Source organism: Magallana gigas, chromosome 1 (genome assembly GCF_963853765.1).
Source record: "Magallana gigas chromosome 1, xbMagGiga1.1, whole genome shotgun sequence".
In the NCBI taxonomy this organism is placed as follows: Eukaryota; Metazoa; Mollusca; class Bivalvia; order Ostreida; family Ostreidae; genus Magallana; species Magallana gigas.
The window spans coordinates 51,297,321-51,369,409 of NC_088853.1; the positions used below are offsets into that span (position 1 = coordinate 51,297,321).

The following is a 72,089-nucleotide window of genomic DNA, read 5'->3' on the forward strand; positions in this document are numbered from 1 at the left end:
TCTGCTGTTTCAAAACATTTTGAGCAATTAAATGATTCATGTTGCTTTGCTGATATTTTTTTTCTTTAGGTTAGAGTTATTCCCCGCTGTGAAATAGAAAGTACATATATAACCTTGCGTTTGTAAACAAACTGTTTGGAAATTGCAAGGAAACTAATCTGTAATGCATGCCAAAACAAGTTTGGAAATATTTTAGTGAATTAATCAATATTTGTGCAAGTTGATAAACACCAGGTGATATTATCGGTAACCAAGATGAATATTGATAAATTTTTGTCTTCGCTGAGCTACATGTATCGGGTCCCCATTCCCCCTCAAATGTGGTTGACACAAGCGATCAGCTCATACACTTGTACGTTCAGACACAGGTATGAATAGGAGAGATTTTCTTTTGGAAAATGTCTGTAAAAGTGAATGAATTTGATTCATAATACTAATTCAAATAGTGTAGAAAAATTCAAACAAAAGTAAGTCAATACTGCATGGGCAACCACTATGGGCATGCAGTGCAGTTCAAAACTGGTACACAAGTCAAATGTTAAACTTTAATTGACAATCAAAGTTAAACTTGCATTGCAACGCAGAGTTTTATTAGTAATTTTATTTCAGATGAATTCCTTTTAATATCTTTATTTACACATTGTGAGGATTGATAAGGGATAGAAATGTGCACATAAAAGTAATGTCATTGTTGTGGTGTGAAAACAATTTAGGGCTGCATAAAGTTAACCCAATGCACTACTGTATATAGTTAGTGTCTGTCCAATATGTTGAGAGTGACATTTGCTGGATAGTGAAGATATGTCATAAGTGGTTTTTTAATGAGTATTGCAAGATAACCTGTTTTGATTTTCAGTTAAAAATGCCAAAAGTTACTCGATAGCATGTTGTATTCTATACATGTATTATACAATAAAAAACCAGCATGGGCATATTTGTTCTTCAAATATCATTTTTATTCCACAGGCAACAGAAAACATCTTCAAACAAATTTAGGAAAGGATTTTCATATGTGTCTGGATGTGCTTTAGAGGGACTTTTGATATAGACAAATACCAGCACAAATTATGGAACCTCCCAATGCACAATTTTGAATAATGACCAATGCAACTGAAACAGAAATTATCTTTGACTTGGAAGCAACTGTTTAAGGTATTGGTACAAATTGTACATTAGAAAAACTTTAACCCAGGGCATACTTATTGAACATATTTTGACCTAGATTTTGATACATGTATTCAACTTACTTTTGAAAAGTTAGGTTTAGTGCATAAGTTTTGAATGGTGAGTGATAGGGCTTTCATATGTACCCTTTGTTTTATTATATATATATTTGTAGTTGATACAGAGTAATATATTTGTCATACCATCTCCTCTAGTTTAGCGATGTGTAAAACATTTTATTGTATTTCAGCCAGAACATCACATAATATACTGCAGATTTCTGCCATCAATGGAGAAAACCACTTCAACCAGTTTATAATGCCAAAGATTTTAGTTCATCCAAAAGTTAGAGAAATTATTGGAATTAGGACAGAGGACAAGAAAATATACCACAATGACAAAGAGCTGAAAGCAGTGAACATTACCACAGGTCTTACAAGCTGTTTGGATTTTTTGTCTATATAGCAATATGACAGTGTGGTGTTCCTTGGCCATAATGTAAGAAAATACGATGTTCCTGTACTTTTTTATGCATTACTGTCTTGTGAAATTATGAAAAAAATATTGCAAAACAGTTCATGGTTTTGGAGACTCTCTTCCAGGAATCAAGCCAGGTGTTGGCTTTAATTCCCAGATTAATTTATTCAAATAATTGTTATGTTGCTTGAAATGTAAGTTCAGGTATAATATATTTCATAAAATTTGCACCATGTTCATTTTTGATACATATATGTATAATTGGGAAATGTGATTGGAATTATTTTACTGTAAATCGTAAACATGAAAATTTTGCAAAAAAAAAAAAAGTTTTTCAGAGGAATTTAGGGCTGAATATTTTCAAACTGGCTACATTCTTTTTTTCTGAAATTTGGCCACATTGCTGAATTTTTGTTATATTTTATGAAAAAATCATGCTTTTTTAATTTCCATTACTCTGTATGTTAAAAAATATGTGATAACGATTCATATTTCTCATATTTCAATGTGAGTCAATGGACGATATAGATGGTATTGTGAGGACATTATGAAACATTAACCATGTCGATTTTTTTTTATGTTACAATTGATATATTTTCATGATATATATTATTCATGAAATGTGGTATCTTGTTCATTTTCCATTTTTTTTTTCAAAAATTGTAATTGAAGACAAAAGAGCAGTTATAGAGAATAATGAACATTTTGTATAGAAAAGCTGTTAAGAGAAAATTCGGGCTGAATATTTTCATAATGGCTCCACTCTATTTTCTGAATATTGGACACATTGATAGATTGTTATTATATATTATGAATATATGTTGCTTTTTATGTTTCCATTACTCTGTCTGTGCTTTACAATTTGATTAATATCCACAAATTATGGTAATTTGCTGTGACAATTAGATATCATAGGTGGCGCTGCAAGCAAAGTGTATATTTTGTTATAATTTTTTATTGTTTTATATTTAAGAACAGACGCTAAATGTTTAATAGAAATTAATATTTTAAAAAAAATTGTGTCATCTTTCACTTATTAATTGAAATTGATATACAGACTATAATTTTCAGGAAAACACAACACAGAGTTACCCCCCTTAGTTTGACAGCCACTAGGGGCAAACGGCTACACTCTTTTTATTTATTTTATACTCAAGCATTGTTTATACATATTTGTATCCATCAAAACCATTGATACCAAAATCATTTGGTTTCCATTATTTTGATTTCGAACTCATACTACCTTAATGCAGGCATAACATTCAAATAGATGATGTATGCAAAGACATATTTACCAATTTCATTAATAATAATTAAAAATAAAACGCTTTTTTACTGGAAGTTTAGTGAATGACGATTAATCTACACAAATTTTCGAAAGAATTCGTCCTTAATTTGTATTCCTACATCATACATTCCAACACCTTTTTATTTCTACATAGACAAAGTGTACATTACAGATCAGATTTAAACGCTCAATCAAAGGAGAATATGTAAGATATCTAAGTCTTACATGTGCTACTAACAAAAATGCAAAAACTGAAAGCCATTTGGAGAAAAAGTGTGTCTGAGATATTTATTCATGATATGTCCAATTTCGTCCGACGGCAGAGATTCAGCCCTCAAGAAAACAGAAGGAAGAAATAAGAAAATAAGAAAAAAAAGTGATTTAATGACAAAACACAATCTTTGGTTAAAAAAACATCTCGATACAGTCATTACGTTCAAACGAATGATGTATGTAAAGAAATATTTACAATGTCATTAACATTTACGCTCGCGTTTTTTGCTGAAAGTATGATAAATGCCGTTTATCTACACGTAATATTGGATTTTCTTAATTTTGCCAGTACTATCTCAGCAACAAAGAGGTTGTCCTTGTTGTCCACACATAAACCCCATATATTCCCATGGACACTATAGTCAATACAGCGAAGGAAACTCCCGTCTTCTTCAAGGATGTGAATATTCAGTTGTTAAAATCAGATGTAATTATCCCACATTGGCAGTCCGTGGTGATTCGGTACGGTCTGAATAAATGAAACCCTGTGTAACGAAACCTTAGTTTCCTGGCCTGATCAACTACAACCAGAGCACCTGCGTCACTGTCTGCCACACATATATCTAAGTTTCTGTTTTCAGAGATGCCTTTAAATTTAAAAGCACAGATAGGTGAATATAAAGGCTTTCCACTGTCGTGGAATTGAATGCTCCGTTTCTCCTTTGAGTCAGAGTAACGTACAACTTTTATAAGCTTTCCGTCAGCATTGGCCAGAACTACTAAAATATCATCCAATGATGTACAGACACCGCTGGCTTTCCACCCCTGTAATGCTATCACTTTCTGAGCACCCGTATCCTTCACCCTATTCAGAGATCCGTCTAAAAAATCAGTATATATCAGATCACCGCAATATTTAATGTGATACGTGGCGTATCAACAAATGCTCTATTTAAAGTTGTTTTATCGTTCTTTGCAGTAGATTTAGCTGTAAGGATACCAAACTGTTGGGAAACATGTTCTTTGTCGATTTGATGGGAAATAAAAGTTGGTAAGGAAAGTGTAAAACACGAAGGAAACCTTTTGAATTCAGCATTTCTGGATTTGTATGCAGAAATAAGGCAAACATCGCTTGAGTCCAATATCTTTTTTTGATCTTGAATAATTTGTTCTATTTTGGAAATTCTGCGTTCAATATCAGATTCAATTTTATGTATAGCAGACATCTGTTCTTTGTTCTTTTCGGTGTTGTTAGATTTCAGCTTTTTTATAGCAGTATCTATTTCTCTATGCTATTCTTTTCCTCTTTTGTCGATTTCATTTTCCACGTTTTGAAAGTTTTGCTTTAGGCAATTTTTCTGCATTAAGATATTAGATGCTATCTCTACGTATTTTGGCAAAATGCATTCTTCTAGTTCAAGTAAAATACTTCGAAGATCTTCCCGTTTGCTCTCAACTCGTTTTAATAAATCAACGTTTTTGAGCTGTTCATGTTCACCAGAGGAAATACACAGCGCACATATTGGACTCTTACATTGTTTACAGTAAAGGTCACATATTTTTCTTGAATGTTTTGGGCATTTTGGAGTAGATCCTCTCTTTTTAAATGGCACGATTGTGTGGTTTTTGAAATCATCTGATATATGTTCCCCAACACATGCTTTACACATCTGTTTGTAACAGATGTCACAGTACATAGAGGGAACAGGTTAATCACATAGGTAACATCGTAAGATGTCCTGTCCACAGCAAGCTGGATCCATTGTAATCCACTCTATTCATATATTGTTTAAAAATCAATGAAGAAATCCATATATATTGTTAAAAATTTTCACCCAAATAAAAACGATTACAAAACATTATGCATGATATAAAAGAAGAATAATACCACAATAAAATTATTATTATACATAGTTTTTTTATGATTAATCATCGGTATTTAATTCGAAGCTTGAGATAATAATGTTTTAGTATAAGTGTATACATACAGAGAGACAAGAAATCACAAACCTCTAGATCTATGGCGATCCAGGTATCGGTTCTCTCATGATCAGGAGAGGTTTGCTGTGTGTCGTTACGGGTTTGTTTTGTACGTAAATTCTGTTTTGATGCTCTGATAATCGGGTCTATGCAGATCTCTACGCAATAGACTGGCCTGAGCGGGATTTTAACTGTTTTGCGTGTGTAAGAACAGTTACCGGATCAGTAGTTATAAAAGACAACCTTGATGTAAGACACATAGTATTTCAAAACAATTAATGCAGACAATTTTAAAACACATATCTCGACGTTTAAACTCCAATGCTTCGATCTCGTTTTTTAACAATCAATTAAACTTTGTCTTTTTATCGATCAAAAAGGTGTGTAATATTAACTAAATGTTGACTTAATAGTATAACCAACCCCCTGTGAATAGAATTGCAGAGCTTCACGCTCAGCAGGTAGATGATTGTACACTACGAACGTATATGTATATACTGTTCATATTTAAACACACAAAGATTATTTAATGAAAATCTAGAAGGACTGTAAAGTTAGCATTAAAAACTTTCAATTCTGTGAAAAAAAAAATATTTATGATTTTAATAAATAATATTATGAAAAAAAACTTAACAGCAGCTGTCCACATTGTATTTCCTTATTAGCGTAAACTGAAATTATATTACTGTTATTAAAATGAATAAAAAAAACTAAAAATAAAAAACTCTACCTATATGAAAAACCTCTTTTTATTAAGAAAATCATGATTTATACATTGTAAATTTTAATCTAGATCACATGCCTTTTACTTCATAACAAATCTTCAAAGACATTAGGTTCCAAATCAACACACAATTCAAGGGGCAAATCAATGTTATTGTTCATCGTAGCTTTGGTACTGTCTCATGAAGATTTAAACTGAGCTAATGTTTAAAAAATAAGGAATCATTCTTTATGTATTCTGGATATACAAAGATTTACTTCTAATTATTTGATCCTTAGATTGCTTAGGATGATAAAATTGCTCCTTTTTGAGATTTTTACAGTTTCTGAAAAATCACTTCATAAATGTTATAATCCACACATTTCATGTCAGAGAGACGACTTCTCAAATCATGAAAGAACAATTCACAAACATCTGCAGCGTCGTTGTTACTTCTTGTTTGACATAGTCCAGCCATCAAACTAGGAGAAATCCATGCTCTCACGCATTTTAGTAGGTCCTCTAGAAAGTATGAGTTGATATTTTGAAATATATAATAAATACTGGAGCTTATGTCCTTTGCATAACAATGGATTTGATTTTGAATTTTGACGTTTTACATTAAATTCCCAGATTTAACTTGCTACGCAGTTGATTTGATTCATTTTCTCTTCATGACCAGGTGAGTTTTGTATACTTTAAATAAAATGAATTAACTGTCGTTGAAATTGCTCAGTAGAGCTTTCACTTTGAACGTTGGAAGTTCGCGACTAAACCAAGAATACAGCAAAGTTACTTACTATTCTGATACATTTTGACTCTTCTATGTGTAAAGTGCAGAAATTCCACACCATTATCCTTCCCTATTTCCACAAATGCTGTTTTAATATCAGTCTCCGTTCGTGCGTTATTGACAGGGACGAATGTATTCCTCAATTCCTCCTTCGTTTATAATAATGATAATAATAGTAATGATAATAATATATACATTTGTAATAATGATAATGATGTAAACACATTCAGCACATTTAAATACAAAACTGATTTTTGATTACACGGCACTCAAAGTAATACATGAACATTCTTTTATCCCCATTATTCTTAAACTATAGGCATCGATTTGAATTCCATTTTAAACGAATGTGACAACCATTTTAAATACTCATTATAAAATCCGTGTGCGGTACCTTTGATATGACATTTCTTTGGTAAAGTTGATAAAACGTAGATGAACACATTTCATTTATTTCAAGAGGGTCAGTGGGAATGTTCACGAAAAAAATTGCACCTGTAATTTTGATATAAATTTACACTTTCAATTTTTTGTCCAAGTCAACATCACTATAACACAATCATCTACAATATAATTTATTTTAAAGTAATTTCCCTTTGATTGCCTTTCCATAAGATGCCTTATGAGGAATCATTAAAATGAATTTAAAAAATGTATCACTAATATGCTTAATTGTTTTTTTTTTTTTATTTTTCAGGACAATAAAATAAATTACATAGAATAAAAACATAGAAAACAAAATCTAAAACTACAACTAACACTACCAACTATTTTAATTATAAAAAAATAACAACTACATTTTGAACAGTTTCGTTTTCTAGTGATTTGGATGGTGTAGGCCATGCGGCCAATTGCTCTGGAGTCAGAAGTCGACTGTCAACTTCACACCTGATTTGGTTATATAAATATATATATATATATATATATATATATATATATATATATATATATATATATATATATATATATATATATATATATATATATATATATATATCAGGCTTGGGGTAATGCTAAATGTAATGGTAATGCATTGCAATGCATTACATGTTTTCAAAGTAATGCTAGTAATGTGTAATGCCACAAAATTAGCATTACAAGTAATGGTAATGTAATTCATTACTTTCCAAAATCTAGGGTAATGCTGGCATTACATGGCATTACTTTGCATTACTATGCTTATTTATGCATGTTCACTTTAAAAAATGTGATAAATAAATGAATAGCTGAAATTGTATTTGATTAAAATTATTTTAAAGGAGAAAGCAATAATTCTTGAGATAAAAATGTTCTTCAGATAAAAATGTTTTGGTTGTATTATAAAAAAAGATTTTTAAAAAGTTCATTTTATTACTTGATATAACAACACAATTCAATAACATTTTTAAGAGTGTTGTTATTAAGAGTTTGAAATCATTTAAACAATTTACTCCAATTAGTTTTCACTTCAATTAAGAAGTTGTCAACAACACACAATGCCCCCAGGATAATCCAAGTATCAAAACAATCTATTGTTATAAGAAGCACTGAAGACCCTAATCCCCTTTCCTTGGCTATGTTCCAATAGAAAAAAGGACAGACATGCACCTTTAAACAAAATGAATGCACTGTCCATCAATGATGAAAATCAAAATCACTTTCAATATTATAACCCATTTAAAAATTCTCTCTCTCTCCTCTCTCTCTCATTCTCTCTCTCTCTCTCTCTCTCTCTCTCTCTCTCTCTCTCTCTCTCTCTCTCTCTCTCTCTCTCTCTCTCTCTCTCTTATATTAAGTACATTAGTTTACACTGATAGAAAATACAAGATTCATGTAATTTTTCTATCACTGGTCTTGATATATATCCTAATATAAAGATTGCAAAAAAGATGTTCAGTCCCAGCTTCCACTGCTCCTGTAGAAGGTTTATGAATTTAGTATACATGCTCAAACCTAACAGGAAAGTTAAGAGATGAACCCTTTGAAACTTTGGTGATCATAAAGTGCAACAGCAATCTTTTGTCTTAAAGTGTCCTCAGTATAAAGAAATCCGTTTAAAATATATTAAGAATTACTGGGAAAACCCTGTTTATAAATTAAGTTTCCAAAATTATAAAGATTTGTGTAATCTGGGGAAATACCCACATTTAGCTAAAATAACCGCAACATTATTCCATAATTTGTTTTCTGTTATGCATGTACTTCTGTGTCTCTATTTCATACCTGACATTGAACCATGTCAAATGTCTATAAATATCAATTTACTTTATGTGATATGTTATTCATAATGCCATAAGATGATTATATATTGAGAAAATACAAAATGAATCTTATATAACTACAAGTCATTGAATTTGAACCTGATACTGAACATGAACCTGTAAATATGTTAAAGAGTGTTTTTTATTTGAAACATTTTTCAAAAACTCTTTTATTATTATTATTCACTTTTTTAAACCAAAGTAATGGTAATGGTAATGCATTACTTTACTCATGTAATGGTAATGGTAATGCATTACTTCAAGAAAATCAAGTAATGGTAATGGTAATTTAATGCCAAATTCATGAAGTAATGGTAATGTAATGCATTACTTTACAATGTAATTCGCCCCAAGCCTGATATATATATATATATATATATATATATATATATATATATATATATATATATATATATATATATATATATATATATATATATATATAGTGTAACAGTGTAACACGTACGAAGAGGAAGACTTTTTTTTTTTTAAAAAGCGGATTTTAACCTCAGCTGCCTTGGTGTACAAACGTATTGCTTTAGAGTCTGCAATGTTTCGATACAAGTTAATTACCTCTTTTCATTTCAGTGAGTCTGGCCCGGATGAAAGTTTTTAAATCTTCTGCAGCTAAACTCCTAACCTTCGTTGTTTCTTCGTCACTTACCAATAGACCAGGAACGTACATCAATGCATTTTCAAGTACAACATACCTACATGTACAAATAAGCATTTATAAACCGCCGTTGTATTGTTTTATGGATTTTAGAGATGGTTCACGGTTTGTTATTGTCATTTTTTCACGATGAACCGTGGTTAAAAATCTCATACACTTGCTTTTTATTGTTTTACTGGAAACAAATCAGACTCTCTCCTTTGTTATATTTTTCGTAGAGCTTATAAATAAGAGATTTTTCTTTAATGTTGACTAATTTGATGACTTACTCAGAAAGAAATTGCACCACCAATGAACAGGTTCCAATATCGATGGTTTTGTCAGGTAAACAGCGGTGGTATGCGCTTTCAGGAATATTGTGTACTGCTAAGAAGTCGTCCTTTATCTCATTCTTAAAATCTAGAAATGGTATATATTTTCTCTTGAATTTCATTACAAAACCATCAACATATGTTTGATGGTAAAAATTGAAGAAAGTAATAACTATCAAACAATTTGAGGAAAAACTTATAATTGTATAAATGTAGTGTCAATCTTAAGATTGTAACACAAAATTATATTCTTTTTATCTTTTTATCTTTTATATGTACATTTGATACAAATACATATATACCATATATACCATTCACTCAAACCCCACCACTCACAAACATATATAAAAAATAAACACCTCATTTTACATTATGATGTTTATTAGAAATTAAGGTAACTGTCCATGCGTCAAAAAACAACGACTGACGTATATTACGTATATTACGTCTTGTCCGTGCCCGATGTAATTGAGATATTTAACAAAGAAACAAAGCTGACATAAAAAATGATTTAAAATTATTATTTTAATCATTATTTAAACAAATTAATTGTTTTTAAAACTAAATCATATGTTAAAGAAAAGTTACTTCATTTCTGTTGTTATACCGAGTTCATCACTTATTTTTCGATTACTCTTTTTTTCTATTTCAATTTTCTTTTATGCTAGTAAGGTCCATATTAAAAACAGAACATTTTGCTTTATCATAAATATTGGTTTGCTTCAGTTCTTCTTCGATATTCCTGTGTGTATTTTCTCTCTCTCACATTTTAATGAAGTTTTTATGTCAATATTTAATTTCTTTTTTTTTTCATTTCATCCTTGATTGTGTTTTTAATTTTCGCCGTTTAACTTTGACAATATATTTTTCATGCCCCTCCATATACCATTCTTTGTTACCATTGTTTGTTTTCTTTCTTAAAGGCTTTTATAAATTGAATGTAGATACATTTCATCTGTTTTCTCACCTGCTGTGTCCGAGATTCGACGGGAATTTTTATTTCTAGCTTATTTGTCAATTTTGTCAGATACATTTTGAAGTAAGGTTGATGCATGATTAATGTTTAATTTAACGATGTTGTTGTTGTCTTTTGTGCCCGTAGCGGATGATGTTGTCGACAAACGAGGTCAAGGGGTAGCACGATAACTGTCCATGTTCGTGTACACAGTGCTCAACTTAGATAAATGCACAGATGCACTTTAAATTACGTTCTTATCTAAGATAAGATCGCAACCTACTGCACACCCCGTGACTCCAAACAACACCTCTTACGGATAACGTCCATTTGCACACTGACACTTGAAAAAAAGCTATTTATATTGTACCTCGCCACTATTGGTCGCGTGCTCCTTCTGCGTTATGTATGGGTGTGATAGAACTATTTTAAATTTAAGGTATTCAATGTATAACGACCACATTTCGTATTTAAAAAAATAAATGTTCTGATATTCTTAATCATGATATCATTTGGAAGGTGTTATCAAATAAAAAAAAATCCACCAAAGGAATTTTCATTGTTTTCTGTTTTAATATTGTCCAATCAATTGCACCTTGAATTTTGCATTGAAGTTTGTGAGCAACACGTGTTTTATTTAGATATTGTAAAGAGCAACTTAAAATTCAAACTACTGTGGAATCATTAGAGTTCGTGGTGGCTAAATTTTCGTGGAATTCGTGGGTACCTCTCATCCACGAAATAACATCCTCCACGAATTGAAAAATTAGGTTAATAAAGGCATATTTCCTTTTGTAGATATATAAGAATTCACGAAATAACGTCCCCACGAACCTGTAAATTTACGAAAATTGTCGCCCACGAAATTTAATGATTCCACAGTAATCTCTTTTTGAACATTTGCATAAACTTTCTCTTTATCAAAATGTAAAATAAAATGAAAAATTTCATTTATCATGACATAATATTATGTAAAAGTTAAATTCAATCTTAATAACTAACCTTCTGCATTCTTCACCAAAGCGGAAAAATCATTTGTGGGTTGATCATTCAATGTTACACATATTTCACACGACGCCGATCTTTGTCGAATGAGTTCTATAAATAAATGTTATGATTATAGTGAAAGAATTAAATCATGTTGATTTTGATTGGATACAAATGCATATAATTTATTCATTAAAAATTTGTATCCTACCGATCATTATCCTTAGAAACGGAAAGATATTTTTTCCGTCATTTGTTCCGAAATCTGCAAGATTGATCTTTGATTTAAAATCCAATCCATCAAGATATTTGTCTAAAAAGGAAACAGAAACATTTTTTTCATAAGCAGAAAACGCGAATCAGATGAGAAATTTAAAATCATTTACACTTACTGAAAATATCTTTCAACCTTCCCACATTTGGCAATAGGAACAAATCAAAATTCTCTGAATTGACATGAGAATACTCTGGGTTCATCTTTGGCTTAAACATTGCCATTCCAATGCCTCTGTCTATGTTTTTAGACGTGCAATTTTATCCTTAAATCTTCTTTGGTGATCCTTCGATAAAAAACCAAAACGGTAAATATTAAGAGTGACACTAAAATTATGTTTAGTTTAAAACCACTCAGCATTTTTACAAGAGGAAGGGCGTTATATCCCAAGACGTTACAATTGCTTACCTCTCACGAACAAAATTTAACAATTTACTTGATTATATTCATTATATATATTAGCTTAGTACTCATTCCTCCCCAAATCTATCGTAAAAATGGATTCGTGATGTTTCCAGTTTTGATAGGCTTACATTGTCTGTGCATATGGATATAACTCACTCTTCCAAAATCAGAGTGTCAAATTTGTTCCTTTTCATGTTAGCTTTCTACAATAAGCCCTTCTTCTGTGTCACACAGAGCTTAATTTAAACATATTTGGAAATAAAATGTCCTAAGCGAATGCAATTACTTCGTTATTCTGACCGGATATGAAAATGGACAATTTATTTTTAAAATAAATCATAAGTAAACAAGGTTTTCTGCTATTACTAGCTTTAAATTTTATTTGTCCCTCTCTGGTTACAAAGATTTGACCTGTAGCTTTTGACTCAAAAAAGAACTTCGGAACTTTATCTGGTTTATCAGTTGACGACTTTTTTATGTCAAAAACTACAGGTAAAGTCTTTGGTTACAGTTTAAATGTAGAAAAGAAAATACCAGGTTTAGACCTAAAATGAGTGTGATAAACTTTACAAATCTATACATATGGTCAAATCGAATAAGCAGATGGAGAAATCAGCTTAAAAAAGATTTTTAACATGTACAATCACTGTGACAAATGTTAACAAAAACGAAGCACACGCTTTGTTTACTTAAGGGTTTCGTTTACTCAGAATGAAAACAAATTCCACTGATGATAATAAAAACCATCCATTGTGTGTTTTACAACTTTTATTATAGTGTTCTTTTTCATTTTTAAAAAAATAGGTAAATGATCTACTTTTTGAGATAATAGCCCCGAATACCTTTTGAAAATTCAAGAAAAATCCCTTAATTTTTTTAATTGTGAAAATAATAAAAATTGATAATCTCTTGTAAAAATGAAAAACAGTTTATGAATGGTAATGGCACTAAAGAGATACAAAGCATTAAATTTTCATAGACATTTATTAAAATAGTCCTAATTGCTCTACCAGTTTTCAAATCCCAACCGATTTTTGTTGAATTTGACTAAAATGTGTTTGAAGATAATGCTAAAACATTTATAGTATAAAACTAATTACAGTAAACGTATTATATTTAGCGTGTACGATGTTTGGCGGAATATGATTTTTGAACAATTTAGCGTAGCACATTTCTAAATGTAACTATTTATCTACTAACATATTTTTAATTTGGCGATGTACTTGATTTAGCGGACGCCATTTTCCGCCAAAAACGCTATATAGAATACACAGCCAAATGTAATACGTTTACAGTATATTGACTTTATTCTGCTGGCATAAAATTTATGTGAGGTCAATGATCAAAATATTAAGATATGGTCTTTTATCGGTTTAAGCATTTTTTAATATTTCTGTAATGTGTATCGTATGTTTATCTTAATGAAAAAGTGAGATAAAACCAACAGAAAACAAGCAAAATTATGTTGACTAACAATAAAATCTTAACTTTTAATATTATAGTACTGCCAAAAATATTTCAGTAAAAAACAAAATCTGAAAAAGTTACTTCAAATTTCCTCTCTTTTGCTAAAAGCCCAATTTAGTTTTATTCAATAATACAGTAGAACTATCGAATGATTTGTCAGTTATAATTTTTTTCAATAATACTTTTTGTGTTTAGAACTAATTTTACTCATGACAATGAACTTTAATAACAATCTGAACTTGAGAACTCAAGCCCTGAGAAAACCTGTCATTAAACAAAGAGTTGTGAGCTCTGTATCTTGTTTTTAACTCTACGATTGACACTCAATTTATGGTTAATTATTAGAAATACATTTCTAAAGTATTGTTAACAATAAAAATAGAAAAATGAAATCTGATCCAAATCGGGAGCATATCTCATCAATCTTTTTATCTTAACATCTAAAATTAAAATTTATCCATCTTTCCATTAAAAATTATCAAATACATTTCAAATTTTTGTGTTTTCAAAAATAATCCAGACATAGTTTCGGTGTCCTACTCTCTGGTGCCGATTATTGTATGAATTTTGCAGACCATGTACAACATCAGCTGACCCACTTTTCCCTGAGTACTTTTGTAAGCTGATAGTTCCTTGTCTCCAAGCTTCGTAAAGTAGAAAGTCAGCTTCTATTGAAAGAAAACCTGTTTCTGTGGTTTTGTCAAAACAACTTTTTGAAGGAATTGTTTTTGGCAGTTCAAGAATGCAGTAAGCCTACTAGAGATATTAACAAAATAGGATATGGTGGACGATGGACAACACAGAGAATGACCATCTTAAAAACAATAGATTACAATGGCAGGGCTTGCATTCATGGTGCAATCAGTAGTACAATTTCTGTTTGTTCATCTCTTTTGTATGATAGACATTCGCTTATTTTAACGAATAGTAGGAAAACGCAAAATGTTATTGGTTTTAAAGCCTTTATCCCCATTGCTCCTGGATCTTCTTTTCAACCGAAACATTGATAACGTTGATGTCTTAGCAAGAGGGATCATGTCTTATTTGCAACATTTGCTGGCTTTTGCTTTTGAATTAGTAGTATTTTTATGTTAAACTTCTGGTTACGGAGTTAATTATTCTACTAAAAGGTTTGTTCTTGTGCATAGTACGAAAGCCGAGAAGGATCATTCGAGATTCGAGATTCAAAATACGAGATTCGAAATACGAGATTCGAGATTCGAAATTCGAGATTCAATATCTAAATTAACCAATCAAATCAGGGATCTGAAACCTGTATCCTAGCAACATCAAACTGTTCTAAATAAAGATCATTTGTACTTGCTCTTTCCTACAAACAAATGTCTTAATAGCTCTTAATAAATGCTATGTTCACTTCTCCCTACCTAACTAAATAATTATGTGTATTTACTTTTACACAGAATATCTAAGTAGACTAATAATAATGCAGTGTGCTTCGCGGATCTAAGTGATATTGTTTGCCCTGGTGCATTTCCACCTGATGCGTTTGAACCCTGGGGTATTTCACCACCAGTAATAGTTTAAAACCCGGGTTTATTTACCCCTTTTGTGTAAAAATGCGGTTATGGTAGAAAACTTCATAAGCGTAGCTAATTTTTTCTGTAGGGGGTCCTAGGCCAATTTTAAAAAAATTTACCATGTAAATTTAATAAGCTCCAATTTTCCCGAGGAGGGGGTCCAGATCCCCTGACCCCCTCCTTTCTAGATCCCCGCATAAAGATTAGTACATGCATCTAAATAATCTAAATATAAATAATCTGTCCTGTTTCACTAATAAATATAAGCATTACTTATCGTTTTTATGTATGCATACTGTGATACACTAGTACTATGATTATAAACAAATCATTGAGATATTATCACATCATATGGAATTATTAATAAATACAATTTTTTCCTTTTCCTCAGTAAACAACTTATTATGAGTCTTACTTTTGAAATTGTTTTCAATATAGAAGGATACCTACTCTCTACAATAAAAGGTAGGGATGATAGGGTGCCAGTTTGTTCACATTGCCGATTTCTTGTGCAGAGAACAGTAAAACTTTTTAAAAATTTGATTGTGCATGAATATTTCAAAATTAATTGTTGTACATGTATTTTGTTATAATTCATTCATTGATATATCAACAAGAAAGAATAAAAGCATATGTGTCACAGCCATGTTAAGTTTCTCTGTAGTTTTCTACCCCCCCCCCCCCCCCCGCACCAAAATTGACAATAATTACATATAAGTCATACAAATGTTTACTTTTTTTGTAAGTAAATCTCTAAAGATGTAAATAAGCACTGCAAAAAAAGATGTGTGTATTTAATATACTACTACATTACACTTAGCCAGATAAAATGTAATCAGGATGAAGCTACAAGGGGTGAGTGGTGCAAATTTACCAATTTGTCGCCATACACACAGAACACCAAATAAAGAAACTGTGAGTGGTGTGTGGAATGCATAAAAGATGGCGGCAAATTATCTCAAATACTCAGTGCAAAAACCAACAAATAGGCTGTTATTTGTTACATATCCTGCAAAAACATTGATAAAAAATGTTATCGTCCCATAACATAGCCGATTATGTAAATGTGTACATATGGTCAACGTACATGTAATTCTAATATACAAGAAGGCTGACGTATCAGGCGGGGATCCAGAAAATTAAATTTCAAAAATGATCGGTTGAATTACATTAAATGCTTTGAAAATTGTTTTAAACTATCGCACGGGTCAAATGCATGATAGAAGCTATGTACAGTGTAATTGGAAACTTTCATTTTATATCAATATGTAGTATTACCTATTATAACAAATGAGAGTATAGCACAACTGCCACAAGCAATACATGTCCATTACCGGCACCACCTCCCTCCCCATAAAAAATGAAACAATTGTCTTTTTATTTGCTAAAATGTGTGTGGTTCAAGATTTTTCTAAAGGACATACCCGATTAGAATTGAAAAAGAGTCGTACGTTTAAAACTAATTTTGTCAATTTTTTTTAGATTCATTTGGTTATATTTTGGTCCATTTGGGTAAATAGATGCACCAGCGCAGCTCTTATTTATATATAATCAGGCCTTAAATTCAAAATATTTTCAAAAATTAATAGCTTTAAATCCAGTGGATGAAAAAAAAGAAAGCAAGTCGAACTCGATGAGTGCTAATACCTGTGTTGAATGAATGGTACAGTAGGATATGCGCAAAAAAGTCCCGTCTACTCTTTCCTACGAAAGCCGAGAAGGATCATTCGAGATTCGAGATTCGAAATACGAGATTCGAAATACGAGATTCGAATTTCGAGATTCAATATCTAAATTAACCAATCAAATCAAGGATCTGAAAATATGTATCCTAGCGACATCAAACTGTTCTAAATAAAAATCATACGTACATGCTCTTATATACAAATAAATGCTATGTTCACTTCTCCCTACCTTACTAAATAATTATTTGTATTTACTTTTACACAGAATATCTAAGTAGACTAGTAATAATGCAGTGTGCTTTGCGGATTTAAGTGATTTTGTTTGCCCTGGTGCATTTCCATCTGATGCGTTTGAACCCTAAGGTATTTCACCACCAGTAATAGTTTAAAACCCAGGTTTATTCCCGTTTGTGTAAAAATGCGGTTATGGTAGAAAACTTCATAAGCGTAGCTAATTTTTTCTGTAGGGGGTCCTAGGCCAATTTCAAAAAATTTTACTATGTAAATTTAATAAGCTCCAATTTTCCCGAGGAGGGGGTCCAGATCCCCTGACCCCCCTCCTTTCTAGATCCCCGCATGAAGATTAGTACATGTATCTAAATAATCTAAATATAAATACTCTGTCCTATTTCACTAATAAATATAAGCATTACTTATCGTTTTTATGTATGCATACAGTGATACACTAGTACTATGATTATAAACAAATCATTGAGATATAATCACATCATACGGAATTATTAATAAATACAATTTTTTTCCTTTTCCTCAGTAAACAACTTATTATGAGTCTTACTTTTGGAATTGTTTTCAATATAGAAGGATACCTACTCTCTACAATTAAAGGTAGGGATGATAGGGTGCCAATTTGTTCACATTGCCTATTTCTTGTGCAGAGAACAGTAAAACCTTTTATCTGATTGTGCATGAATATTTCAAAATTAATTGTTGTACATGTATTTTGTTATAATTCATTCATTTATATATCAACAAGAAAGAATAAAAGCATATGTTTCACAGCCAAGTTAAGTTTCTCTGTAGTGTCCTACCCCCCTACTCCCCCCCCGCACCAAAATTGACAATAATTACATATAAGTCATACAAATGTTTACTTTTTTTGTAAGTAAATCTCTAAAGATGTAAATAAGCACTGCAAACAAAGATGTGTGTATTTAATATACTACTACATTACACTTAGCCAGATAAAAGGTAATCAGGATGAAGCTACAAGCGGTGAGTGGTGCAAATTTACCAATTTGTCGCCATACACACAGAACACCAAATAAAGAAACTGTGAGTGGTGTGTGGAATGCATAAAAGATGGCGGCAAATTATCTCAAATAATCAGTGCAAAAACCAACAAATAGGCTGTTATTTGTTACATATCCTGCAAAAACATTGATAAAAAATGTTATCGTCCAATAACATAGCCGATTAAGTTAATGTGGTCAACGTACATTAAATTCTAATAAACAAGAAGGCGGACGTATCAGGCGGGGATCCATCAAATTAAATTTCAAAAATGATCGGTTAAATTACATTAAATGCTTTGAAAATTGTTTTAAACTATCGCACGGGTCAAAATGCGTGATAAAAGCTATGTACAGTGTAATTGGAAACTTTCATTTTATATCAATATGTAGTATTACCTATTATAACAAATGAGAGTATAGCACAACTGCCACAAGCAATATATGTCCTTTACCGGCACCACCTCCCTCCCCATAAAAAATGAAACAATTGTCGTTTTATTTGCTTAAATGTGTGTGGTTCAAGATTTTTCTAAAGGACATACCCGATTAGAATTGAAAAAGAGTCGGACGTTTAAAACTAATTTTGTCAAAATTTTTAGATTCATTTGGTTATATTTTGGTCCATTTGGGTAAATATATGCACTCTTTCCTACCCTATAATTATTGGAATATTAAATCCGATTATAAGAGTCAAATTAAAAATCAAGTACGGATATGTACCTGTTAAAGTAAAACTACTCATAATTTATCTACAGTGCATCGTTATGGAGCTACACAGAAAGTTTTATATTAATTTGCCGAGCCAAATAAAAAAACCCTGGAAAACGAAGAGAAAACAAAGTGGGTACAGAATAACTGACAAATTAATTAGGACTATATAGCCCCCCCCCCCCCCTCTTGAAATGTATATACTGAAAACAGATTATTGGCGTACATCATCCGCACACAATTTAAAGAAAATTTTATGGTTTTTTTTATCATTTTCGCTAGCTAATGTAAGACATCACAAATACCCCAAACCCCCTCACGGAAAAGGAAATGCTAGGTGGTGAGAGAGAGAGAGAGAGAGAGAGAGAGAGAGAGAGAGAGAGAGAGAGAGAGAGAGAGAGTCGATGTAAATCACAGGTGCGCTAACACCGTTAAAATTAAAGCTTGCTACATGTAGTTGGTCTGCCCTACCCTAGCTACCTCCTCTCTTTTCTCGTTTTAGAGGCTTAATTATTGTCTATATATAATTGTAACAAATCAAATCAATTTCAAATTCTAAATCAAAACTGAATTTGACACTACAAAACTCTCTGTCTGTCTGCCTGTCTCTCTCTCTCTCTCTCTCTCTCTCTCTCTCTCTCTCTCTCTCTCTCTCTCTCTCTCATATCGACAATGGCATTGCCATACCCTACAATACACTATTCTTATCTGGATTTTTGTCTTTGAGGTTGTAAATCATTATATCTTCTATGGTTTAAAACTTTATCATAACCTATATTTTGACATGTCGATTATTTCATTGAGTTTCGTTTCATAGCTAAAACATTTAGATTAAACAGATCTTTCCTGGCTAGCCGATTTTTACACAGTTGGGGCGAATACGTGTTATTTCTAATGTAATTGTTTATACTGTGTGGGGTTAATTCATCAATGTTAATTTAACCATTTTATAACCACTATATAAGAGCTATTAAGACATTTATTTGTAGGAAAGAGCATGTACGAATGATCTTTTTTTTTTTAGAACAGTTTGATGTTGCTAGGGTACAGGTTTCAGATCGATGATTTGATTGGTTAATTTAGATATTGAATCTCGAATTTCGAATCTCGAATCTCGTATTTCGAATCTCGTATTTCGAATCTCGAATCTCGAATGATCCTTCTCGGCTTTCGTACTTTCCTACCCTATATTTATTGGAATATTAAATCCGATTATAAGAGTCAAATTAAAAAAATCAAGTACGGATATGTACCTGTTTATGAAAAGTAAAACTACTCATAATTTATCTACAGTGCATCGTTATGGAGCTACACAGAAAGTTTTATATTAATTTGCCGAGCCAAATAAAAAAAAACCTGGAAAACGAAGAGAAAACAAAGTGGGGACAGAATAACTAGCAAACTAATTAGGACTATATAGCCCCCCCCCCCCCCCTCTTGAAATGTATATACTGAAAACATATTATTGGAGTACAACATCCGCACACAATTTAAAGAAAATTTCATGTTTTTTTTTTATCATTTTCGCTAGCTAATGTAAGACATCACAAATACCCCAAACCCCCTCACGGAAAAGGAAATTCTAGGTGATGAGAGAGAGAGAGAGAGAGAGAGAGAGAGAGAGAGAGAGAGAGAGAGAGTCGATGTAAATCACAGGTGCGCTAACACCGTTAAAATCAAAGCTTGCTAGTTGGTCTGCCCTACCCTAGCTACCTCCTCTCTTTTCTCCTTTTAGAGGCTTAATTATTTTCTATATATGTATGCTTGTAACAAATCAAATCAAATTCAAATTCTAAATCAAAACTGAATTTGACACTACAAAACTCTCTCTGTGTCTGTCTGTCTGTCTGTCTGTCTGTCTGTCTGTCTGTCTCTCTCTCTCTCTCTCTCTCTCTCTCTCTCTCTCTCTCTCTCTCTCTCTCTCTCTCTCTCATATCGACAATGGCATTGTCATACCCTACAATACACTATTCTTATCTGGATTTTTGTCTTAAAAGTTGAGGTTGTAAATCATTATATCTTTTATGGTTTAAAACTTATATTTTGACATGTCGATTATTTCATTGAGTTTCGTTTCATAGCTTAAACATTTAGATTAAACAGATCTTTCTTCGCGAGCCGATTTTTACACAGTTGGGGCGAATACACTTCGGGTAAAAATTGTTCAGGGGAAATACATACAGGGCAAACAAAACCACTTAGATTCGCAAAGCCAACAGTGTTATTTCTAATTTAATTCTTTATACTGTGTGGGGTTAATTCATCAATGTTAATTTAACCATTTTATAACCACTATATAAGAGATATTAAGACATTTATTTGTAGGAAAGAGCATGTACAAATGATCTTTATTTAGAACAGTTTGATGTTGCTAGGGTACAGGTTTCAGATCCATGATTTGATTGGTTAATTTAGATATTTAGATATTGAATCTCGAATTTCGAATCTCGAATCTCGTATTTCGAATCTCGTATTTTGAATCTCGAATCTCGAATGATCCTTCTCGGCTTTCGTAGCATAGGCATTATGGTGCAGGGTAATCCATAAATTCTGATACTGCTTTAAATGCCCATTACAATTTAAAAGAACAAATTTAAATTCAGTGAAACATATTTTATGAATATACAAAAGGTACAGTTTTATACTATTGTCGTTTGATATCGTACTATTTTATACTGTGCCTTACATGGCAGAGCAGGGAAATTAAATATTAGCATCAAAGTAGCAAAATTACGCCTCAAGGTTAATTTGACGTTTTACGGTTTGCATGTATAAAAATAAGTTTTTTTTTAACCAGTTGCCATGCCATTGATATGTCTCTTATCCAGTAAATAGAACTTTTCATAAATCAGAGGTGTCTTTCCGCTATGCTTGTTGCGAACTTTGCACACATATAGAGTGAAAGGAGAAAAGAAAGTAGAACGTCAGTGACATATACCACTCAAAATGTGCTTTGTGCTTTAAGGAAGTCTTCTCGTTCTCAAACATACTTCTTTCAATAAGAAATTCAAGAAATTTTGTCACAGTAAAACAGATCATATAACCAATAGATTCTATCAGTTCAATCAAATTTGACTGTCTTGTTTTTGCATAAAGGTCAGGTCAAGGGCACTACCCTTTTCCTCAACTTAAAAGATGATAAAAATAAAAGTAGTTTTTTCAATTAAGTAGACATCTGTTTTAGATATGAAGATTCTATTCTTCAATAAAACGAAGGAATATCAGAATGTATATCAGAAATTATAATTGATATTGCTTAGCCCGCATTCCTCCAATTCTCTTAAATTTCGAAGATATTTGATAATTTTATGTTTCCAATATTAAAATATTTCTTATTTTTACGTATTATGAAGACGTCACATAAAGATATAAATTGACAGAAAAACTAATGTATTGACCATTTAATACGAAAGAAAAACTGGTTATAATGATTTTTTCACACATATTAATGTATAAATGAGCGCTTTAAAAAGTTTATGAAAATGTAAATTGATAAGCAAAAATCTTATTTTAAAGACAAATTCTGAAACCAAAGTATCAAATTATTTGTTCACATTAGTTAAAAAATCCAACGTTACTAGTATTGTTTTAAAAATGCTAAAACAGACTCATTAATCTACAGCAATTCTGAATTGCGAAACATGTGATATTTTCCTACTATTTTAATTTCCTTTTATCTTGGTTTAATGAACAGTTAATCAATTTTACGTTTGACAAGTCGAAATACAGAAAAGACTCCTCCCTTCAATCATTTTGGAGTCGTTTTTTTCAAATTCTACGGAATATAAGCTTTTTATGACAAAAAATATTGATAGAAATGTTGTTCAAATATGTTTTCGAAAGAAAAAGAATATACTGTAATACACAAACAATATGAAAGTTTGGACTGCGCCGAAAATATGGGAGATAAAGTATCAGTACCCTAAAACTATTGAGTAATGAAAATTGTTCATTTTATTCTTGAAATCCTTCCGCCACAAAATACAGTTCCTTACTAACTCTGATATGTATTTTTCTTTTAACAGTTTCATTCACTTGGTGTATTTGGCATTGTAAAATATAAGTAAACAAATAGTATTAATATATGATGCATAATTTTAAGACTAGAGTGGACATAGATTAGGAAACAAGAGAGGAACGAACCTTTTTTATAATTTTACTTTTTTCATAAAATGGGTACATGTATTAATGTGTTACTTAACATCATATTTATTTAAAACGAGAGAGAGAGAGAGAGAGAGAGAGAGAGAGAGAGTGTTTCTCAACCTTTGATAAGATTTCTCACGGCACGTGGTCAGAGCACGGGTGCTTTCATAGACAAGAAGTGTCATATACTAATTATACACACGCACAAACATAGGGATATTTTTTTTGTATTGTGCTTTACCCGTGGTTCTTAATATACCTGTATGAATAATGCATTATTTTAACTTCAGGAAAGCGCATATGATCAGTCACGCACAGTGTTTATACGTCCCTGATATGATATATTGCTGAAAACGTTCGTTGAGACAACATGTGCGCTTATTTAGAAATCTGCATTTTAATCAGATTGTAGTAGTGGCAATATATATTACCTAACTAATTCATATAAAATATTAGTTTTTTTGGAACGAACGAACGAGAGAGAGAGAGAGAGAGGGAGAGAGAGAGAGAAAGAAAGATAGAGAGAGTTGTCTCAACATCCGATAAGAATTCTCACGGCACGTGGTCAGAGCAGGGATGCTGTCACAGAAAGGAAGGTTATGTAATAGTCTGAACAGGAATGACCTTTCTGAATTTTGCATTATTTTGTGTTTGAAAATAGACGGTCAACATATTGTAAAGATCGAAAGCGCGTACGGTATTTATTGCTACTTTTAAATAATAACGCGTTTTTGCAAATAACGAATCCTCTAATATTTTACTTTTTTTTTTTTAGAAAACGGCTACTTATATTAATATATTACATACGTTTTTTCATTTAAACATGAGCAAGAGAGAGAGAGAGAGAGAGAGAGAGAGAGAGAGAGAGAGAGAGAGAGAGAGAGAGAGAGAGAGAGAGAGAGAGAGAGAGAGGTTTGAAAGTAGTTCTTGAGTTAAATAAGAGTCAGATTGACGGAAAAACATTCATGGTGTCGCGGGAAAATACACCTATATTTAAACAGTTGAATAATCTATTCTTTTCACAGAATTAAACAGTTATATTCAGTCAATAGAACGATAACTGAAAGTTATGGAAAGGTGGCTGAATGGCAGAGATATACCTTTCAGTTACCTTTCAGTCAATTTTGGAAGATCTGAATGGCAGAGTTTCATCTTGTGTTTGTTGTTCTGCTGAGTAATAAAAGTTTAAAAGAAAACTGTGAGTTTTGGGGGCAACATTCGTCTAAATACAGCAGTTCTTGATATGTACGCCGACGAACGGTGGAAATCATTCGTTTTACATATCAGACCAAAAAACACCGTTTGATTTGAGAAATTATGCGTGCATTTCTTATATTCCTATTAATTGAGGGCGGTTTTCTTATAGTCTGGTGGCTATTTCATTAATGTCGGATTTCAGTTTTAATTTGAAGAGTTCGCTTCAAAGGCAGCTTTTTAAAGCGACTTTATAAATAAGGATAATAAATTATTCTTTCTTCCAGTTTTTCACCTTTCTTGTAACTCTTTAGTCTATCTTTTTGGAAAGTCAGTTTTTTTGTTTTCAATCTTTTTCCAGACGTCAATTTAATCAGCTGTTTATGTTTACTAGAAGAAACACAGGTTACACAAATTATGCTGTCTTATTCATAGAAAAGTTTACAATTTTCCTTTTTGAATGATTGGGACACATATGAGTATATCTTCTCTTACAGGATGGTTTAAATTTGTGTTCTGTTGACACGTCAATGAGATTGCTCCCAAAACAGCTGTTATAAAGTTGAATTTTTACAAATGTCACAGTACATAGAAAGGGCAAGGGTTTTAAAAGGATTACATCTCAAAATTTCCTATATGGTTCGGCCAGGGCCTTTGTTTGTATACTGTATAGTGTACAAGGGGATATCATGACAATTCTGTTGTACAAATAGTTATCTGTATCTAACGATTAAAAATTGATTAAACCTCTACATACCTTAACGATTCAAAGTAGCAGATCTACGTATTAAAATATTACTTAAATAGTTATGTGCATTTGTGTAAGATCACGTGATGAAGTGGCAATATATAGGGATGGAAAGCCTGTGTGCATTATCTTGTTGCATGGTATTGATCTTTGGCATTTCAAAAGTAGAACGACGTCGGAAGAGAACTCCGTCTATGTACGCTAACAAATAAGGGGTCGAAAAAAAAATTAAAAAGTCTAGGTAGCTTATACATGGATCATTTTATAAAACCCTCACCGTTCTGCAGACCCTCTACAGCCCTCCCCCTGTAATGTGTAAGAAATAAGCCTTTTTCCTATAATCACATATTTTTAATATATATTGATATATATTTTTTTCAAATTTTTACGGAATGTATTAAAACTTCTATACATTTAACAAATTTTCCCCGTAAGATTTTTAATCTACCTTCGTAGCCAAATGCAGATTAAACTTTAAAAATTAAAACGTAAATACGAAATATAAATAATGTACAAATGTAAAGGGTCAAGGAAAAATGTGTAAACAAGTCCTGAAACAAGTCTGTCTGCTGTGGTGAAAAATGGACTTCTACGATAGGCCACGTCGAATTAATTCAGATAGGCCAATTGTGCTAAAAGGTTTGTGTACCGTAGGTGATCGTTCGTGTATCGTGTGGAATCGTTCGTGTATAAGAAAAAATGGTTTGCGTTTTTTAAAGATATCTTCTTTTGCCGTTAAATTGTTAGTATATGTACCAGGGTCAATAAAAAGATACATCGATAGTATCGCTGTTTGTCATATAAATTTTATAAAAATCGCAACTAACACATTAACCTTCGTATAAACATTTCTTGCATTGCCTTGTGAAGTTTTACTACATTTGTTTGAGAGGTATATTTGTAACTGGATTTTAAAAGCGGCATGGTTATTACCACAGAGCACGTTTATACGGGTAAACATGACGTCATGAAAGTTTTTTTCAATTTTTGTAACTGTGTGCCTTATCAAAAATAGAAGGTGAGACGACATTATTAACTATTCGACAAAAAAAATCTATTGATAAATCAAATTTCTTGCGGGCTAATGTCCAGATCACAGATTCCACCACGTGAAGATGAATAACAATCAAACACTAATGCGCATTTGACACATTGTTTGCATCAACGTGCATTTTGTCAGCTTGCATCAGTTTATTAAGAGTTTAACTTATACCTCCATCACGTTTCCTAAGAAAAAGCAGTTAAGGATGAATAAATTCTGCATAATATTGTACCTAGACAAGAACTGCTTAACGTTTAAGCTCTTGTTAAGAGGAGGACCAAGATGACGTCGAGACTTTATATCTTGCTGTTTTCTGGTTTACAATTCAATGTCAGATAATTGTGCATTGGTTGCTTGATTCACAATTATTGATCTGGATGATTTATAATTTTACAAACTCACGAAAAATACATGTAGCATGGTCCAATTTAATTCATCATCTTCTCCTTTCAGTCGTCAGCATCTTACAGATATCAATAAAAGGTCATTTCCTCTACCTTTGCATACAATCTAACTGTACTTTTGAATTATAGACATGCTTTTATCTTTTTTAAGAGAGACTTATCTCCTTAATACAAGAAGTAACATAGATTAGAAGCATGGGTTATTTTTTTCTATCTTCTAATGAAGAGTTCCAATAGGTTTTTAATCAGTTGGATAAAAAGAAAAGCCGTGTGGGGAAGACCTATCGATACCTGTCAGACGCTGACGAGTATTAAGAAAAGGGGGTGTTCTGATTAGACTGTAAAGAGTTCATAATAATTCTACACCTGCAAATACCCGTCTTTAATTCGCCTAGACACAGTATTGTTTAAAAAGAAATGATTTGAGATATTGGAAATCGCCCCGTCTTAAATACGCCCACCGACAACGAGGGCGTAAGGGGCGAAAATAAACGGAGGTAAATATTTCCCTGTTTACAGTAATTGATTGCAATGACCCTAAAAATGCATTGTTAATAAAGATATCGATATCTAAAATATGATTTCAAATAATTGTGCGAACAAATCATACAAAAATTATAAGTTTTATTCACATTGCTCATTAATGCTGGTGTAAGGTGGCTTTTTACGAATGGATTTTTCATTATCAATCAAACTTTACTCTTGCATAACTCATCAGTTTAAAGTATAACTACAAAGAGAACAAAACAACAACAGAGAAACATAATATCAATATTGGTTATAAAAGATGATAAACGATTCGCCTCATAACCGAAAAGCAGAATGTTTTTTTTGTAATCAATATCAAATTTTCTAAATATATTCTAATGCATTTATTTTTGTTATCTTGGTTATTTCTCTAAAGGTGGATTATATCCGCATCTAAACACATTTATTATTGTTATATCATCGTAAATTAATAAATGATTGACAAAAGTTCCAAATATCACAATACCTTAAAACAAATAAGATATGGCATTTTCTAACAGCACATTTTATTGTTGATTTTGATAATCTACGCGGACTCTATATTGAACACCAATAAAGTCAGCCAGGCGAAAAGGGATGTGCAGCATTTTCCCCTCATTGATAAATATTACTAATTGAATTAAATTTACATTGCAAACAGTGAGTAAGAGAATACACAGTGTTTTAATGATGGTTCCAAAATTTTATGAATTATTATGAATCGCTCTTTAGAAGAGCAAATGGTCAAAAGACTGACAGCCATAAAGATAGTCACAGAGATATGAGTTAATTATTGAGCTTCCAGTGAACTAGCATATACCAGTATATATATATATATTTGCATACTGAGTACCTGTTTTAAGGGACTATGCTGCAACAACTATTATATCTTATCTTTCCGCTATTGATTACATTTATACGCTTAACTGGTTTGGGGATCCATATTCGTGTTTAAACTGCTGTTGTCAACACACAAGCTGACCCGTCCAAGTTACTTAACAAACGATGTCATACAGTCAATCAAAAAGGGGGTTAATTTTTGATAAACGTTGGCTTAATAGTATAGCCTTTTCTTGGGTAAAATTGCTGACTTTTATGCGCAGCAGCTAGATAATTGTATACTACCAACGTATATGTATACATTGCATATTTAAACACACGAGGAGCATTAAATGAATATTTACAAGGATTGTATAGTTAGTATAAAAAAAATTCAATTGTGTAAAAACGAAATTATTTATAATATTTATGAAATATTATATAAAAAAAGATTGATGCCAAACTAAAGGTCTAGTACTGTTATCAAAGTAAATTGAAATACCTACATAACAAATTTTTTTTTTAAACTGAGAACGTTATGCTTTCTACATGTGGAGTCTGATTATACATTATTTCAAGCAGGATCGCATGCCTTTTAATTCATAACAAAACTTCTCAGACACTCACTAATAAACTACCAAATTTAAATTCACAATTCAAGCGGCAAATTAATATTATTGTTCATCGTACTTTGAGTACTGTCTACATAATGGTGATTTAAACTGAGCTAATGTTGAAGAAATAAGGAATCATTCTTCAAGTATTATTAATATGCCAAGAACTACTCCTTTTAATTTGATGCTTAAGTTGCTAAAGACGTTAAGTTTCCTTGTGCTTCTTTTGCAAATGGTTACAGTTTCTGAAAAATCACTTCATAAATTTTATAGTTCACACATTTCACGTCAGAGAGTCGACCTCTTAGATCCTGAAAAAACAATTCACACACATCTGCAGCGTCGTTGTTGCTTCTTGTTTGACATAGTCCGGCCATCAAACAAGGAATAATCCATGCTCTCACGCATTTTACTAGGTCCTCTAGAAAGTATGAGTTGATATTTTGAAATATATAATAAATACTGCAGCTTATGTCCATTGCATAACAATTAATTCGATTTTGAGTTTTGACATTTTACATTAAATTCTCAGCTTTAACTTGCTACGCAGTTGATTTGATTCAATTTCTCTTCATGACCAGGTGGATTTGGTATACTTTTAAAAAAATGAATTAACTGTCGTTGAAATCGCTCAACAGAGCTTTCACTTTGAACGTTGGAAGTTCGCGAGTAAACCAAGAATACAGCAAAGTTACTTACTATTCTGATACATTTTGACTCTTCTATGTGTAAAATGCAGAAGTTCCGCACCATTATCCTTCCCTATTTCCACAAATGCTGTTTTTACGTCAGTCTCCGTTCGTGCGTTATTGGTAGGGACAAATGTATTCCTCAATTCCTCCTTCGTTTATAATAATGATAATAATAGTGATGATAATAATAATATACATTTGTAATAATGATAATGATGTTAACACTTTCAGCACATTTAAATACAAAATTGATTTTTGATTACACGGCACTCAAAGTAATACATGAACATTCTTTTATCCCCATTATTCTTAAACTAAAGCCATCGATTTTAATTCCATTTTAAACGAATGCAACAAACATTTTAAACACTCATTATAAAATCCGTGTGCAGTACCTTTGATATGACATTTCTTTGGTAAAGTTGATAAAACGTAGAAGAACACATTTCATGTAACACCAGAGGGTCAGTGGGAATGTTCACGAAAAAAATTGCACCTGTAATGTTGATATAAATTTACACTTTAAAATCTTTGTCCAAGTCAACATCACAATAACACAATCATCTACAAGAATACGGTTCTACCGTTCTGGCGAGCGCAGCACGAATTACGCATACCTTGCATCATTGTCAACCTAGTGTTATTTAGGTATCAACGAATGTCAAAGAATGTTTGAGAGAGTATTGCTGTTCAATAAGTATGCCAAAGGTACTAATTTTAATGGTTATGATACATACAGCGCAACCCCCTACCCCGACAGAGAGAGAGATAGAGAGAGAGAGAGCAGGCACGTAGCATCGTTTCTGAGAGAGAGAGAGAACCCAGACCCTGTTTGTAGGTTGGGTAATTTCTCACTTTCAAATTTAATTGTTGACTATAAGCAATATCTACATACATTTTTTAACTGTTTATTTTTTCATTAAATATTCCTTTTTATAAATGTCCTATTTTTAATTTCCTTCCTACTCATATACTTATCTGCTGCATGCACAATTAGCTTTAAAATGAATCGATATGACAGTAAAGTATGGTTCTTGCTAGTATATATTTATATAATCTCTATATAAAAAAATTAAAAACAAATCATATGTCAATGAGGCAGGTATCGCGGTCTATACTGAAATAGCTAGTACACACATTACAGATGTTTGATCCACCTGTAAATTTATCGCGGGAAATATAGCGAGAGAGTACTGTGACGTCATCCATGACTTTGTTCGTCTTTTTTTACGTTTCTCGACTCAATACGAAGGTATGGAAGCATGTAACAAATCTTTTGAGTCTCGCCAAAGCATATGCGGTACTCAAAACGTGTCTTCAAACTTTAAGACACCGTAGATTACGAATTAAAAGTCGGCCATTTTTGGCATAGCACCACGGGTTAAAACATTAGCGAGCATTATGGGACGTAGACAAAAAACTTTGATGAACTGTAGGTTTAGCTCGTTCTTTTTCCCGCGCACACTGGTTCTTAGAGCTCGCTTCGCTCGCCGGCGCTGCGCTCCGGCGAGCTGCGCTCGCTATAATTGATTTTAAAGTAACTTCCTTTTGATTGCCTTTCCATAAGATGCCTTATGAGGAATCATTATTTTGAATTTAAAAAATGTATCACTTATATGCTTGTTTTTTTTTTTTTTTTTATAAATTTAGCAAGAAGTGATAAGTCCATTCTTAATGTTTGCACATATTCAACAGCAGAATATATTGCGTCAAATGTCCACTAATAGAACACTGAACAAGCTTGACAGAAATATTGCCATCACTTGAGGTTACAACTGGTGAGGTACTTGCTACACATTTGAATGCCTTACATTCGGCTAGAAAGGCCTATATTCAGACACAAAGCTAAAGAAATATTAGGGAATGTACTGAGACAAAAAAGTTAGGACATTGCAGCTCATTTTTTTTTTACGTGACTGTGAGTGTGTTTTACAACCAAGAACGAAAAAGATAGTTATTGCCAGGAAACGTTGTATACACGACATAGGTTCTTGGCAAGGACAGCAGATAAGAATAGTTTCGAGTAATTGTCGAATCAATCAAGAAAAATGTAAAATTATCTTGAATAAAAGACATGACGTCTTTTCCTTTTTTGAAGTAACCATAGAACCAGAAAAGGCAAAAGATAATATATATATATATATATATATATATATATATATATACCGGTATAACAATATATATAAGATAATATATATAATAATACTATAGTATTATTGTTGACGTTATCACTAAGTAACGTAATAACGTCATTGTTTTAACGACGGTAAAACGTCTGAAGATTTTTAACAATGAAAGCGCTTATGTTTTGCAGTTAGTGTTGCTTTTTTCTTTTATTATATTTTTACCGGACACTGAGAACATACTGTTGTGATTTGGATATATATTTATATAGATATATGTATATTGGATTTATTGGATATCATTTTGAAACCACTATGTCAAAATGTAAAAAGTTTCATCCGGGATGACTTAGATTTTCTACGATATCTACCGGAACAAGTGGATCCTGATGCTGAACTAGTAAGCTTGGATGTAGTCAACTTATACACTAATATAAGCAGTACACTAGGACTTACAGCTTTGAATTTCTGGATTGATAATTGCAGAACGGACATTGATAACAGATTTACAAAGGAGTTTTTATTGGAGGCTACAGACTTGGTTTTAAAGAATAATGTATTTACGTTTAATGGCAAATACTTTCATCAAATCAAAGGAACAGCCATGGGAACTAAAATGGCCCCAACATACGCTACATTATGCCTAGGATTTTTAGAAGAAAGTCTGTATAAAAAGACAAAGGAGGAATTCGGTGAAGTATTCAGCCAGACTCTGAAAAAGAACTGGAAAAGATATCTAGATGATTGTTTCATCATATGGAATAAAGAAGACTCGGAATTACAAAGGTTGAAAAATATTCTTAATGATCTAGATCCAGATATTAAATTCACATTAGAAAAAAGTTCCACAAAAATTCCGTTTTTAGATGTTCTAGTCAAAAAGGAGAACGATAAAATTTCTACAGATATCTTCTACAAGAGTACAGATACTCATCAATATTTGCATTTTGGATCGTCCCATCCACGACATATAAAGAGGGCCATCCCTTACAACCTTGCCAGGAGAATATGTACTATAGTCAGTGATGAGGAAACAAGAAATCAGCGTCTCAACGAATTAAAACAATTTTTAACTGACCAGCATTACCCTATCAACCTTATCAACGACGGAATAATGAAGGCCAAAGGAATAGATAGACAGGATCTTATTAATCCAATTTTACAGAACAACAAGGAAACCAAAATATTACCGCTTGTTACTACCCATAACCCTAGGAACCCGAATATAGCTCCAGTGGTCAATCATCTCAACGGAGTTCTCAAAACAGATGAAGATATGGCTCGCGTTTTAACCAAACTCAAGTTTACTAACAGTAAAAGGCAACCAAAGAACCTTAAGAGAATACTCTGTCCATCTACAATTTAAAATACGTCAATAAAAACGGTATCTAAATGTGGAGACATACGATGCGGCACGTGTCCGTTTTTAAAACAAGGCAGCTCGGTTGACTTCAGAGGAAAACAATTCCACATAAATTCGGACATGTCATGTCATTCCAAAAATTTAATATATACCATTATATGTGATGGTTGCAACAAATTTTATATCAGCGAAACTGGGACAACATTAAGAACAAGAATCCGGGTGCATAAACAGCAAATTAAAGACCCAGAGTACCGGAAAATAAAACTCAGCGAGCACATCGATGTATGCGGAGGCGGGCAATTTAAAGTGTTTCCATTTTATAAACTTTTTACAGAGAGTGCAACGGAAAGAAGAGAAAAAGAAAAACATTTTATTCAAACTTTAAAACCTTGCCTCAACAGACTGCTATAATTTAACTTTTTTATGTATTGTGTATATATTTCATTGAATTACCCTATAGATTACGCGGAAATATCCCTCTACTACGTTAACTTTAACTATGACGTCATTGTATTGTAGACGTCACCAAGTAACGTAATTGTTATTTTAAAAACGTCTGAAGATTGAATGAAAGCGCTAACGTTTTACTCTGTGTTGTCTTTCGTTTTTCAAATTTTCTATATATAAAACCGGACACTGCGATATTTTTTGGATTTAACTATATATATATATATATATATATATATATATATATATATATATATATATATATATATATATATATATATATATATTTTCTAGTTCGAGGCAAAACATATATATATATATATATATAGATAATGTTTGAACTGGTGCATGACATGGAGGTTTTGATGGAAAAATCGCTTCCGGTTTTAAAATGAAATGTGGATCCTTCTGTCAGATATGGGCATGTACTACATCTGGGTTTTTCACATTTTTTGATGATGGGTGGTTCCTGGATTTTACCAGAGCATCGTTTTCCAGTAAAATCCAGGAACCACCCATCATCAAAAAATGTGAAAAACCCAGATGTAGTACATGCCCATATCTGACAGAAGGATCCACATTTCATTTTAAAACCGGAAGCGATTTTTCCATCAAAACCTCCATGTCATGCACTAGTTCAAACCTTATCTATGTCATACGTTGCGCTGGTTGCGGTGAAAATTATATCGGTCAGACAGGAGACACCTTGAGACACAGGATGACCGTGCACCGACAACAAATCAGGGAACCTAAACACCAATGTACGTCCGTCAGTGAACATATAAGGAACTGTGCAAGGAATAAAAGTCCTAATTTTACCGTTTTTCCTTTTTACAAGTTTCTGAGGGATACCACAGAAAAAGAACGTGAGGCAAAAGAAAAACTGTTTATCAACAAATATAGACCCGTTTTAAATGCCTAATAATTATATAATGTATCAGATAAAAAGTGTTTCCCGTAATTATTTTATATATTTCTATTATTTGTATGGAGAATTTTATTTTCCCGTAATTAATGTATATCTTTATATTATGACGTCATAATCAATTCGGCTACATAAGGTAACATAATACTAGCGTTTTATGACGTCACAATAAGAAATATGTATTCGTATGTATGTGTATTTGTGTAACTTAGCAACATGTTGTTAAACTCCCGGATCCGGTTGCACGAACGTTAGTTAAATTAACGGCTAGTTAATGCCGTAACTTGCCGTTAAATACTTAACGGCTAGTTAGCTAACTGTCAGTTAAATTTTTGTTGTTCGAAAATAAATTAAAAATAAATTAGCTAACTCAGATTTAATTGATGTTTATTAGTTAACTCTGTGTTAAAATCGTCTGCACGCGCGTGTTACCTTACCTACGGTAGTGTAAATGGCTGTCGCAGTCAAACGAGAACGAAGCAGTAACTGGTCCTTGGCCGAAATCACAATTCTAACCGATTTCGTCGAAAAAAATGAGGAAGTACTCAAGGCGAAGCAGAGTAATTTAATTACCAATTTAAAAAAGAACAGCAAATGGGCAGAGGTTACCGATTTAGTTAATGCGGTGGGCGTTCAACGCAGATCAGTAGAGCAGGTTAAGTTCAAGTGGGGGAACCTGCAGCAGGGGGCGAAAAAGACCTTCACCGAGGCCCGCAAACATGCGAGAAAAACGGGCGGAGGTCCTCCACTAAAACCCCCAACTGCCGCTGAGGAGAAGATTATCGACCTTATGAAGGATAGACCTAATTTCAGCGGAATTGCTGGGGGGTTCGAGTCATCAATGCCAACCACATCAGGTACAGTATATTTAATTTTGAAATATTAAATGGACAGGAAACTTGTTCTTAGTTTAGAATCAACTTGAACTAATAAAATTCTATGTGTACTCAAATTCTTATAGTGTAGTAATTAAACATTTCCCCATTTATCAACGCTTGTTTGATTGTTTACATTGTCGGCTGACAATGCGAACTGATTGATGACGTCATATTATAAACACTCTAGAGAGATTCAGGCTGAATTGTTTCAGATCTAATGATGTGATTTTCTCCGTCTTTATATACTGTTTTATCAATGCAATGATTCATTACTTACAAATCAAATCACATGTACACTATGAATTATAGGCCTATGTACAATATGTATAGCCTAATAGACAAATAAAAATGAAAGTCTTACATTGTCGCTGCATACATGATCACAGGTTCCGAATGTGGTATACTACCGATTGAAATATTCAAATGTGTCTTAAATGTCACTGGATCCGCATTACGCATAAGTATCCATATCCTTTCATATACCAACAGTTGATTTGGAACCATTTTGGATACCCATTCAAATTCAGGATCGCATAGCCTTGATACATCAAAATGCTAATTTAAATACAAATATGACGTCACAAGTGGGGCATAAAAAGGGTGTTTCCCATGCAAAAGGCAATATATGTGTATAGGGTCTATTGCTGTAAACTGTAAACCTGAACAAAATATTGAGATCAATAAATCAAAACATCTACTCTACTTTATCAAACAAACTATGACTAAAAATTCCTCTACTAATATTCTACACTAAACAATTTAACTTGTATACATTTAATTAAACACTGTTAATAAACATAATTATCTGTCCTTTCCGATATATTTAATTTCATCAAATAAGATATACAACATGACAAAGTAGTCATGTTGTATATTTTATTTGATAAAATGAAATATATCGGAAAGGACATAAGCATAGTATTTCTGAAGTCAAATTCTTAATCAATCAGAGCTGGATTTCACAAAACTATCAAATTTATATAGAACAATGAAATTTATCGATTGTCATAAAATCTGACTATAATGACAATCAAAAGATATATCAAATTCCTTTCGCAAAATTAACCCAAGTGTAAGAAATTTTGAGACATTTATTAAGACACGCATTTGAATTTACCAATTTTCTTTATTTTCATCTATTTACATGCGTTCATATGTCAAGATTTTTTTCTATACTTGTGCGTATACCTAACCTTTTCGATATTATAAAGAGTAAAAAGCGGGTGGGGGTATTGCTAAACTGAGCTGTCTAAACTATAATTATGATAAAATTGGGTGATTGAAACATTGATATTATTAAATACTATTTATTAATAAAATTATACACACAACTCAAGGAATAAAAGGTATTTTATAATGTATATTGCACTCCTTGAACTCTTTATTTCATTTATCGCTGTATTTGTGCCTGTACAAACAATATATGTTGTTTGAATGCATTCATTTGTGACCAAAAATGGCTAAGAAATAAAGTCCGTGCGGTAATAAACAGATAATAACATCCATGTGAAAGTGTTGACAATGACCGTCGATGAGCGGTGTCCAATTTAACAAACCAATTTAACAAACGCGGTTAAAAATCAGTTTCAATACAGAATGTCTGTTGGAAGTTGGAAATGCTCTGAGGAAGAAGACAGAAAATGTGAAGAAAGGAGTATCAGGAGTTTTCTTTTGGGGTAGGGGGGGGGGGGGTACACTAAAGTCTTCAATACAATTTCTCAACTCCATGAACTCGAACTCAGCATTACTATCATCTCCAAATAAATTACTATTTTTTGCATTTCTGTCCAAAGGTTCTGTTTGTTCTTTAACATGCATAAAAACTACTGTAAAAAGTCACCAGATGGAATTTTAGAAAAACAAATGTTTAAAATTTTGTTCTAGAATTAACATTCCATATAAATGTAATTTTTCAGCGCCCCATCCCTCTTCATCTCTTATTTTTTATTAACTCCTGATAAAACAAAATATATAAAGTGAGTACTTCTTTTGATTTCACCCGATTTATGATTTATGTCTTTAAAAAGAATATAAGGCATATATGGTACCGATGATGTTTATTTTGATTAAAAACACAGTACTAATGAAATTTTACTTTGCACAAACAGCAGCATGGAAAGAAAAGGTCTGCAAAGTTGCACGCATTCCAATTATACTCGGCCTTCGGTAGTGGACCAAATTATAGGCTCCCGCTTTTTGTTTTTGTTTTTGAGTAATGAGTACTCTCTCTCTCTCTCTCTCTCTCTCTCTCTCTCTCTCTCTCCTCTCTCTCTCAAATGAAGTGAAATGAAGTCTACCTCCGATGGGTTTGATCGTCTCCCCTACCTATCCAAATAATGTTTTAAACAATTTAAAATTGTACGTTTTATGCATAGATTTCTCCCCTTCTAATTGGACTGTTTTCTGAATCGGTCTAGATAGGCAAAGTTTATCATGAACAAAAAAAAAGTGAGGTAAACACACAATCGAATAAGATATAATTATATATGTGTTGATTTTAATCTAATGTGTTTGCTATAGCAGAGATGCCCTCCTCTCCCAAATCCGCTTCGACCAGCAGTTCTACCTTCGAGTCCACTTGTTCTACCCTCGATTTCAGTCTAAAGGCAACGGCACCTAGCACGGAGGAAGTAGCGGAACAGGCAGTTGAGTCTGCATGCACGAGTGAACCAAACATTGCAAGGTATTGTGCAACTTGAATGCTGCGTATATAGTTCATTTACATGTGTGTGTACATGATTTTATAAGACTACGTTAAATTCAGTCTAATTAAAATTAGACTTAGAAAACCACTCGTACGCTTATATATAGCATATTGTATATATAGAGGAGCGGTTTTACAATTCCAACTTTAATTAGAATCTGTTGTCTTGTCATGTAAATTCCTAATAGGTTAATCAGTAAGTGAATTGAGTAACCATGCAATCGGTTGATGATACAGATTTTTACACATATATATGTATATATATTAATAGCTAATTCACTTACTTTTTTCTTTGCTTTTTTAAAATATAGCGAAGGAGATAAAACTACTTCTCATGTGCAGATAAAAAGAAGAAAGATCTCATTTGAACAGCTTCAGAAGATGCAGTATGAGGTAAAATAATAAGCATTGTGCATTTATCCTGGTTTCATACTGTCGTTGGAAATTGTACTTCTCACATGTAGTTTACTGATTTTAATTTGCTGGATAAGAAATGATATATTTATTAACACTTTTAAAAAAGAGATCAGCAGTAAACGACACATATTACATTGTCGTATTTTATATAGAAAATGATCATTCTCAAGGTTCTATGCTGTCAGAAAAAAAACATCGAACTGCAGAACATGAAGCTACAGAAGGACCTCGAACGGGCGGACCTCGAGAAGCAGAATATGGAATTACAGAATTCGAAGCTGGCGCTGCAGATCGAATGCCTGAAGCAGACTGTAACTCAGAATGAAAATGCTTTGCTAGCACTACAAGCCATAACTGACGAATAAAAAAAAAGCATGCATGTACTACTTATAAAACAGTTGCAGTTTTAAATCATTACATAAATAATATGAATGGTTCTCAAAATTTATTTTTGTTATGCATTCATTTTAGAAGTAGGTCCTGGTTATAAAGTTCCTGATTGCTCTTCCGTCCTCAGGTCCCCAATAAGCCAAATGAACAGCGGCGTTGACGTCTTCTTCGTCCTCATCATCCATCTCCTCCTTAAGAGATATGGCGATGTTGTGCAGAATGGCACAGGCACCAATTATTTTACAGACTTTTGCAGGCTTCATCTTGATTTCGCTATGCAAGACGTGGAACCTTCTTTTCCACCAACCAAAGACTCTCTCTACAGCGTTGCGTGTACGGCAATGAGCCGTATTAAATGCTTCCTCTGACAGGTTTGCAGGATGTATATAGATAAGGCGTGATTAAAAACCTAGAACACGCATAGCCACTGTCACCAATGAGGTAGCCATCTTCGACACCACGGTGGTTTTCTTCCAAGAAGGTACACACCTCGGATGTCCGAAATACGTGACTATCGTGGGTACTGCCAGGCCACTGAGCATCAATGTTAATGAATTTCCCTGTTGAAGGTGTTATGAAAAATTATGATAGGTTTTCTATCTGGGTTTAATATACTCTCTATTTAACCAATTTGTAATGAGATAATATATGTAGACTATATTATAGTAAGTACCTTCATGGTCACAAATGGCCTGTACATTGATGGAATGAAAACCCTTACTGTTCACATACACGGCCTCATCTTCAAAAGGTGCTTGTATTCGGACATGGGTTCCATCTATACAGCCAATTACTCCTGGAAATCCACCCCGTGAAAAAAAATTTTGCTTGGATTTCAAAATTTCCTCATGATTAGGCCATTTTATAAATCTATCTTTCTTTGCAATAAGTGCATTAGTAACATCGTCGATAGCCCTGCTGACTGTACTTTTATCAAACCCCATGGTATCTCCGATAACTTCCAAAAAGCTTCCAGAGGCATAAAAACGTAGAGCCAGCATAACCTGCAAGGTTTGATATAGTTTTATGTAACATGTATTTTTTCACGTGTTTTTGAATAGGATCAGAGGGGGCACATGGTACTATCATCGATGTTAGCAATCCTTGTATTTATAAAGTACTGATGTCATAATCAAAGTATCAAAAATGACGTCATTTTACAGCGTTCATATTCGCTAACGTTTTCATTTTTCTTTCTAGATGTTTGCATTGATAATATGTATAATTTAAGATCGACAATTTTCATTTCATAAACAATTTAATAAACAGTTTACCAAGGATAAAAAGAGATATGTATTTCTCGGCCCGATGCGTCAAATTTATAGGTATGCAATGTACAAAGCATAAAACCTCACTTTGCATGTAACTTAGCATTTTAATAATTGGTCCAGTATGTGTTTATATATATATGGTAGTATAATGATTATTTTGTGATGATATTGTTTTAATTTTATGAATGTGTATTCTGATAACAAGTACCTGCATTTCCACCGATATGGACTGACTTCGTTTTGTTGCTCTCTGCAGATCATAACGCACAATGTCCGAAATATACGTAATCGAATCTCGTCGAAATCGAAATCGGGATCGGATTTGCGTATCGCTCAAGTCTGTCATTTCTATTCTCTCTCTGTAGTTTCTTTTTTTCTTCTCCACAAACACGTTTCCAAATAACAACAGATCCGCCATTTTGATTTTAATGTTCAATTAAATATTTATTGTACCTAGGTAACCTGAGTTAAATCTTTAAGTTAAATTAGATAATAAACTAAGCTTTAACTATTAGTTAACGTTCGTGCAACCCATTTAACTCGCCGTTAATTTTAACGTCACGTTAACGTCAAGTTAACGGCTAGTTAAATTTAACTAACGTTCGTGCAACCGGATCCCGATGATTTAAAATGAAACTAGTTGAGTTTATTTCGGTGTTGTGATTTTTTTCATGTAATACTACGTGTGTGGATTTATACTATTTATTTTTGGAGTATATATATATATATATATATATATATATATATATATATATATATATATATATCCAAAGTCTCTTTTTCAATGAATAATAAAAATTTTAAAAAAAAACTGTTTCAAAATATTTCGACCGTGTTACCGGTCTTCATCAGTCGGTGTTTATTGTCTATAGCAACACAACGTAGAACATATACTATGACGTCACAATGTTAATACAGTCTGGCAAGTGACGTCATACAACAATATTGCGCCAAAAACATATGAAATATAGGTGAGAGTCTATAGAAAGTACATTGATAGCCGTATTTAGTACATAAACAAGTAACATATGAAAAATGTATAGATAACGGGACATAAAATAAAGGAAATGTCTATACAAACTACTAATAATGTAGTCTAAAGACATTAATGTTCCCTTTTGTTGATACCAAGAGGCATATAAGTATTTAATTTTTTCTTCCACAAATTTTCTCTGAATTTTCTGTAAGTTTCATCTTTGTACAATTTTTCGATACCTATTACAGAATAATCCTCAACTGTATGTTCGTCCGTATAAAAATGCATTGCTTCAGGGTCGTTAGTTTCTCTCATGATCAGTGGCAAATTTAAAACATGTCTTTGATATAAAGTCACCCCGTTTCCCCAACATATACAATTTTGTTACACTTTTTACAAAACACCCCATCAACAACATTACTTGACTTGCAATCGATATGATTTTTAACTTGATACGTTTTGCCCTTAGAATCTTGAAATTGGCCAGAACAAATAATATATTTACACATAACACATTTTTTGCACCACACGGCTCGCATAAGTGTTGTTTTTTTAAAAAAGAGGTTATTATGTTTCTTATGGACCAATATGTCTTTCAAGTTTTTGTCTCTCCTGAATGCCACTATAGGTGTGTTATGAGACGCAAGTTTTAGGCGGTCGGAATTTTCGAGAATTTTTTGACGTTTCTTTAATATTTGATGAATATTTGGTAGTTCTCTGGAATAGTTTAACACAAACGGAACACGGTTACACTCTTTGTTATTTTTTCTGTAGTTCAATAAATCCGAGCGGTTGAATTTATCCACCTTCGCCAGCTGATCCTCGACCTCCTTGTTGGAATATCCACATTTGTGTAAATTAGTTTTAATTTTCTCCCGTTGTTTGAAATATCCCTCATCTGTTGAGCAGATTCGGCGCGCACGGATACCCAGTCCAAATGGTATAGATTTTTTTGTAGATTCAGGATGGCTGGATTTTTTATTTAGGTACATGTGTTTGTCAGTGGGTTTACTGTACAGGTCGGTAGAAAGAAATCCCTTTTCAATAGAAATATTTACATCTAGGAACTCTATGCTAGATTTAGAAAAGCGTAGATCAAGCTGAATATTTGGGTGTATACCATTTGCCATTTTATGGAAATGTAGGAGATCGGCTTCTGTCCCTGACCAGATTCCAAATATGTCATCGATATATCTAACATGAAAAAGAGGTTGTACGTTACACTGTTCCAAAAGAATACGTTCCCAATCCCCCATATATATACATGCATAGTTTCTGCCAAGTTTGGATCCAATAGCAGTTCCTTCTGTTTGAATATATTGTTTGTTGTTAAAACTAAAATTGCTATTTTCCAGGACAGCATCCATCATCTGTAAAATGGTATTTGTGTCAACTTCTTTTTTCTGTCGTTGATTTAAAACTTTTACTATTACTTCCCGCGCTTCTTGTCTGGGTATACTGGGATACAGCGCTTTCACGTCCATACAAACTAATATTGAGGAATTGGATAATGGTTGATTTACGGTAAAAAGTTTTCTTAAAAAATCTGTAGTGTCTTGTACATAACATTTTAACGATCGGTTTGCCTCCTCCAATTGCGATTCTACATATTCTGCAAGCTTCTCTGTTGGATGTTGGCGGCCATTTACTATTGTTCTAAATGAATGGTTTTCCTTGTGAATTTTTGGATTTGCCTGTAGTTTTCCTGAAGATATTTCTGTAGGTAAAAGATAATGTCGTAATTCAGACGTGATGGATCCTTTTTTATACATATTGTTAATTAGTTTCTTAATTTTGTTAGTGATTTGTTTGCTTTTATCTACTTTAACTTGATCATATGACGCACTGTTAATCATTTCATTCTCCAACTGGTCGACGTACTTATTGGTGTCCATCACTACTATCCCAGATCCCTTGTCTGCTGGTCTAATAATTATGCTTTGATCATGTAATAATTCCCTCATTGCTTTGTCTTCTGAAACAGTTATGTTACTTGAAAATTTTCTATTTAACCCCCGGATAACGTCTTCTTTAACTTGTCTGATGTATTCATCCAACCACTTGTCTCTTCCCTCTTCTGGTGTCCAATTACTCTTAGAGTTTTTATGATTAATAGTACCTACATCTTGTGAAGAAATGTCATTTTCTTCGTCAATGAAATACTCCCGAAGCCGCATCCCACGTTCCCAAGTCTTCAGATCTGTTAGTAACTGTGTGAAATCAATATTTTTTCTAGTTGGTAAAATTTTAATCCTTTTTTCAATAAACTCATTTGATCTGCAGTAAGTTTTTTTGATGATAAGTTAATAACTTCCATGTCACATGTTTCAGCTACTGTTTTTGGTGAACACACTTCCGGTTCGTTGGCCTGAGAAGTTATTTCGTCAATATTAGCGTGTACTGATGGTTGGTAATTCTCTTCTTCAGGAGAGGGTGATAAGTTGCAAATACATGGACGATGTGAGGTCTTAATTAAGTTAAAATGATTTGACGAATAATTAAGACAAATAAAATCTTTCTTATGGTTACATTCACCAAGCTGTTATTTCTGCCACTGCGATTGTCCATTGAAATATGTCTTAACAAAAATGTCTTTATCAAAACGATAAGATGTAGCGATGATTTCTGCCCAGGAGGCCACACTGCCATCTAATGACTTGACGTTGTTCAATTGAGTGTCAAAATCCCCATCCACAAATTCTCTGTAAAATAGTCTATTGGAACTCAATTCTTGAACAATGGTGTTTCTTACATTTGGATGGAGATCCTGATTATCATAAAGATTGTACGCAATGCATCTATAAAAACAATTTCCGTCTACCTCTACTGAAATTTCTGTAGATGTATCATCTCTAATAGTATTGTCCACTGTATGTATAGAAGTATTTTCCGATATGTCCGAAATGTTATGATTAACTACTGGAATCCTAGACAGTGCTGAGGGTTTCTTACTCTTTAACCTATGAAGTCGGTTAGCACTGGCATCAACATTATCTTTGATGGATGAAATGGCAGCCATAAATTGTTTCTTGCCGAGTTTTTGCCGCAAAATTTCACATTGCCTATCTATGTTAACATCGCTACACCTTATCGTTTTGATAAAGACATTTTTGTTAAGACATATTTCAATGGACAATCGCAGTGGCAGAAATATCCGCTTGGTGAATGTAATCATAAGAAAGATTTTATTTGTTTTAATTATTCGTCAAATCATTTTAACTTAATTAAGACCTCACATCGCCCATGTATTTGCAACTTATCACCCTCTCCTGAAGAAGAGAATTACCAACCATCAGTACACGCTAATATTGACGAAATAACTTCTCAGGCCAACGAACCGGAAGTGTGTTCACCAAAAACAGTAGCTGAAACATGTGACATGGAAGTTATTAACTTATCATCAAAAAAACTTACTGCAGATCAAATGAGTTTATTGAAAAAAGGATTAAAATTTGTACCAACTAGAAAAAATATTGATTTCACACAGTTACTAACAGATCAGCAGACTTGGGAACGTGGGATGTGGCTTCGGGAGTATTTCATTGACGAAGAAAATGACATTTCTTCACAAGATGTAGGTACTATTAATCATAAAAACTCTAAGAATAATTGGACACCAGAAGAGGGAAGAGACAAGTGGTTGGATGAATACATCAGACAAGTTAAAGAAGACGTTATCCGGGGGTTAAATAGAAAATTTTCAAGTAACATAACTGTTTCAGAAGACAAAGCAATGAGGGAATTATTACATGATCAAAGCATAATTATTAGACCAGCAGACAAGGGATCTGGGATAGTAGTGATGGACACCAATAAGTACGTCGACCAGTTGGAGAATGAAATGATTAACAGTGCGTCATATGATCAAGTTAAAGTAGATAAAAGCAAACAAATCACTAACAAAATTAAGAAACTAATTAACAATATGTATAAAAAAGGATCCATCACGTCTGAATTACGACATTATCTTTTACCTACAGAAATATCTTCAGGAAAACTACAGGCAAATCCAAAAATTCATAAGGAAAACCATTCATTTAGAACAATAGTAAATGGCCGCCAACATCCAACAGAGAAGCTTGCAGAATATGTAGAATCGCAATTGGAGGAGGCAAACCGATCGTTAAAATGTTATGTACAAGACACTACAGATTTTTTAAGAAAACTTTCTACCGTAAATCAACCATTATCCAATTCCTCAATATTAGTTTGTATGGACGTGAAAGCGCTGTATCCCAGTATACCCAGACAAGAAGCGCGGGAAGTAATAGTAAAAGTTTTAAATCAACGACAGAAAAAAGAAGTTGACACAAATACCATTTTACAGATGATGGATGCTGTCCTGGAAAATAGCAATTTTAGTTTTAACAACAAACAATATATTCAAACAGAAGGAACTGCTATTGGATCCAAACTTGGCAGAAACTATGCATGTATATATATGGGGGATTGGGAACGTATTCTTTTGGAACAGTGTAACGTACAACCTCTTTTTCATGTTAGATATATCGATGACATATTTGGAATCTGGTCAGGGACAGAAGCCGATCTCCTACATTTCCATAAAATGGCAAATGGTATACACCCAAATATTCAGCTTGATCTACGCTTTTCTAAATCTAGCATAGAGTTCCTAGATGTAAATATTTCTATTGAAAAGGGATTTCTTTCTACCGACCTGTACAGTAAACCCACTGACAAACACATGTACCTAAATAAAAAATCCAGCCATCCTGAATCTACAAAAAAATCTATACCATTTGGACTGGGTATCCGTGCGCGCCGAATCTGCTCAACAGATGAGGGATATTTCAAACAACGGGAGAAAATTAAAACTAATTTACACAAATGTGGATATTCCAACAAGGAGGTCGAGGATCAGCTGGCGAAGGTGGATAAATTCAACCGCTCGGATTTATTGAACTACAGAAAAAATAACAAAGAGTGTAACCGTGTTCCGTTTGTGTTAAACTATTCCAGAGAACTACCAAATATTCATCAAATATTAAAGAAACGTCAAAAAATTCTCGAAAATTCCGACCGCCTAAAACTTGCGTTTCATAACACACCTACAGTGGCATTCAGGAGAAACAAAAACTTGAAAGACATATTGGTCCATAAGAAACATAATAACCTCTGTTTTAAAAAACAACACGTGTGGTGCAAAAAAATGTGTTATGTGTAAATATATTATTTGTTCTGGCCAATTTCAAGATTCTAAGGGCAAAACGTATCAAGTTAAAAATCATATCGATTGCAAGTCAAGTAATGTTATTTATGGGGTGTTTTGTAAAAAGTGTAACAAAATTGTATATGTTGGGGAAACGGGGGTGACTTTATATCAAAGACATGTTTTAAATTTGTCACTGATCAGGAGAGACACTAACGACCCTGAAGCAATGCATTTTTATACGGACGAACATACAGTTGAGGATTATTCTGTAATAGGTATCGAAAAATTGTACAAAGATGAAACTTACAGAAAATTCAGAGAAAATTTGTGGAAGAAAAAATTAAATACTTATATGCCTTTTGGTATCAACAAAAGGGAACATTATTGTCTTTAGACTACATTATTAGTAGTTTGTATAGACATTTCCATTATTTTATGTCCCGTTATCTATACAATTTTCATATTTTACTTGTTTATGTACTAATTACGGCTATCAATGTGCTTACTATAGACTCTCACCTATATTTCATATGTTTTTGGCGCAATATTGTTGTATGACGTCACTTGCCAGACTGTATTAACATTGTGACGTCATAGTATATGTTCTACGTTGTGTTGCTATAGACAATAAACACCGACTGATGAAGACCGGTAACACGATAGAAATATTTTGAAACAGTGTTTTAAAAGATTTTTATTATTCATTGAAAAAGAGACTTTGGATATATATATATATATATATATATATATATATATATATATATATATATATATATATATATAATAAAAGAAAAAAAGCAACACTAACTGCAAAACATAAGCGCTTTCATTGTTAAAAATCTTCAGACGTTTTACAGTCGTTAAAACTATGACGTAATTACGTTACCTAGTGATAACGTCAACAATAATACTATGACGTCATAATGCTTATTGAAGGAAACAATCATAGAATAAAGTTATATTTAAGAAATAAACAACGTTAATTAGTGAACATGGCGTTATGAATAGCAATTGCTCTGTTGGCATATTCCATGATGCGCGCTAGCGCATCATGGAAAATATGCCAGCAGAGCAGTTGCTATTCATAACGCCATGTTCACTAAATAATCGTTGTTTATTACTTATATTTGCATTTTACCACTCGCAAATACCCTGTATTAGCCTAGCTAGACCTTGACATTTAGCTATTACATCAAAAGTAAACATTCAGACTATGTAATTCACATAGATTTGTTAACAGAATCAATGATATGTTATAACAGTAATTGCTTTAAAATGTTATCAAGAACATGTTTTAATATTACATGTAAATACGTCAATTTTAATGGAGTTGGAGAAAAACACATGATGTATCGTATAGTGGTTTAAATCTATAACGTCATGGAAAAGTATATTTAACGTTACACCTTTATGACGTCATAGTATACTGACAGAGCAATTGCGATTATAGAGAAATAATTGCAGCTCCTCCGTATGGGCTTATAGTGGGAAAGAACAATGGAAATGCAAATATAGCGTTATATACAGTAAAACAAAATCAGAGACGATGAAACAGTCTATATCAAACTATTTAACGAAGGTTTTAGTGACTTTATAAAATGTTTTTCTTTTTCCCTTCGTTCAATTGCATTGTCAGTATAAAGTTTATAAAACGGAAAAACTGAAAATTGTCCGTGGCCACAAATATCAAGATGTTCACTAAGTTTAATTTTTCTGTACTCGGGTTGATTGACGTGTTGTTTGTGTATACGAATACGGGTGCGTAGGGTTGTTCCAGTTTCTCCTATATAGAATTCGTTGCATCCGCTACACGTAATGTTGTATATAACATTTTTAGAGGCACAAGACATGTTCGCATTAACAATAAAGTCCTTGTCCCCGAACTTGAACGATTTCCCGACTTTAATGTATTGGCAAGTTCCACAGCGGGGATCGTTACACTTGCTGACAGAATAAGATTGACGTTGAAAAGAAGACTTGCAAAGTATCCTTCGGAGATTCCTGGGTTGTCTTTTACTGTTGATGAAGTTATATTTTTTCAGCACTTCGGACATTTTTTCATCAGTTTGTAGAATGTTGTTAAGTTGACGTACGACTGGAATAATATTAATATCATTCGGATTATGCGTAGTTACGAGTGGTAATATCTTTAAATCAGAGGTGTTATTTTCAGGAGGATTAATAAGATTTTCCCTGTTCAGTGCTAATGCCTTTTTGATACCATCGTCTATGATTCCTACTGGATAACATTGTTTTATCAGGCTTGCTTTCAATTCATGTAAACGTTCATTTCTTTTTTCGTTGTCGCTAACTATGGTACATACTCGCCTTGTTAAGTTGTAAGGAATTGCGCGTTTAGTATGGCCCGGATGGCAAGAACTGAAATGAAGGTACTGATTGGTATCTGTTGGTTTGTAATACATGTCGGTGGTTATATTTTCTCCGCATTTAGAAATGAGCACATCCAAAAATGGAATACAGATCGCACTTTCATCTAGCGTAAAGTTGATGTTTGGATCCAGATTATTTACAATGTCTAAAAAGACTGTTAAATTGGCGTCGCTCTCGTTCCAGATGATAAAACAGTCATCAAGATATCTTTTCCATCCATTTTTTATATTTTGTGCGGTTTGATGGTTAAATTGCCGTCTAGCTTTTTCATACATTTTCTCTTCTAAGTATCCTAATGTGAGGGTGGCATAAGTAGGGGCCATTTTAGTCCCCATAGCCGTTCCTTTAAGCTGCAAATAATGTTTGCCGTTGAAAGAGAATGTGTTGTTTTTAAGGACTAAACTGCTTGCCTCTAGGATAAACTCTCTGCAGAAACGGCTGTTGATATTTTGTGGATATTTATTGATCCAGTATTTGAGGGCATTGATACCGAGATCTGTGGTTATGTTTGTATACAAATTTGTTACATCCCAGTGACCAACTTTGCATCTTGGTTAACTTTATCTGGTAAATATCTCAGGAAATCAAGATCATCTCGAACATAACTTTTTACTTCTGAGCTTAAGGGTTTTAGTAATATATCCATAAGATGACTCAGTCGTTGTGTTGGAGCGTTAGGTCCTCCCACTATAGGTCTAAATTTGAGATCGTCCGGTTTGATACAAGTAATATATGCATTTTTTGCATTTTGATGGCATTAGTAATTGTTTTAGACTTATCTATCTTAGGAAGTCCATTAAAGACACTTTACCGGAAATCAAAATCCGTTAAAAAATCCGCTTCTTTGGTTGTTATATCGGAGGAAGTCTGGTGGTCTTTAAGTAATCGTTTCACTTTTTGAATGGTTTTTTTATCATTGTTCTCAGCTATTTCGCAATAAAACTCGTTGTTGTTAAGCATCTCCAGTATTTTATTTTTGTAGTACTACTGCTCCTCCTTTGTCCGCCTCTTTGATTACGATAGAATCATCATTGAGCAACGATGTGATAGCATTTTCTTCTGATTTTAATAAATTATGTTGTCTTTTATTTTTAGGGGTGTTATCTTCAGTTGATAGACTTTCAAGAGTATCACAAACTGTATTTAGGAGAGCATTTCTTCCCTTTTTAGGATTAAAGTATATATATATATGTTATTTTCCCAAGTAAGAAAATCATCCAATGTATGGAAAACAAGAATATTTACTCTTGCTTCTCTTGGTAACATCAACAACAGTGTAGCACGTACTGTGTATAAAGAAGAGGAAGACGTTTTTATTTAAGCGGGTTTTAACCTCAGCTGCCTTGGTTTGCAAACGTATTGCTTTGGAGTCTGCAATGTTTCGATACAAGTTAATTACCTTTTTTCATTTCAGTGAGTCTGGCCCGGATGAAATTTTTCAAATCCTCTGCAGCTAAACTCCTAACCTTTGTTGTTTCTTCGTCACTTACCAATAGACCAGGAACGTACATCAATGCATTTTCAAGTACAACATACCTACATGTACAAATAAGCATTTAAAAACCGCCGTTGTATTGTTTAATGGATTTTAGAGATGGTTCACGGTTTGTTATTGTCATTTTTTCACGATAAACCGTGGTAAAAAAATCTCTCATACACTTGCTTTTTATTGTTTTACTAGAAACAAATCAGACTCTCTCCTTTGTTATATTTTTCGTAGAGCTTAGAAATAAGAGATTTTTCTTTAATGTTTACTAATTTGCCGACTTACTCAGAAAGAAAGTGCAACATCAATGAACAGGTTCCAATATCGATGGTTTCGTCAGGTAAACAGCGGTGGTATGCGCTTCCAGGAATAGTGTGTACTGCTAAGAAGTCGTCCTTCATCTCTTTTTTAAAATCTAGAAATGGTATATATTTTCTCTTGAATTTCATTTCAAAACCATCAACATATGTTTGATGGTTAAAATTGAAGAAAGAAATAACTATCAAACTATTTGAGGAAAAACTTAAAAATAGTATAAATGTAGTGTAAATTTTAAGATTGTAACACAAAATTATATTCTTTTTATCTTTTTATCTTTTATATGTATATTTGATACAAATACATATATACCATATATACCATTCACTCAAACCACACCACTCACAAACATATATAAAAAATAAGCACCTCATTTTACATGATGTTTATTAGAAATTAAGGTAACTGTCCATGCTTCAAAAAACAACATCTGACGTAGTTCGCGCGTTATTACGTCTTGTCCTTGCACGATGTAATTGAGGTATTTAACAAAGAAACAAAGCTGACCTAAAACAAGATTTAAAACAAATCTATTTTAATCGTTATTTAAACAAATTATTTTTTTAAAAACTAGATTGTACGTTAAAGAAAAGTTACTTCATTTCTGTTGTTATACCGAGTTCATGACTTATTTTTCGATTACCCTTTTTTTCTCTTTCAATTTTCTATTATGTTAGTAAGGTCCATATTAAGAAAAGAACATTTTGCTTTATTATAAATATTGGCTTGCTTCAGTTCTTCGTTGATATTTCTGTGTGTATTTTTTCTCTCTCACATTTTAATGAAGTTTTCAGACAATCTTTAATTCTTTTTTTTTTTCATTTCATCCTTGATAGTGTTTTCAATTTTCGCGTTTTAACTTTGACAATATATTTTTCATGCCCCTACATATACTATTATTTGTTACCATTCTTTGTTTTCTTTCTTAAAGGCTTTTATGAATTGAATGTAGATAAATTTCATCTGTTATCTCACCTGCTGTGTCCGAGACTCGACGGGGATTTGATCGGAACTATTTATTTCTAGCTTATTTGTCAATTTTGTCAGATACATTTTGAAGTGCGGTTGATGCATAATTAATGTTTAATATAACAATGTTGTTGTTGTTGTCGTCGTCTTTTGTGTCCGTAGCGGATGATGTCGACAAACGAGGTCAAGGGGTAGCACGATGGCTGGCCATGTTCGTGTAAACAGTGCTCAACTTAGGTAAATGCACAAATGCACTTTAAATAACGTTCTTATCTAAGATAAGATCGCAACCTACTGTACAGCCCGTTACACCAAACAACACCTCTTACGGATAATGTCCATTTGCACACTGATACACGTGACAAAAAAGCTATTTATAGCTACCTCGCCACAATTGGTCACGTGCTCCTTCTGCGTTATGTATAGTTGTGATATAACTGTTTTAAATTTAAGGTATTCAATGTATAACGACCACATTTCGTATTTAGAAAAAAATGAATGGTCTGATATTCTTAATCATGACATCATTTGGAAGGTGTTATCAAATAAAAAAATACTCCACTAAAGGAATTTTCATTGTTCTTTGTTTAATATTGTCCAATCAATTGCACGTTAAATTCTGCATTGAAGTTTGTGAGCGTTCAAACTTCAATGCAAAATTTAAGGTTTTATTTAAGTGTTTTATTTAGATATTGTAAAGAGTAACTTAAAATTCAAACAAATCTCTTATTGAACATTTGCATAAATTTTGTCTCCATTAAAATGTAAAATAAAATGAATAATTTCATTTATCATGACATAATATTATGTAAAAGTTAAATTCAATCTTAATAACTAACCTTCTGCATTCTTAACCAAAGCGGAAAAATCATTTGTGGGTTGATCATTCAATGTTACACATATTTCACACGATGCCGATCTTTGTCGAATTAGTTCTATGAATAAAAGTTATAATTATAGTGAAAGAATTACATCATATTGATTTTAATTGGATACAAATGCGTATAATTTATTCATTAAAAATTTGTATCCTACCGATCATTATCCTTAGAAACGGAAAGATATTTTTTCCGTCATTTGTTCCGAAATCTGCAAGATTGATTTTTGTTTTAAAATCCCATCCATCAAGATATTTGTCTGAAAAAGAAACAGAAACATTTTTTCATAAGCAGAAAACGCGAATCAGAAGAGAAATTTTAAATCATTTACACTTACTGAAAATGTCTTTCAACCTTCCCACATTTGGCGATAGGAACAAATCAAAATTCTCTGAATGGACATGAGAATATTCTGGGTTCATCTTTGGCTTAAACATTGCCATTCCAATGCCTCTGTCTATGTTCTTAGACGTGCAATTTTATCCTTAAATCTTCTTTGGTGATCCTTCGACAAAAAACCAAAACGGTAAATATTAAGAGTGACACTACTTTGATAAAAAATTATGTTTAGTTTAAAACCACTCAGCATTTTTACAAGAGGAAGCACGTAATAACCAAGGACGTTACAATTGCTTACCTCCCACGATCAAAATTTAACAATTTACTTGACTATATTTATTATTTATTAGCTTAGTACTCATTCCCCCCAAATCTATCGTAAAAATGGATTCATAATGTTTCCAGTTTTGATAGGATTGCATTGTCTGTGCATATGGATATAACTCAACCTTCCAAATTCAAAGTGTCAAATTTGTTCCTTTGTCATGTTAGCTTTCTACAGTAAACTCTTCTTCTGTGTCCCACAGAGCTTAAGTTTACATTATTTGGAAACAAAATGTCCTAAGCTAATGCAATTACTTTGTTATTCTGACCAGATATAAAAATGGAAAATTAATGTTTAAAATAAAACATAAGTAAACAAGGTTTTCTGCTATTACTAGCTGTAAATTCTATTTGTCCCTCTCTGGTTACAAAGATTTGACCTGTAGCTTTTGACTAAAAAAAGAACTTTATCTGGCTTATCAGTCGACGACTTTTTTGTGTCAAAAACTACAGGTCAAGTCTTTGGTTACAGTTTAAATGTAGAAAAGAAAATACCAGGTTTAGACCTAAAATGAGTGTGATAAACTTTACAAATTTAAACATATGGTCAAATCGAATAAGCAGATAGAGAACTCAGCTTGAAAAAGATTTTTAACAGGTACAGTCAGTGACAAATGTAAACAAAAACGAAGCACACGCTTTGTTTACTTAAGGGTTTCGTTTACTCAGAATGAAAACAAATTCCACTGCTGATAATGAAAACCATCAATTGTGTGTTTTAGAAATTTTTTTATAGTGTTACCTTTCACTTTAAAAAAAGTAGGTCAATGACCTACTTTTTGAGATAATAGCCCCAAATATTTTTTGAAAACTCAAGAAAAATCCTTTAATTTTCTTAATTTTGAAAATAATGAAAATTGCTAATCTCTTGTAAAAATGAAATACAGTTTATGAGTGGTAATGGCACTAAACATATATAAAGCATTAAATGTTCAAAGACATTTAATATGTTTTACGGTACGACCGTTGGGGCGAGCGCAGCATATGATCAAATAATGAATTATAATAAATCAATAAAAATAAAAGTATCAACGTAACGTAAATGAATTTGAATGCAAAATAAGATATAAACATGCCTATTTTTTCTAGTAAATTTTCATTAATCATAATATATAAGATTGTTATCATAGAGCCCCCCCCCCCCCCCCCCCCCGTTAAAAAAATATAATTTACGTATAAAAAAAATTGCTGATCATATAAGAAAAACGGTTTTGGACCCCCTCCCCGGGAGGATGTAATAAATGTGAAAATAAAGATACCATTGAGCAGTTAAAGAGCTAAATGCATACTACGCACTCATTATTCCTCACCCGGATTAGAATTTCCCTGATTTTGAGAATTTCTTTTTCATTTTGCTTGTAAATATTTTTTGAATGATGCTGCCGCGCCCCTTTTAAAAATCGTTCCTGGAAATTAATTACTGTAAAAATAAATGTGAGCATTAATCCAAATGAGAGCAAGTTACAACTGTTTTCTATTTAAAAAAAAAAGAAAGATGTCCCCATTCGTTAGCTTTGCAAGTTTTTGAGAAGATTTTAGTATTTATATTCTAACAGATTTAAAATAACTACTTAGAGTAATTTCCCCTTATTGTAACGTCAAAGTTCACGTCGGTCAAGTGTCGTCTGTCTCTTTGAAAAAACCCTGGAAAAAAACTAAGTGAAATATACTGTTTTGTTTACTTAAAAAGCATGATATTCTTGAAATTACACAATTTATCTGTTTCTCAAAAGTTTTACTTTGATTCTCGCGAGAAGGAATCAAGTCTAGTGAGATCGTCCGACATTGATAAATTGCATTGTGGGTCGAAATTTACTGACGCCAAAAAATTCTGTGTGATCAATGTGCAAGAAATCCATTGTGACGTCACTCGAAGGAGCGACAACTCTGTTAGTCTTACGTAATGGAATTATTTTATTTACAATGCATGATGAACATAGTCTTTTATCTTGTTCTCGTGAGAGTGTGAAATGGGAAACCATATTTACAGGGAACTACGGGGACGATTAAAACAAGGCATTACTGGTCCGATTTACTGACGCCAAAAAAATCCGTTGAATGAATGTGCAACTAGTCCGAATTTTCTATTCACACACGCCTTGCCGGTAGAGCTCGCTTCGCGCCGGCGCTGCGCGCCGGCGAGCTTCGCTCGCTATCTAAATATTCCAGTCCTAATTTTTTCTATCAGTTTTCAAATCCCAACCGATGTTTGACTGAATTTGACAAAAATGTGTTTGAAGATAATGCTAAAACATCTATAGTATTAAACTAGTTACAGTAAACGTATTATAGTTGGCGTGTACGATGTTTGGCGGAATATGATTTTTGAACAATTTAGCGTAGATTTGATTTAGCGATTTTCTAAATGTAACTACTTATCTACTTACATATTTTAAATTTGGCGATGTACTTGATTTAGCGGATGCCATTTTCCGCCAAAAACGCTATATAGAATACACAGCCAAATGTAATACGCTATATACAGTATATTGACTTTATTCTGCTGGCATAAAATATATGTGAGATCAATGATCAAAATATTAAGATATGGTCTTTTATCGATTTAAGCATTTTTCAATATTTCTGTAATGTGTATCGTACGTTTATCTTAATGAAAAAGTGAGATAAAGCCAACAGAAAATATGCAAAATTATGTTGACTAACAATAAAATCTTAACATTTATTATTATAGTACTGCCAGAAACATTTCAGTAAAAACAAAATCTGAAAAAATTTACTTCAAATTTCCTCTGTTTTGAAAAAAGCCCAATTTAGTTTAATTCAATAATACAGTAGAACTATCGAATGATATAATTCATTTCAATAATACTTTTTGTGTTTAGAACAAATTTTACTCATGATATCAATAACAATCTGAACTTGAGAACTCAAGCCCGGAGTAAACCTGTCATTAAACAAAGAATTGTGAGCTCTGTATCTTGTTCATAACTCTATGACTGACACTCAATTTATGGTTAATCATTAGAAATACATTACTAAAGTATTGTTAACAATAAAAATAGAAAAATGAAATCTGATCCAAATCGGGAGCATATCTCATCAATCTTTTTATCTTAACATCTAAAATTAAAATTTATACATCTTTCCATTAAAAATGATCAAATATATTTCAAATCCTTGTGTCTTCAAAAATAATTCAGACATAGTTTCGGTGTCCTATTCTCTGGTGCCGATTATTGCACGATTCTTGCAAACCATGTACTACATCAGCTGACCCACTTTCCCCTGAGTACTTTTGTAAGCTGATAGTTCCTTGTCTCCAAGCTTCGTAAAGTAAAAAGGCAGCTTCTTTTGAAAGAAAACCTATTTCTGTGGTTTTTAAAAACAACTTTTTGAAGGAATTGTTTTGCAGTTCAAGAATGCAGTAACCCTACTAGAGATATTAACAAAATAGGATATGGTGGACGATGGACAATAAAGAGAATGAACATCTTAAAAACAATAGATTACGATGGCAGGGCTTGCATTCGTGGTGAAATCAGTAGTACAATTTCTGTTTGTTCTTCTCTTATGTATGATAGACTTATTTCAACGAATAGTAGGAAAACGTAAACTTTTATTTTGTTTTAAAGCCTTTATCCCCATTGCTCCTGGATCTTCTTTTCAACCGAAACATTGATAACGTTGATGTTTTAGGCAAGAGGGAACATGTCTTATTTGCAAAATTTGCTGGCTTTTGCTTTTGCATTAGTAGTATCTTTATGTTAAACTTCTGGTAACGGAGTTAATTAATCTACTAAAAGGTTTGTTCTTGTGCATAGGCATTATGGTGCAGGGTAATCCATAAATTCTGATACTGCTTTGGATGCCCATTACAATTTAAAAGAACAAATTTAAATTCAGTGAAACATATCTGATGAATATACAAAAAGTACAGTTTTATACTATTTAGGTAAAGTGCCTTACATGGCAGAGCAGGGAAATTAAATATTAGCATCAAAGTAGCAAAATTACGTCTCATGGTTAATTTGACGATTTACGGTTTGCATGTATAAAAATAAGTTTTTTTTAAACCAGTTGCCATGCCATTGATTTGTCTCTTATCCAGTAAATAGAACTTTTCATAAATCAGAGGTGTCTTTCCGCTATGCTTGTTGCGAACTTTGCACACATATAGAGTGAAAAGAGAAAAGAAAGTAGAACGTCAGTGACATATACCACTCAAAATGTGCTTTGTGCTTTAAGGAAGTCTTCTCGTTCTCAAACATACTTCTTTCAATAAGAAATTCAAGAAATTTTGACACAGTAAAACAGATCATATAACCAATAGATTCTATCAGTTCAATCAAATTTGACTGCTTTGTTTTTGCATAAAGGTCAGGTCAAGGGCACTACCCTTTTCCTCAACTTAAAAGATGATAAAAATAAAAGTAGTTGTTTTCAATTAAGTAGACATCTGTTTTAGATATGAAGATTCTATTCTTCAATAAAACGATAGAATATCAGAATGTATATCAGATTATACTACTAAATGGGAATAAATATTGAAACTATAATTGATATTAGCTTAGCCCGCATTTCCTCTAATTCTCTTAAATTTTGAAGATATTCGATAATTTTTTATGTTTCCAATATTAGAATATTTCTTATTTTTACGTATTAAGAAGATGTCACATAAAGATATAAATTGACAGAAAAGCTATTGTATTGACCATTTAATAAGAAAGAGAAACTGATTATAATGATTTTTTCACACATATCAATGTATAAATGAGCGCTTTAAAAAGTTTATAAAAATGTAACTTGATAAGCAAAAATCTTATTTTAAAGACAAATTCTGAAACCAAACTATCAAATTATTAGTTCACATTAGTTAATAAATCCAACGTTACTATTATTGTTTTAAAAATGCTAAAACAGACTCATTAATCTACAGCAATTCTGAATTGCGAAACATGTGATATTTCCTTTCATCATGATTTAATGAACAGTTAATCAATTTTACGTTTGACAAGTCGAAATCCAGAAAAGACTCCTTCCTTTAATCATTTTGGAGTTGTTTTTTTTTAATTCTATGGAATATAAGCTTTTTTTGACAAAAAATATTGATAGAAATATCAAAATATTGTTTGAATATGTTTTCGAAAGAAAAAGAATATACTGTAATACACAAACAATCTGAAAGTTTGGACTGCGCTGAAAATATGGGAGCTAAAGTAACAGTACCTTAAAACTATTGAGTTATGAAAATTGTTCATGTTATTCTTGAAATCCTTCCGCCACAAAATACAGTCCCTTACTCTGATATGTATTTTTCTTTTAACATTTTTATTCACTTGGTGTATTTGGCATTGTAAAATATAAGTAAACAAATAGAATTAATATATGATGCATAATTTTTAGACTAAAGTGGACATAGATTAGGAAAAAAGAGGGGAACGAACCTTTTTAATAATTTTACTTTTTTCATAAAATGGGTACAGAGAGAGAGAGAGAGAGAGAGAGAGAGAGAGAGAGAGACAGAGAGAGAGAGAGAGAGAGAGAGACACAGAGAGAGAGAGAGAGAGAGAGGGTGTTTCTCAACCTTTGATAAGATTTCTCACGGCACGTGGTCAGAGCACGGGTGCTTTCATAGACAAGAAGTGTCATATACTAATTATACACACGCACAGACATAGGGATATTTTTTTTGTATTGTGCTTTACCTACCTGTGGTTCTTAATATACCTGTATGAATAATGCATTATTTTATCTTCATGTTCGTAGGAAAGCGCATATGATCAGTCACGCACAGTGTTTATACGTCCCTGATATGATATATTGCTGAAAACGTTCGTTGAGACAACATGTGCGCTTATTTAGAAATCTGCATTTTAATCAGATTGTAGTAACGGCAAAATATATTACCTAACTAATTCATATAAAATATTAGTTTTTTTGGAACGAACGAGAGAGAGAGAGAGAGAGAGAGAGAGAGAGAGAGAGAAAGAGAGAGAGAGTTGTCTCAACATCCGATAAGATTTCTCACGGCACGTGGTCAGAGCAGGGATGCTGTCACAGACAAGAAGGTTATGTAATAGTCTGAACAGGAATGACCTCTCTGAATTTTGCATTATTTTGTGTTTGAAAATAGACGGTCAACATATTGTAAAGATCGAAAGCGCGTACGGTATTTATTGCTACTTTTAAATAATAACGCGTTTTTGCAAATAACGAATCCTCTAATATTTTACTTTTTTTTTTAGAAAACGGCTACTTATATTAACACATTACATACATTTTTTCATTTAAACATGAGCAAGAGAGAGAGAGAGAGAGAGAGAGAGAGAGAGAGAGAGAGAGAGAGAGAGAGAGAGAGAGAGAGAGAGAGGGGTTTGAAAGTAGTTCTTGAGTTAAATAAGAGTCAGATTGACGGGAAAACATTCATGGTGTCGCGGGAAAATACACCTATATTTAAACAGTTGAATAATCTATTCTTTTCACAGAATTAAACAGTTATATTCAGTCAATAGAACGATAACTGAAAGTTATGGAAAGGTGGCTGAATGGCAGAGATATACCTTTCAGTTACCTTTCAGTCAATTTTGGGAGATCTGAATGGCAGAGTTTCATCTTGTGTTTGTTGTTCTGCTGAGTAATAAAAGTTTAAAAGAAAACTGTGAGTTTTGGGGGCAACATTCGTCTAAATACAGCAATTCTTGATCTGTACGCAGACGAACGGTGGAAATCATTCGTTTTACATATCAGACCAAAAAACACCGTTTGATTTGAGAAATTATGCGTGCATTTCTTATATTCCTATTAATTGAGGACGGTTTTCTTATAGTTTGGTGGCCATTTCATTAATGTCGGATTTCAGTTTTAATTTGAAGAGTTCGCTTCAAAGGCAGCTTTTTGAAGCGACTTTATATATAAGGATAATAAATGATTCTTTCTTCCAGTTTTTCACCTTTCTTCTAACTCTTTAGTCTATCTTTTTGGAAAGTCAGTTTTTTTGTTTTCAATCTTTTTCCAGACGTAAATTTTATCAGCTGTTTATGTTTACCAGAAGAAACACAGGTTACACAAATTATGCTGTCATATTCATAAAAAAGTTTACAATTTTCTTTTTGAATGATTGGGACACGTATGAGTAGATCTTCTCTTACAGGATGGTTTAAGTTTGTGTTCTGTTGACACGTCAAAGAGATTGCTCCCCAAACAGTTGTTATCAAGTTGAATTTTTACAAATGTCACAGTACATAGAAAGGGCAAGGGTTTTAAAAGGATTACATCTCAAAATTTCCTATATGGTTCGGCGACGGTCTTTGTTTGTATACTGTATAGTGTACAAGGGGATATCATGACAATTCTGTTGTACAAATAGTTATCCGTATCTAACGATTAAAAATTGATTAAACCTCTACATACCTTAACGATCCAAAGTGGCAGATCTACGAATTAAAATATTACTTAAATAGTTATGTGCATTTGTGTAAGATCACGTGATGAAGTGGCAATATATAGGGGTGGAAAGCCTGTGTGCATTATCTTGTTGCATGATATTGATCTTTGGCATTTCAAAAGTAGAACGACGTCGGAAGAGAACTCCGTCTATGTACGCTAATAAATAAGGGGTCGTAATTTTTTTAAAAAAATCTAGGTAGCTTATACATGGATCATTTTATAAACCCCTCACCGTCCTGCAGACCCTCTACAGCCCTCCCCCTGTAATGTGTAAAGAATAAGTCTTTTTCCTATAATCACACATATTTTTAATATATATTTATATATTTTTTTTTTCAAATTTATACGGAATGTATTAAAACTTCTATACATTAAACAAATTTTCCCCGTAAGATTTTTAATCTACCTACGTAGCCAAATGCAGATTAAACTTTAAAAATTAAAACGTAAATACGAAATATAAATAATGTACAAATGTAAAGGGTCAAGGAGAAATGTGTAAACAAGTCCTGAAACAAGTCTGTCTGCTGTGGGGAAAAAAGGACTTCTACGATATGCCACGGTGAATTAGATCAGATAGCGTTATTGTTAACAGGCCAATTGTGTTAAAAGGTTTGTGTACCTTAGGTGATCGTTCGTGTATCGTGTGGAATCGTTCGTGTATAAGAAAAATTGGTTTGCGTTTTTTACCGGGCGTGATCGTGTGGATTTTTCGCATTTAGTAACTTTTTTCTACCGAATGCAAGGATTTTTTCCTACGGGATGTTTCTTTTAAAACAGCGCATTACTGTGACTTTTAAACTTTTTATGGAAGAATATTGACAAGTGTTTACATACATGTACCTTGTCAACGCTAATCTTTTTTTAAAAGATATCTTCTTCTGCCGTTAAATTGTTAGTACCAGGGTGCCTTGTTAAAAATAGAAGGTGAGACGACGTTATTAACTATTCGACAAAATAATCTATTGATAAATCAAATTTCTTGCGGGCTTCTACCTGTGATGTCCAGATCACAGATTCCACCACCTAAAAATGAATAACATTCAAACACAAATGCGCAAATAACATTTGACTCATTGTTAGCATCAACGTGCATTATCAGGCTGCATCGGTTTTTTAAGAGTTGAGATTACACCTCCATCATGTTCCCTAAGAAAAAGCAGTTAAAGATGAATAAACTCTGCATCAAATTGTACCTTGACAAGAACTGCTTTAAGTTTAAGCTCTTGTTAAGAGGAGGATCAGGATGACTTCATGACGTCATATCTTACCGTTTTCTTGTTGAGAGTTCAACGTCAGATAGCTGTGCATTGGTTGCTTGATTCAGAATTATTAATCATGATGATCCACCGAAAAAATAGCACGGTCTAATTTAAATCATCTTCTCCTTTCAGTCGTCAGCATCTTATAGGTAAGTCATCTCCTCTACGTTTACATACAATCTAACTGTACTTTTCAATTACAGACATGCTTTTATCTATTTTATGAGAGGCTTATTTCTTCAATACTAGAAGTCACATAGATTAGAAGCATGGATTATTTTTTCTATCTGCTAATGAAGAGTTCCAATAGGATTTCAATAAGTTGGATAAAAAGAAAGGTCGTGTGAGGAAGACCTATCGATACCTGTCAGACCATGACGAGTATTAAGAAAAGGGGGTGTTCTAATCAGACTGTAAAGATTTTATAATAATTCTGAATAGATGTACCTCTATTGATTAAAATTTGAAAGGTAAGAAACCTTTAAACACAATCATTACACTTGCCGACACCTCCGTTATTCACAGCATATGTCTAAAATGTGGTTATTCTAAATCATATTAAATATTATCTATTTGATATCGGGGATAATGGCCGTATACCTAAATTATGTTAAAAAGTACCCAAACTGCTTAGAAATTGTCTCGTTTTTTACACTACATTATAGATTTCCCCGTCATTTTGTTTATCGTTTAAGGTGCATTTAACTTTCTAAAACTAAGTACAGGCCGGTAATACCTCGGCAATCATCCAACTAGAAATATATTCCGGGATATCAAATTCTTCTCCCTCAACAATAGATTGAACAAAGATACCATATGCGTTTGGTTATAAAATCGCAATAAAATTTGGTTTAAATTACAACTTTATTTTTTTCCCATGCTTTCAACATTTGTCTGAACTGATCCATTTTATTAGTTCACGTCTTTTTTTCACCTACTTTACACTAAACCTTGTATTTTGTTTAATGCTCTCTTAAAAATATACATATAAAGCTTTCTTTAAAGATATGACATCACTTACTTAATATACATTATAACGGGTTCTTTATATGTAAGTTTCGCCCCATGTAATTTCGCCCTTTTCACACCTGCAAAAAGTTCCGTTTCGTCTTAGATTCACCAAGACACAGTATTTTTTAAAGAAAAAATAGTTTTAAATATTGGAAAACACCCAGTCTTAAATACGCTTGCTGACGAGGTCGACATGGACAAAAATAAAACGGAGGCGAATATTTTCCTGTATACAGTATTTGATTGCGATGACTCTAAAAACTTAAAAAAAATTCTTAATAAAAATATCGATATCTAAAATATGATTTCAAATAAATTGTGCGAACAAATCATACAAAAAGTATAAGTTTTATTCACATTGCTCATTAATGCTGGTGTAAGGTGGCTTTTTACGAATGGATTTTTCATTATCAATCAAACTTTACTCTTGCATAACTCATAAGTTTAAAGTATAACTTTAAACAAGTAGAGCAAAACAGCAACAGAGAAACATAATATCAATATTGGTTATAAAAGATGATAAACGATTCGCCTCATAACCGAAAAGCAGAAAGTTTTTTTTGTAATCAATATCAAATTTTCTAAATATATTCTAATGCATTTATTTTTGTTATCTTGGTTATTTCTCTAAAGGTGGATTATATCCGCATCTAAACACATTTATTATTGTTATATCATCGTAAACTAATAAATGATTGACAAAAGTTCCAAATATCACAATACCTTAAAACAAATAAGATATGGCATTTTCTAACAGCACATAATTTTATTGTTGATTTTGATAATCTACGCGGACTCTATATTGAACACCAATAAAGTCAGCCAGGCGAAAAGGGATGTGCAGCATTTTCTCCTCATTGATAAATATTACTCATTGAATTAAATTGACATTGCAAACAGTGAGTAAGAGAATACACAGTGATTTAATGATGGTTCCAAAATTTTATGAATTATTATGAATCGCTCTTTAGAAGAGCGAATGGTCAAAAGACTGACAGCCATAAAGATAGTCACAGAGATATGAGTTAATTATTGAGCTTCCAGTGAACTAGCATATACCAGTATATATATATTTTTGCATACTGAGTACCTGTTTTTAGGGACTATGCTGCAAGAACTATTATATCTTATCTTTCCGCTATTGATTACATTTATACGCTTAACTGGTTTGGGGATCCATATTCGTGTTTAAACTGCTGTTGTCAACACACAAGCTGACCCGTCCAAGTTACTTAACAAACGGTGTCATACAGTCAATCAAAAAGGTGGATAATTTTTGATAAACGTTGGCTTAATAGTATGGCCTTTTCTTGGGTAAAATTGCAGACTTTTATGCGCAGCAGCTAGATAATTGTATACTACCAACGTATATGTATGCATTGCATAATTAAACACACGAGGAGCATTAAATGAATATTTACAAGGATTGTATAGTTAGTATAAAAAAAATTCAATTGTGTAAAAACGAAATTATTTATAATATTTATGAAATATAATATAAAAAAAGAAAAATGCCTAACTAAAGGTCTAGTACTGTTATTAAAGTAAATTGAAATACATACAAAACAAAATCTTTTTTTAAACTGGGAACGTTATGCTTTCTACATGTGGAGTCTGATTATACATTATTTCAAGCAAGATCGCATGCCTTTTAATTCATAACAAAACTTCAAAGACACTCACTAATAAACTACCAAATTTAAATTCACAATTCAAGCGGCAAATTATTATTTTTGTTCATCGTACTTTGAGCACTGTCTACATAATGGTGATTTAAACTGAGCTAATGTTGAAGAAATAAGGAATTATTCTTCAAGTATTGTTAATATTCCAAGAACTACTCCTTTTAATTTGATGCTTAAGTTGCTAAAGACGTTAAGTTTCCTTGTGCTCCTTTTGCAAATGGTTACAGTTTCTTAAAAATCACTTCATAAAATTTACAGTTTGCCCATTTCATATCACTGAAACGACTTCTCAAATCATGAAAGAACAATTCACAAACATCTGCAGCTTCGTCGTTGCTTCTTGTTTGGCATAGTCCGGTCATCAAACTAGGAAGAATCCATGATTTCAGACTTCGTACAGGGTCCTCTAAAAAGTATCAGATGATATTTTGAAATATATAATGAATACTGAAACTTACGTCCATTGCATAACAATTGATCTGATTTTAAATTATGATGTTCTGCAACTCCCAGTTTTAACTTGCTAAGCATGAGATGATTTATTTTCTCTTCTTGAGCAGGTGAATTTTTTTTACACTTTTATTCTAAATGACGTAACTGTCAATAAAATTGCTTGAAAGAGTTTTTGCTCTAAACGTTGGAAGTTTGTGACCAAACATAGAATAAAGCCAAAGTTACTTACTATTCTCATACATTGAGATTATTCTCTGCGAAAAATGCAGAAGTTCCACGCCATTATCTTTCCCGAATTCTACAAATGCTGTTTTCACCTCAGACTCTGTTCTCGCGTTATAGATAGGGACGAACGTATTCCTCAATTCTTCCTACATTAATAGTAATTCTAATGATAATAGTATTAACACTTTCAGCTCAATCAGATACAAATTTGGTTTTTGATTACATTGCACTTGAAACAATACATGGACATTATTTTATCACCATTATTCTTAAACTAAATAAAATGATTTTAATTTCATTTTAAACTAAACCTTTAACCATTTTAAACATACATTAATAAATCCGTGACTAGGATCTCTAAAGGAAGTAAATTAGCCTATTTGAAATTGAATTTATGATTAAAAATACCATTTACTTAAAAGAATGACTGTGTAGCAGTACCTTTGATATGACATTTCTTTGGTAAAGTTGATAAAACGTGGATGAACACAGTTTATTTACATTCAGAGGTTCAGTGGGTATGTTCAGGAAAAAAATTGCCCCTGTAATTTTGATAAAAATTTACTTTTGGAAATTTTTGCCCAAATCAACACCAAAAGAACACAATCATCTACACTATAAGTCTAAAGTAACTTCCACTTTAATTGCATTCCCATATGATGCATTATGAGGAATCATAATTATGAACATATTAATACTTCTCTACTTGACTATTTTTTTGAAACTTAGCAAGAAGTGCTTATGTTCATTCTCAATGTCCGCACATGTACAGCAGCAAAATATATCGATCGAATGTCCACTTTATTCTGTTCCAAGATATTAATGCAGCACATTTGGAGGATTTAAAAAAAATATACATCCGTGTGAAAGAAGTTCAATTGAAATCAATGAAAGGGAAAATGTCCAAGAAATCATCTTCGACACATTATTTTTTACACGAAAAAAATGCAGGAACAAAAACAAATTTCTAATGGAGATTTTTAATGTAAATGTTTACATCTTTTCTCCATTTGAAAGTCACTCGGAACACCTCGCACAATTTTTCAACGATATCATCCCGGCTTGCTTGCATGCAAATTCCCCGTAGACTTCACACGTTTTAGTCGTGTATTGAAATCTGATAAGCTAACAGGGGCGTTTTAACTGAGAAATCTTGGAAACTTTTCATACTTTCGAATGAACATGGATAAAACCATGAGATATTTATAAATATAGAATAATAACAGAACATGTGAATCGAGGGTATCTTGGGACAGAGAATAATAAAATGCTAAAAAATCTTGAACGAAAAATTGCCACCTCTAGAGGGTAAAACTAGGTATTTACTAAACATTTGAATGCCTTACATTATGCTAGAAAGGCCCACATTCAGAAACAAAGCTTATGAAATAATACGGCATGTACAAAGGAAGAAAGTTAGGACATTAGAGCAAGTTTTTTTTTTACCTGATTGTGATTGTGTGTTTTACAACCAAGAATGAAAAAGATGGGTATTGCAAGGTAAGAGAATCATCTCAATATTGGAAAACAAAAATATTTACACTTGCTTCTCTTAGTAGCCTCAATAATATTGTAGCACGTATTGGGTATAAAAAAGAGTGGATTTGTATTTTGCGGCTTTTAAGATCAGCTGCCTTGGCGTACAAGCTTATTGTTACAGAGTCTGCAATTTTTGGATACAAGTAATTTACCCTTTTTCATTTCAGTAGATCTGGACTTTATGAAATTTTTCAAATCCTCTGCAGCTAAACCTCTAATCTTTGTTCTTTCTTCATTACTTACCATCATGCCAGGAACGTAAAATAATGCTTTTTCAAGTACAACATACCTACAAATAAACATGTTTAAACAGATTTAAACAACGTCCTGGTATTCTTAACACGATTAACCGTTGTTAAATATCTCGCAAACACTTGGTTTTCACTGTTTTACTGAAAAAAAATCAGACTTACTCCTCAGTTTTTTTTCGAAGAGCTTAGAAAAAAATATTTTTTTCGTACCGAAGTAATATGTGGAGAATTTTCATTAATTTTCACTAATTTGCTGACTTACTCAGAAAGCCAGTGCAACACCAATGAACAGGTTCCAATATCGATGGTCTCGTCAGGTAAACAGCGTTGGTATGCGCTCCCAGGAATAGTGTGTACTGCTAGGAAGTCGTCCTTTATCTCTTTCTTAAAATCTAGAATTTGGGTTTATAATATTACTTGAATCTCATGTAAAAACCATCAACATATGTTTCCTTTTAAAAATAGAAAAAAAATGATAACTTTCAATGTCAAATAAGTAGGAAAAAAACTAAAAGAAAAGTTTATACATACCGCTTTAACTTATGTAATAGCTGTCGTGTAAATCTTATGGTTGCTACATAACTATTTTTCTTTTCTTTTTATTCATTTTCAATACAAATTAATGTTTACCATTCACTCACCTCACACTACTCACAAACAAGTTGAAACAGTGAATAGTTAATTAAAAAGTCTTAACAGTTATGCCATATCAAAGAGCTCATTTTGACAACTTTCTTTAAAAAATCTATTTTTTTCTATTTAATCTATTAAATTTTTTAAAGATTAATAATTTTGTAAATATTTTACAATATCATCAAATGCAATATACATTCTTTTTCTGGATTGGCTAAAAATATGTCTGTTAACTAACATGATATTTACATTTTAGCCATTTGTTATTCTCTAGAAAACAAAACTGTTATTTTTTGTTTTCTAGAAGAATAACACGTCGACATCAAACTCAAAGGTTTTCGTTAATGTCACCAAATTTATCAAATGTGTATCGGTGTACGTAGCAGATTCTAACAATAACTATTCCATTTTCCACTTCATTCCACTGAAATGAGATTCAAACAGATGGTTTAAGGACATGTGAGCAAACTTTATGTGGTCGGATTTTTTAAATTTTGAATATTTATGGATTTTATTCCAAAGAATATATAATCAAATTTTCAGACAAAAAGAATGATTAGAAAATTTGTTTAGTTCTACCTTGAGATCTGTATAATGAATATATTACTCAATGTCATAAAATCTAATCATTAACCGACCATTAAACAAACATTAACACGTGACATCACTTACCCAATTCAAGCAATCACCAATGGTCAATGCCAACCAATAGGAATTCATTTGTTGTATTGATTTTAAACCCGAAATGGTAGCTGAGATACGATTATAGGTTTGTCGGAGTCAGTCAAGTCTTATCTGGGGTAAAAATTTGTAGATTGTAGGTCTGAGGAATGTGATTGTAAAAAATAATAATAAAGGAAGTGTCATTTATTCTTATTAAATGTAATTGATTCAATTTTTTAATACTTGAATAACTAACCTTCTACATTCTTAACCAAAGCAGTGAAATCATTTGTAGGTTGATCATTCAATGTTACATATATTTCACACGATGCTGATCTTCGTCGAATAAGTTCTGTATATAAAAGTCATAATTATAGCTAAAAAAAAAATTGGATGATGTTGATTTTGATGGGAATCAAATGAATATAATTTATTCATTAAACATTTTTATCCTACCGATCATTATCTTTAGAAACGGAAATATATTTTTTCCGTCATTCGCTCCGAAATCTGCAAGATTGACCTTTGTTTTAAAATCCAATCCATCAAGATATTTGTCTGAAAAAGAAGCAGAAACTTCTCTCTATAAGCAGAAAAAGACATAAAAAGCGCATCAGACGAACATTTTCTAATTAGTTATACTTACTAAATATTTCTGTCAACCTTCCCACATGTGGAGAAAGGAACACATCAAAATTATCTGAATTGACATGAGAATAGTCTGTATTCATCTTTAGGTCAAACATTGCCATTTCAATGCCTATGTCGTGTGATTTTATCCTTAAATCTTTTTAGGTGATCCTTCAATTGAAAACAAAATGTTAAATGTTAAAAAGTGATTTTGATAAAAAGAATATTTCGTTCAAAACCACTCAGCATTTATTACAGGAGAGTAAGCCCTTTATTCAGGGAGGATATTAAAGACGTGGTCATAACTTCTTCTTCCTCACAAACAACATTTCACTATATAATTGATATATACATGTACATTATTTGTTAACTAAGTACTCGTTCCACCAACATCCAACGTAAAAAAAAAGGTTACCAGTTTTGATAGACATACAGTGTCTATGCATATGGATGGAGCACAGTCTTACTCTATCAGTGTGTCAAATTGGTTCCTTTATCATGTTAGCGTTGTTTCATTTAGCCCTTCATCTATGTCCCGCAGAGCTTAAGTTAAACATGTGTGGAACAAATGTGCAAAGGTAACGCAATAATTCTGTTACTCTGAACAAGATACTTGTTTGGAAATTGAAAATGTCCGTTTGAAATAATATTTTTTGATAAACAAGATTTTTTGCAATACCTGTTCGTTTAATGGTGCATTCCTTAAAAGATCCAAAATTTGGATTTTGTGAGGATCAACCTTAAAAACTGTAGGTGGATACAAGAATGGAACCTTGAATAAATATTCCTTTTTAAAGCTGTAAGCAGAGCCTAGCGCTTTATTGTCGTAAGACTTCTACTTCCGGTGCATCGAATAACCGCCCCCTATGAGCAGAAGTATACATCATTTAAACTGGTTAGGGAACCAGTTTCAGGGGTTTATGCACATAACTGCAAGGGCTATTGTGAATCATACGCGCTATTGTAAATCTAATGTACGGGGCTTACATGCATCATTGCAAGGGGTGTCACGCAGTAATGAGGAAATACGTTATAGTGCCAATACAAAAGCTGAAAGTTTATATACATACATACACTGTTTATCCTTAATATACATTCAGAAGCTGGGTTAGCGCTTTTCAGTACTATGAGTACTTTGATTAAAATGCTATATTTAAACTAGTGCTTTGACATTTGGTGGGATGTTACTGTTTAGTTTACTTTTTAAAAAGCTATCAAATATTTACCTTCTTTATTCTGTTTCGCTAAGAGAAGCTTCTCAATAATCAAAGACTCTTGATATCGTAATTTGTTTTTAAAGATCTGTTCTGCTGTGTGAAATTGACACTTGTTCAAGTGATATACATGTATATATATTAGTGGACAAAGTCGGACTGGTTTCATTGCGTTCAATGTATTCATATCTAATAATTTAATTCTGGTTGTAACGCGGCATTTGATTGGATAGAAAAAATTAGTTAAATTTATATAACCTGGTTTGCACGTCACAAGACACGTCACAATGCACCAACGTCAAAGACGTATTAATCCGATTGACGTAACGTTTGAATTTTGAACAGATTAATATCATTTTTAAAAGTAAAACGGACTCAATTTTCACTGCAAATTACTGAAAATTAAATTATAAGGAATGAACTCAATATCTACCCAAGATATACTCGTATAACCTAGGTTGGAGCAATTTAGGTTTTTCTATAATCCGCGAAGCGGATTATAAAGCGTAAATTGACCCAACCCAGGTTATACTCGTATAACTTGGGTAGACATTGAGTTCATTTCTTAATTAGCCAATGATTGGCCAGTCAAGTGAACGATAAGTTGTGTCAAATTGTAGTTTAATACAGAGTGCCAAAAGTCCAAGCTCTAGTCAAAACAGCTATAAATTGCAGGACAAGGATGAGTCATATCGTCACATCTTGCTGTTGATAAACCAAAGTCAGATAATCGTGCATTGGATTATTTATACACAAGTATTTGACAAGCATTATGTTACAAATCCACTTTAAATAGCGCAAATCTTGCAATCTCCAAACTTCTGAATATTACATTCATTGCGAAAATGTTAAATATGAGAACATCCCTCATATTTCTATATTTAGATATTTAAGTTCTGCAGTCCTGTTAATCCAGTGTCACAGGAGATGATATTACAGTTTTGAAGATAAGATAATATTAAAAATTGATTTAAAATCATATTGATGGATAGTGAAAGTCAAACTTTTTTATTAAGGATAAAATTTCAGACAAAGTTTGATTCAGAATGCATGAAAACATATTTGTAAGGACACTGAATATAAATTGTATGAATTATCACCATTTAAAACTCTCTCAGGAACAAGATCGTTTTATGAAGGTTAACTATATAAAGAATTAAGGGCGGAGGTACAGCTGCTTAACGTCACGAAGTGATCAAAAGAGGAATTTTTCCATAGAAATATACATAAATGTAAATAATGCAATTAAATAGACAAAATACTAGTATTTTTTTAAAATTGTTGATTCAAATACAGATAATCACTCAAGCAAAACTGGAATTAAATCCATGGACAGAAAGAATTTAACTTTTTCGATGTTTTGCAAAACATCTATTTCTATTGCATAATAGCTTGAAAGCCCATACGAATGATTAAATATCACGATCTAAAATGTTAAAAGATCCAGCCGAAGCTAATTGGAAGGTCTATTACGAAAGACATGGTATCTAAATTGGTGAAATGTACTGTTGTTAATTATTTACTATAATTTGTTACACAAAACACATACATTATTCGACAAAATGTTTTGTATTACAGGTATTTATAGATAAAAAATGTTTTATTTTCAATTTTTCTCGACAAATTTTGGACATTAACAAATAACATAATATAAAATTTGTTAATTTCCCTGTAATTTTTTATATAATTTTTTTTTTTGGATTTTAAAGGAAATATGCACTGCCGCAAAAGTATCTTAACAATAATATACATATGCATTGCAAAAATAAGTGCTGAACATCAAATCTAGGCTTTTAAGAAGAAGTAAAAATTGAAAAAAAAAATATCAAAGGAAATCGGGAAGTGTAATTATTTTTTACCAATGTAACATAATTCATTTTGTTTCAATCAATTATCAATACTAGGTTTATAAATGTACAACAGTGACTTCCTTTACATAAAAATCAAGTATTGTTGACTCACACTAATACCACACTCATACCTCACACTCACACTCATAATGACTCACACTCATACCAATACATATGTACTTAAACAGAAGAATTTTATCCAAACATACGTTTCCTGACTTATCTGTAAACTATGTTATTCCAAATCACTTTATAAGTACCTGTTCAACCGCATGGACATTGGCTCTTTTATATTACACAATATGCAGGAAAACGTATTCCCGTCACTGCAGGCGCATGTTAAAAATAATTAAAACACGATCTGACTATCGTTTATGTAAGAAGCTATCGACTTCCTCTGTTAAATAACAGGCAGGTAAATGGCCCCGGCAATCAACCAGAAATTGTTTGTGAATTGAATCCCCCTAGCCTAGTTTGAAAACAGATACGTATACCGTACCTGTTATATAATGTTATTACAATTGCTTTGAATGGCAATGGTATTTTGTTTTTATCTCCTAACTTCCGACACACAATGTATGTCAAACCCGATTGAAGTTATCAAGTTGAGT

General features: G+C 32.4%; 3 protein-coding genes across 17 annotated transcripts in view; 1 reads left to right on the forward strand and 2 right to left on the reverse strand.

Moving 5' to 3' along the window:
• Positions 1 to 5,860: 5,860 nt before the first annotated feature.
• LOC105348389 (uncharacterized) lies at positions 5,861 to 60,235 on the reverse strand. 3 transcript variants are annotated; one of them, XM_066070301.1, is made up of 13 exons: positions 60,027 to 60,229; positions 52,330 to 52,497; positions 52,150 to 52,251; positions 51,954 to 52,049; positions 50,113 to 50,242; positions 49,741 to 49,877; positions 29,676 to 29,776; positions 29,288 to 29,429; positions 9,801 to 9,930; positions 9,432 to 9,568; positions 7,013 to 7,113; positions 6,626 to 6,767; positions 5,861 to 6,347 (listed from the first exon to the last, which is right to left on the reverse strand). In XM_066070301.1, exons 2-13 carry the CDS (start codon positions 52,433 to 52,435, stop codon positions 6,163 to 6,165), a joined length of 1,509 nt encoding a protein of 502 aa, XP_065926373.1. In that variant the 5' UTR covers positions 52,436 to 52,497; positions 60,027 to 60,229; the 3' UTR covers positions 5,861 to 6,162. The 3 variants fall into 3 exon arrangements, with proteins under 3 accessions (XP_065926373.1, XP_065926378.1, XP_065926381.1); XM_066070306.1 differs by lacking the exon at positions 60,027 to 60,229 and adding an exon at positions 54,227 to 54,479; XM_066070309.1 differs by lacking the exons at positions 5,861 to 6,347; positions 7,013 to 7,113 and having other exon boundaries at positions 6,632 to 6,767; positions 60,027 to 60,235.
• On the forward strand, positions 34,374 to 38,546 carry LOC117688116 (myb/SANT-like DNA-binding domain-containing protein 4). 2 transcript variants are annotated; one of them, XM_066070286.1, is made up of 4 exons: positions 34,374 to 34,998; positions 37,543 to 37,702; positions 38,035 to 38,116; positions 38,293 to 38,546. In XM_066070286.1, exons 1-4 carry the CDS (start codon positions 34,593 to 34,595, stop codon positions 38,503 to 38,505), a joined length of 861 nt encoding a protein of 286 aa, XP_065926358.1. In that variant the 5' UTR covers positions 34,374 to 34,592; the 3' UTR covers positions 38,506 to 38,546. The 2 variants fall into 2 exon arrangements, with proteins under 2 accessions (XP_065926358.1, XP_065926366.1); XM_066070294.1 differs by having other exon boundaries at positions 38,311 to 38,546.
• Positions 60,236 to 62,667: 2,432 nt separating the features above from the next.
• LOC105340708 (uncharacterized) overlaps positions 62,668 to 72,089 on the reverse strand; it is a 9,824-nt gene continuing 402 nt past the window's right edge. Inside the window, exons 1-11 of one of the 12 annotated variants that reach the window (XR_010708909.1) lie at positions 71,739 to 71,949; positions 68,431 to 68,585; positions 68,241 to 68,342; positions 68,041 to 68,136; positions 67,794 to 67,916; positions 67,371 to 67,545; positions 66,751 to 66,880; positions 66,390 to 66,526; positions 65,140 to 65,240; positions 64,703 to 64,844; positions 62,668 to 64,426 (exon numbers count right to left, since the gene is read on the reverse strand). Coding sequence is in view for 7 of the 12 variants with exons in the window: in XM_034465401.2 (XP_034321292.2) it covers positions 64,242 to 64,426; positions 64,703 to 64,844; positions 65,140 to 65,240; positions 66,390 to 66,526; positions 66,751 to 66,880; positions 68,041 to 68,136; positions 68,241 to 68,342; positions 68,431 to 68,536 (999 nt within the window). In the remaining 5 variants the exon portion in view is untranslated. The other 11 variants (XR_010708912.1, XR_010708908.1, XR_010708911.1 and 8 more) reach the window with 11 other exon arrangements.

Coding starts and splice junctions, on each gene's coding strand:
- LOC117688116 (XM_066070286.1), top strand. CDS start 34,593: ATGGCTGTCGCAGTCAAACGAGAACGAAGCAGTAACTGGTCCTTGGCC. Junction 34,999..37,542: donor ATCAATGCCAACCACATCAG/GTACAGTATATT, acceptor TTGCTATAGCAG/AGATGCCCTCCTCTCCCAAA. Junction 38,117..38,292: donor TTCAGAAGATGCAGTATGAG/GTAAAATAATAA, acceptor TATTTTATATAG/AAAATGATCATTCTCAAGGT.
- LOC105348389 (XM_066070301.1), bottom strand. CDS start 52,435: ATGGCAATGTTTAAGCCAAAGATGAACCCAGAATATTCTCATGTCCAT. Junction 50,243..51,953: donor TTTGGTTAAGAATGCAGAAG/GTTAGTTATTAA, acceptor TACCATTTCTAG/ATTTTAAAAAAGAGATGAAG. Junction 29,777..49,740: donor ACTCACTGAAATGAAAAAAG/GTAATTAACTTG, acceptor TCAACATTACAG/GTGCAATTTTTTTCGTGAAC.